Raw genomic sequence first — 65,249 nt, forward strand, 5'->3', positions numbered from 1 at the left:
TTCAAGGTAATTGTTACCTTTTGTTTGATGCAGTTGTCACCTTTCTGATCTAGGACTTGATATAAGGAACAACCGAAATTTCCTCCAACGACTTTCTCGTCATACTAACGGTCATTGGATGATATGTAGTTTCAGTAAGTAGATGGTTTCTATTTACATAACTAATATTCCTCAGGGTGTTGAATCATCTCTCAACTGCTGCTGGTCTAACAGATATTGCAGCCAAATTTTTCTTACTCTTCTAATATGGTCTGAGATTTCCATTTATTCAATACCTCTGTTACTGGCTAAGTTAGGAATGCCACAGTAATTAGGTTGAAGCTAGTCTTTCAGACCAGATGACACGTGACAAAGTGACAAAGAGGGGCAGTTAAGCACATGGGCTCTGGTGCTAAGTCACCTAGATTCGTATCTCACCTCTGTCACACACTTTAAACACCCATTCTACACCTCAGTTTCCTCATCTGTAATACAGGATGACGATGGTACTTACAGTATTTAAGTGAAGTACTATACAATCTTAGAATGGTGCCTGGCACAGAGCAAAGGCCACAGGTATACTCACTCTAATTTGTACGAATTTAAAATAACATTAATTCCTGTGAAGGACAAACATTTTGGAGGTTCAACAAACTCACTGCATTAAATAGGGATATAGGGATGAAATCCAACAATAAGAAAAGGGGAACTAACAACTTTGTGATTCAAATAGCCCCAAACTGCTCCATCTTTCCTCATGTTCTCCATCCTATCTCAGATGTACCTGCCATGCCAACAGAGCCCACACACCGGACAATTGCATTATCAGATGGCATTATTACTTGTCCACCTACTCACCTTGTGTCTCTCTTTGGGGAAATTCCTTTGTGGCTACAGTTCCCAGAAGCCACCAGGAGAGGACATTCCACGGAAGCCCTGCCTATACCAGCCTGGAGGCCAGATGGCACTGGGTTTTTGCCAACAGGGTCAACACCACGGCCACCATGGGCACCATGCCTCTATGAGAGTCTCAACTGGCTCTGGACAGACATGCTCAAGACAGATGGCAGCCCCAGCCAGGTGACAGGTGGGCTCATAGACCAGTGGGCATCAGGATGACCCTGAGAGGAGAATGGACAGGTAGAACATAGTTTGACTTCTTGCCCAGGGGCAGGATTTGGGTAGCTGACTGGTAATAAGAAAGGAAGCATGCTCCTGTGTAGAAATAGGACCCCCTCACCCTTGCCAGGGCCCCTACTAGCCAGTCCAGAGGAGATCCAAGAAAACTAGGTAATACAGCTGGGGAGGAAAGAGGTTCCCACTGATCAGTCCCTGCACAGGACTAATAAAGCAGGGTAGCCCCAGTGAAGGACAAGATCTGGGAGAACAGAGAAGCCCCCATAATGCGCTCAAGCAGGACGTGTCTCAGTTTAGGGCAAGATTGTCAGCCCCCACTAGAATAGGAGCTACTTGATGGCAAGGATTTTGTCATTCACTGCTGAATCTCGAGCTCCTAGGATGGCAATTGACCCAAAGTAAGTACTCAACACATAGGTATCAAATAAATGAATAACTGAGTGCATCTAACCACCTACTCATTGATGTACTTGACATTCACTGTGGTGGAAACATTATGGGATGTCCGCCCAGCTCACTTGCTCTGAGATCTTATCTTTCACAGAGGGTAGGCCTTTGAAGGCCTATTCACCTCCAGCCACAGTTGATTGTAGCAAGTGAACACCTTGGCCATGATATTAGAATCAGAGTCTTGGAATAGGATTCAACAGGTCCCCTCAGGCTTAATGGTGGCAAAATGGGGAAATGTGCCAACCCCAGAAGGGTGGACATTCCCTTCTCCCCTGCCCAGACCCAGCTGTGCAAGGACAGATACTGTGTCTGTTGATTCATGAAGAAAAGAGCTGCTCCCCTGGACCTCTGGAGGAGCCAACACACTGGGGCTGGTTCGTTCTGCATTGCTGAGGCCTGTACTGTTCTGTACGTGGACTTTGCAAATGAGTAACCGGGCTCCTGACCAGTTCAGGCTGTGAGCTTGGGGTGTGGGATGGGGGTGGTGATGAGAATGGGTGCTGGCGAAGTGGAGGAGGGGTCGAGGAGGAGAGTGAGCTCCAGCGAGCAGGGAATAAAAGGAGAGAGAGGGATGGGAAGAAGCTGATGGAAGAATCTTCCAGGTGCCAAGAGCTAACAAGTTGCAACAAGAGATTGGGAAGGGCCGTCCCTTCAACCCTTCAAGGCAGTGATGGTAGTTTGCACATTGAAGCTAACAGCTACTTTGTGGTGTGTAGGATGATTTCTGATTGAAGATTTAATCTGATCCTATTTTCTTGAGGAAAAATTGCAGACTCAGAAAGGGAGGTAAATTGCTTAAGGTCACACAGTCTGGAAGTGGCATTGGGCCCTGCTCTTTTGACTTTAAATCCATTGTTAATTCTACCTCAATATAGGGTTCCGTGTGTGTGTGTGTGTGTGTGTGTGAGAGAGAGAGAGAGAGAGAGATGGGGAGATGAAGAGGAAAATAGAGTGTTTGTCACTGTAGCACTCACAGTCCATTGGAAAGAGGCATCTGGGAACTGGAGAGCGGTCCCCTTAGTAACTAAGCAGATGCTCGGCAGTGGCTACTTCTGCCTCCATCCTGCCTGCTCATTCCTCTACATCTTCCACCTCCAGCACTCTGCCAAATCTGCCCTCACTAGGAGCACAGAATCCTGTTTCTTGTTGCAAGACACAGTGGCCTGTCTGATGCTTCGGCTCTCAACACAATAGGATGATGGCCGTTTTCTCTGGGAGTTCTTCCTGACCACCCTGGTGAACCCTCAGCGCCCCAGGCTCACACAGACCCGTGGACTCACAGCCTCACGTTGGTCATGGTGTTGCTCTCTGAACAAGAATGCTGATCTCTGTGAGGCAGAGACCATAGCTGCTGTGTTTGTTGTGATGTCCGAGTGTCTGGCGTAGGTCCGGAATAACGGGAGGTCCCCGGTCAATGGTGGTAGGATGAATGTCATAGGGACCTTATCCTCTCCATTTATTTACATTCCTTCCTATGACGTATCAGCTTCTGAATCAGCATCTTCAGCCCCATCCCCTCTAGGACCCAGTTACCTCCTGCACAACTCTACAGGAACCTCAGACCAAGATGGAATTCTGGGTCTCTTACTCATCTGAGTATGCTGCTAGGGGTACCCCCACTCATCACCCAGGCCAGAGGCGGGATGCACCCCAAATCCCCCTCCTTCACCCCACCCCATCTCCCCTGCTTCAGGTCTGCAGCTTGCATGGATGTCTGCAGCAACCCTCTGTCCTTCTCCTTCTTCTCACTCTTGCTTCATGCTCCAACTATCCTCCACACACGGTCACTCGAGAGACCTTTCCCAAACAGAGTCAAGCGGGACCCAGCCCGTCACACCTGTGAGGTGAGCCTCCCTCCTCCAGGAGTGGGCCTGGACTTGAAGCCAGACTTCCCTGGGCAAATCCTGCCCTGCCAATTTTATTTATTTTTTGTTTATTTATTTTTTCCAATTTTATACCAGCATGATGTTGGGCAAGTTAGTAACGTAGGTGCATCTCAGCGCCTGAATATGAAAATTAAGGGTAAATTGATGCCTATCTTATTGGGTTGCAGTGGACAGTAAATGAGTTAATATATGTTCAGGAAGCAGAGAGTAAATAAATACTTAGTGAGTGCTAGCAACAGACATCTTTCTTTTCCTCTTTTGCCTGCAATGTCTTAATTCGCCACGAGATGGCACTCTGCTACTTAACTACAAGCTTTCCTTCCTCCCCTACCACAGTGCTTCACATCTCAGAGCCTATTTGTTTATGTTCTGGGCTTATGTTTTCCATTCTGCCAGCCTCACCAACTTCAGGAACGCTTTCTGATACATCGTTCCCACTCCAAACTCACCAGGTGGATTATATTTTCTATCTGCGAGCTCCTGGAGAGCATGACATCTCCGGGTCCCTGGGCAGAGTCCCTACACAGAAGAAGAGCTGTGTCTGTCAGATGAATGAATATGTGTCAGCCAGTCCCAGCTCAGCCACTTAAATAATTTGCATGATCTTGGGCAAATCACTTTACCTCTCAAGTTTTTTTTTTTTTTCTTAAATGGACATCAAAGAGGCTCTACAACATATTTGTGGAGACAGTCCAGTGCAAAGCCTTAGTAAGATCTGACATGGTGTAGACCCAGGGCCACCTTGCCCAGACACCTGCCTGCCAACCATGGAGCATTCTCATTGCCCATCAGCTATTACCCACTTGTGCTTACTTCTGTCCGCTATCCCAGTTGAGGGTATTAGAAATGAGTTTACCTCTTCCTCAAGGTCCTTCTTTATTAAGTATGGTCTGGAATTAGTCTGCAAGCTGGCTGGGCTGGGTGGGCTGAGGCATAGTTGATGGTTCAGCTGAGTCCAGTGGGCTCCCATTTGCCTGGAAAGCACAGGCTCAGCCTCTCTGTCCCTGAAAGCCCCACTGTCCTCCTGAACGAGGCTCTCCTGGGCCTTGTTTCCTTCACTCTGGTTCCTGATGTCCCAGCTCTGGCTGGGGTGGGACACTGCCTCTGTTTAGATGACCTTAGTCATTGTGCCTCTCCCATAAAAACCCTGCAAACAATGGTTCTGCCTTAGGACAAACTCCCAGGAATGGGATGACGCCATGAAAGAATATAAGCATTTTTGAGGCTCTTGCAAAGTACATGCTCACCAGTGATTTCTTTAACAGTTGAAGCCTTTTACACTTAATCAGTTCACTGTAAACAGTGTGGGTGGGGGAAGATTCCAGTTTGCTTTTGTGCCAAACACTTAAAAATTGTTCACAAAGTACAATACTTTCTTTTTGCCAAATGTCTGTTCTGTCCTTTCTCCTTTCTCCTTATTGCTGGCAGTATCTTGAAAATGGCAGCGCTCACACACAATCCTTGGGATGCTTAAAGCTACCAGCAACCCCTTTTCCTGTTTGTAGAGAGGAATCTGCCCAGGCCGAGGGTCTGAGCATACTGACCACTGATAGGATCCCTGAGAGATGGGGTGGCCCAAATGGAGAGATCCCTGGTTGGAAGTCAGGTGTTTGGGATTCTAGAACTTGTCCTGTCCTGCCTGAAGTTTAGCTACCATTTATTTCCTGAGGACCATCACATCAGGAGCATCCAGCCCCAGGATTTGTGTCTATATTTACAATTCCTTTTCCTGTGCACTGGCTCTCTTAAAAATTGTATGTATCCCACTGCAGATACGCTGGAATTTCCATGTCTGCAATGGCACCCTCAGGCATGGGGACTAGGTTGTTCTCTGTAGACCCTATCTCTGCCTAAATACCCCATAACTGCCTCACTCCATGTTAAGCAAGAGTTCTACAGGGTATGGTATCCTATAATATTCCAAATGGAAACTCAGATACAGGGCTATCTATATTCAGAATTCCTTGTAAATATCTAGGGTTTTCATATACCCTTATCAATTTACCCATTCCCTAGAGAGTGTAATAAGAGACTATAAGATGATGCAGTTACTTGCCGTTAATCATAAGGGAAGGTAGCTGAGGATAAAGCTGTCAAGCAGAGATATGCAGAGATGAAAGTAATCTAGATGTTGAGTTGGAGCCTAGATCAAACTGTGCTTGAAAGCCACACTACGACTAGTTACATGAGCCAATAATTTCTTTTTGCAGTTGAAGTCAGCTTGAGTTTTTGATGTATTTTTTTGTGGGTTACACCAAAAGGAAACCTATGTGATCCACAGGATATCAGGATTATTTCTACTAGTTGTTAAAACCAATCAGAAGTATCCTAAATTATACAATTTATCCCCAAACCATATAGATGTATTTTGGCATTATATTTATCTTCATATTCTTCCTCTGGTAATAAAATTCCTTCATTAATCATTATATGAGGAGACTTAATATTAGCAAACTTTCTTTAGGAACACATGGATTCCATTCTTAGACTTTAGGATTACTTGGCATGTGAGTATGGGAGGCTTGTAGCAGTCTGGAGTCAGCTCGAAGTGGAGCAGAGTCAGGGCCAGGGCCATTTTGCATTCAGCCATGACAAATGCTGCACAATGCAGTTCTTGGCGACACCAGGGAGGAAAAGTAATACTTGATGAATCTGTATATTATTAGAAACATGAGACAATCTTTTTATATATGACACCTTTTCCAGGGAAACAAAATCCATATTCTAAACCAAACCAAGTTTGTGGTAAAATCCAGAAAAGGTTTTAAGTATACTGGGACCATAAAGTTCCTTTGTGTCAAGACTAAGTGATAGTGAATTGTATCAACAAGTGATTCTGCAGGATCCGTAGAACTAGAAAAAATTTTCCAAATTATGGAGAAGAAACACTAGTTTTACTATTATTCATTTAGAAATCTGTGCAGTTGAGCATGAGAATGTTTTATTTTGACACAGACAAAAGAGGGTTTTTAATAAGTAAAATATGGAGCATGTAATGTTTTACATTCACAATTCCGCTCTCTGTTGCCACGACAATTTACCCGAGCTTTGAATTTGCAGTAAAGAGCATGAGAATATTAAACCCGGTATGCTCAGTGGATTACGCTGATTGGTAAAGCAGGTTTTTCTCATACCATATTGGAGCTTCCCTGGGGGCTCAGATGGGAAAGAATCTGGCTGCAATGCAGGAGACCCAGGTTCAATCCCGAGTCAGGAAGATCCCCTGGACAAGGGCATGGCAAGCCACTCCAGTATTCTTGCCTGGAGAATTCCACCGACTGAGGAGCCTGATGAGCTATCGTCTGTGGGGTCGCAAAGTTTCGGACACGACTGAGCAACTGCTATGGGAAAGGGACATTAGGAACTTAGAAGAGGAATTTAGATTGTGCCTGGGTGCTGCCAATGCTGCCTTGTCTGGGGTGGAGATGACTGGCATCAATACATGCCCACTTGCCAAGGAACAGAGCTGTCCTTTATGAAATGAACTGATCTCTTTGGGGGCTCGTCTGAACTCCCTGGCCATAAAAGCAGACAAGCCAGGTAACGTGGTAGGGAGCCGCCATAGTGCCAGTGAGCTGTGGGGTTAGAGTGAGTGAATTTTGTCAAGCAAGCACCATTGTACACTTCCATCCTGTTTACCAGCTTGAGTCTTTACCTTGATCCAGCTGAGAATGGTAGGAAGGCATAGGAGTGGCTTTTTTTTTTCACAATTTTCTTTGGAGAATCTCAAGGGGTAAAGATCTGTAATGAGAGTGAAGGTCCTCCGCTTCCCCCCCACCCCCAGACTCTACACATATCAGGAACACAATTCCTAAAGCTAACTCTAGGAACTGACAAAGCCTGGGTACTACAAGCCTAGCCTGATGCTCCTAAAGGCCTGCCATTGAAAACACATCTGGAGCAAGCAGAGACTACAATCTAGGGGCAGATCTAATATGTCCCTAGGGTAAAAAGCAACCAAGAGTCATTAGGACAATTAAAATACAATCTGACTTAGCCAAATCTATTGACTTCGTTATTTTCCCTTCAGGGCTTCCCTTGTGGTTCAGACAGAAAAGTGTCTGCCTGCAATGTGGGAGACCCAGGTTAGATCCCTGCTGGACAGGAGACAACAGACTGGTTCCAAATAGGGAAAGGAGTAAGTCAAGGCTGTATATTGTCACCCTGCTTATTTAACTAATATGCAGAGTACATCATGTGAAATGCTGGGCTGGATGAAGCACAAGCTGGAATTAAGATTGCCAAGAGAAATATCAATAACCTCAGATGTGCAGATGACACCACCCTTATGGCAGAAAGTGAAGAGGAACTAAAGAGCCTCTTGATGAAAGTGAAAGAGGAGAGTGATAAAGTTGGCTTAAAACTCAACATTCAGAAAACAATGATCATGGCATCTGGTCCCATCACTTCATGGCGAATAGGTGGGGAAACAGTGGCTGACTTTATTTTTGGGGGCTCCAAAATCACTGCAGATGGTAACTGCAGCCATGAAATTAAAAGATGCTTGCTCCTTGGAAGAGAAGCTGTGACCAACCTAGACAGCATAGTAAAAAGCGGAGACATTACTTTGCCAACAAAGGTCTGTCTAGTCAAGGCTAGGGTTTTCCCCTGGTTGCTCAGCTGGTAAAGAATCTGCCTGCAATTCGGGAGACCTGGCTTCTATCCCTGGGTTGAGAAGATCCCGTGGAGAAGGAATTGGCAATCCACTCCAGTTTTCTTGCCTGGAGAATCCCCATGAACAGAGGAGCCTGGCAGGCTACAGTTCATGGGGTCACACGACTGAGTGACTAAGCACAGCACATGGTTTTTCCAGTGGTCATGCATGGATGTGAGAGTTGGACTATAAAGAAAGCTGAGCGCTGAAGAATTGATGCTTTTGAACTGTGTTGTTGGAGAAGACTCTTGAGAGTCCCCTGGACTGCAAGGAGATCCAACCAGTCCATCCTAAAGGAGATCAGTCCTGAATATTCATTGGAAGGATGCATGCTGAAGCTGAAACTCCAATACTTTGGCCACCTGATGCGAAGAATTGACTCATTGGAAAAGACCCTGATACTGGGAAAGATTGAAGGCAGGAGGAGTAGGCGACGACAGAGGATGAGAGGGTTGGATGGCGTCACTGACTTGATGGACATGAATTTGAGCAAACTCTGGAAGTTGGTGATGGACAGGCAAGCCTGGCATGCTGCAGTCCATGGGGTTGCAAAAAGCCGGACGTGATTGAGTGACTGAACTGACTCATTATCCCTTCACAGTAAATACCTGCCTTTGTCATATACAAATTGACAAGGAATCAAATTATTTATTACTCTTTTCCTTTGTCTTGGGTTCCCCATAGACTGAGCTAGTGACTTGTACAATGTTCGTGTGTGCGCACTCAGTTGTGTCAGACTCTTTGTGATCCCACAGACTGTAGCCCATCAGACTCCTCTGTCCATGGGATTTTCCCAGCAAAAATACTGGAGTGAGTTGCCATGCCCTCCCCCAGGGAATTTTCCAGACCCAGGGATCGAACCCATGTCTCCTGCATTGGCAGGCCGGTTCTTAACCACTGAGCCACCTGGGAATCCCTGTGCAAAGTTCAAGGGGTGGCAATTCAAATGCTCAAGTCATTCAGATCCTGGCCTCTCCACCTCCCCATCTCTGTGGGAGGTTGTGGGTGAGCACAGCCTGGATTTGGACTGTATGGTGGCTCTGAACACTGGTTCACAGCCAAGAATCATGCTCTTTCTCTCCCAGACCCTGCAGGTCTCTCCTTCCTTCTCACCCTCATTCAGGTTCACTTTAGGTGTAAATGAGAGTGGGATTTTTGAAGGTCTAAACTCAAATATGCGCTATTTGTTACAAGGCAAAGACTTTATAATGTTGCTACTTTAATGATTTCCAGTAACAAATTGTTTGTGATATATATCATAACTCAATGACTAGCTTGACTTTATGAATAAATGAAAGTGGGGTGCAAGGTGGTTAAATGACGTTGTGTCAGTCAAATAATCACATGCCTTTTACTTCCCAAAAGGATATGATGTGTCTCTGTTGAGGAGGAGTCATCGTGGAACAGTGGCAACTTTATAAATGGGAAATATTTTTCTTTTCTTTGTTTTATTTTAAAATATTTATTTATCTACTTGGCTGCCCTGAGTCTTAGCTATGGCACATGGTATCTTCTGCCTTTGTTTGCAGCATGCAGGATCTTTAGTTGAGGCATATGAACTCTTAATTGTGGCTTGTGGGATCTAGTTCCCTGACCAGGGATTGAACCTGGGGCCCCTGCCTTGAGAGTGCAGAGTCTTAGCCACTGGACCACCAGGGAAGTCTCAAAGTAATTTTCTTTTAAAAGCACAGAAATTTTGTTCTGTTTTCTCTTTCCTAACCTATGGATGGTTGTTCTAACCATGGCCTCGACTGTGAATATCTTCTGTTCCCTCCTATCCTTGCTGACTATCTGAGATGCCACTGGGTGGAGTTTGGGACTGTCATACCTGAGGGTCTTCCCATATAGCAGGGTTGTCATGAAGAGTCCAAATATTGAGAAACAAAGGCATTCCTGAGTAAACAGGAGGAAAAGTAGGCGAGCTAAGATTCTGACTTGAAGAGCCGACTCATTGGAAAATACCCTGATGCTGGGAAAGATTGAAGGCAGGAGGAGAAGGGGATGACAGAAGACGAGATGATTGGATGGTATCACCAACTCAATGGACATGAATCTGAGCAAACTTTGGGAGATAGTAAAGGACAGAGGAGCCTGCTGTGCTGCAGTCCGTGGGGTCCCAAATAGTTGGACATGACTGAGCGACTGAACAACAATGATTTGTGACACTGAGCATCTTTTCATGTGTCTGTAGGCCCTCTGTATGTCTTCTTTGGAAGAATGCCTATTCAGGTCCTCTGCCCATTTTTAAATTGGATTTTTAAAAATATTGAGTTTATGAGTTCTTTATAGATTGTGGATATTAACCCCTTAGTAGACATATCATTTGCAAAAATCTTCCATTCAGTATGCTTTTCATTTTGTTGATGGTTTCCTTCTGTGTGCAAAAGCCTTTTAGTTTGATGCAGTCTCATTTATTTATTTTGGCTTCTTTTTCCTTTACATGAGGAGACAGATCCAAAAAAATATTGCTAAGACACATAACAAAGAGCTCACTTCTGTGCTCACTTCGGCAGCACATATACTAAAATTGGAACAATACAGAGAAGATTAGCATGGCCCCTGGGCAAGGATGACACGCAAATTTGTGAAGCGTTCCATATTTTTGTAAATCCATGGCGGATTCATGTCAATGTATGACAAAACCCACCACAATATTGTAAAATAATTAGCTTCCAACTAATAACAATAAATGAAAAAAAAATAAAGATATCCTGAAACAAAAAAACAAACAACAACAACAACAAAAACAAGAGCTCACTGCCTATAGTGTTCTTCTAGGAGTTTTATGGCTTCTAGTCTTCCTTTTAAGTCTTTAATTCATTTTGAGTTTATTTTTTTGAGTATATAGTATGAGAAAAGTTATCTAGTTTCATCCTTTTACATCCATCAAATCTATATATTGTTAAAGAAATTTTGAGCTGCACCAATGTGTGAGTTTTATAAAGGAGGAAGTTTTTTTGTTCAATGTTCTCAAACATGATTGTCAGTGATAGCTGCCTAAGGATGAAATGACTTGCCTCCTGAATGAATGGGCTACCTCCACTGCTAGACATATCCATCTGCTAAGATTCTCCAAGATATTAGGGCAAAGGAATGGCTCTCAATAGGGTCCAGAAATGGGCTCAGGGAGTCGACTGGTGTTACAAGATCATAGACAAACTCTTCTACTGGTGCTTGGAAAATGTATATATTTCTGGGGGAAGATTTGCTGTATTCTTCAAGTTTGTAAGATGATCAGTGATGCACAAAAGGTAAAGAATAGAAACATGACACTTGATGTGATTTACAACTAACTCTGTTGGGTGTACAGTCCTTTACAGAAAAACTTTAAGATTAGGGTTTAAGAAGTTGAGCGTTGTTTTTTGCTTGTGTGCCATCTCCCAGTTGAGGGGGACAAGAAGAGAGAGTGATAGCATTTTGTTCAGGTTTATGTGACTCCTTCAAGTTACTTGCCCACATCACCTATTCCTGACTTGAGACTGAATACTTATAGATTCACCTGTATGGCCTGCTGAATGGTGACCTTTAATTCAGTTCAGTCACTCAGTAATGTCCGACTCTTTGCAATCCCATGAACCGCAGTATGCTAGGCCTCCCCATCCATCACCAACTCCCAGAGTCTACCCAAACCCATGTCTATTGAGTGGGTGATGCTATCCAATCATCTTGTCCTCTGTCGTCCCCTTCTCCTCCTGCCCTCAATCTTTCCCAGCATCAGGGTCTTTTCCAATGAGTCAGCTTTTCACATCAGGTGGCCAAAGTATTGGAGTTTCAGCTTCGACATCGGTCCTACCAATGAATACACAAGACTGATCTCCTTTAGGATGGACTGGTTGGATCTCCTTGCAGTCCAAGGGACTCTCAAGAGTCTTCAACACCACAGTTCAAAAGCATCAATTCTTTGGCACTCAGTTTTCTTTTTGGCCAACTCTCACATCCATACATGACCACTGGAAAAACCATAGCCTTGACTAGGCGGACCTTTGTTGACAAAGTAATGTCTCTACTTTTTAATATGTTGCCTAGGTTGGTCATAACTTCCCTTCCAAGGAGTAAGCGTCTTTTAATTTCATGGCTGCAATCACCATCTGCAGTGATTTTGAAGCCCAGAAAAATAAATTCAGCCACTGTTTCCCCATCTATTTGCCATGAAGTGATGGGACTGGATGCCATGATCTTAGTTTTCTGAATGTTGAGCTTTAAGTCAACTTTTTCACTCTCCTCTTTCACTTTCATCAAGAGGCTCTTTAGTTCTTCTTCACTTTCTGCCATAAGGGTGGTGTCATCTGCATATCTGAGGTTATTGATATTTCTCCCGGCAATCTTGATTCCAGATTATGCTTCCTCCAGCCCAGCATTTCTCATGATGTACTCTGCATATAAGTTAAATAAGCAGGATGACGATATTGAGCCTTGACGTACTCCTTTTCCTATTTGGAACCAGTCTGTTGTTCCATGTCCAGTTCTAACTGCTGATTCCGGACCAGCATACAGGTTTCTCGAGAGGCAGGTCAGGTGGTCTGGTATTCCCATCTCTTTCAGAATTTTCCACAGTTTATTGTGATCCACACAGTCAAAGGCTTTAGCATAGTCAACAAAGCAGAAATAGATGTTTTTCTGGAACTCTCTTGCTTTTTCAATGATCCAACGGATGTTGGCAATTTAATCTCTGGTTCCTCTGCCTTTTCTAAAACCAACTTGAACATCTGGAAGTTCATGGTTCACGTATTGCTGAAGCCTGGCTTGGAGAAATGTGAGCATTACTTTACTAGCGTGTGAGATGAGTGCAGTTGTTCAGTAGTTTGAGCATTCTTTGGCATTGCCTTTCCTTGGGATTGGAATGAAAACTGACCTTTTCCAGTCCTGTGGCCACTGCTGAGTTTTCCAAATTTGCTGGCGTGTTGAGTGCAGCACTTTCACAGCATCATCTTTCAGGATTTGAAATAGCTCAACTGGAATTCCATCACCTCCACTAGCTTTGTTTGTAGTGATGCTTCCTAAGGCCCACTTGACTTCACATTCCAGGATGTCTGGCTCTAGGTGAGTGATCACACCATCATGATTATCTGGATCGTGAAAATCTGTTTTGTACAGTTCTTCTGTGTATTCTTGCCACCTCTTCTTAGTATCTTCTGCTTCTGTTAGGTCCCTACCATTGCTGTCCTTTATTGAGCCCATCTTTGCATGAAATGTTCCCTTGGTATCTCTAATTTTCTTGAAGAGATCTCTAATCTTTCCCATTCTATTGTTTTCCTCTATTTCTTTGCACTGATCACTGAGGAAGGCTTTCTTTTCTCTCCTTGCTATTCTTTGGAACTCTGCATTCACATGGGTATATCTTTCCTTTTCTCCTTTACTTTTTGCTTCCCTTCTTTTCACAGCTATTTGTAAGGCCTCCTCAGACAGCCCTTTTGCTTTTTTGCATTTCTTTTTCTTGGGGATGGTCTTGACTCCTGTTTCCTGTACAATGTCATGAAACTCCGTCCATAGTTCATAGACCTTTAATTACTAAATTCTATATGCTATGACACCCTTCATGGTTTCAGCAGTATCTCTGATATAGTTTCTATTTTAAAAACATCTGTCCTAGCCCATAGACAGTAGGCTATTTGTGGCAGAGATGACTCAGTGTCCGTTCAACCTCTTTTCTCCACTCTTACAGAAATATCAATAGATTTAGCTGAGCACATGGTCCCAGTGAAAGACTACATTTCCTGGTCTCCTTTTCAGCTAAAGGAGGAAGTCAGTTATAGGCAGAACTGTGAGCAGAAGGGGTGTATACAATATCCAGCTAAGGTCTTCAAAAAGAAAGGTGCATGCCTTCCCATTCCCTCTTATGTCCTCTCACTTGCTCAAAGGCAGATGCGGTGGCAGGAGCTGGCCACTATCTCAGATCATTAAGTGAAAGCCAAGTGTTGAAGATGGAGAAGAAGAAGACTGAAGCAGCCTGGATGCCTTGACAGTCTTGTAGAGCAAACCATGCTACCAACTCTGGATCACTTGCCTCCCTGAGACTTTAATGTGAGAGAGAAAGAAATTTCTATCTGGTTTAGGTCCCCCTGTCTGGGGGTCTTCTTGTTAGAGTGGGTTATTATTGATGTGATCAGTGCTTTTTCCCACTTACTGTCTACCCATATTGTTAAGATTAGTTTGCTTTTACTTGGCAGGGATCATGTTTCAGGGCTATTTAAACTGTCCAGCTACATGCCATAATTTTGCTGCTACGAGGCACATGAGGAAAAGGACGGCTAACTTCCATTAGCATCTTTCAGGTTTCAACTGAAATGTCACCTTCTCAAAGAAGATTTTCTAGACAACCCCATCTAAAGTAAATTCCCCTTAAAAATAAATACCATATGATATCACTTATATGTGAAATCTAAAATATGGCACAAATGAACCTGTCTGCTAAACAGAAACAGACTCACAGACATAGAAATCAGACTTGTGGTTTCAAGGGGAAGGGAGGGGAGGAGAGAGATGGACTGAGCGTTTGGACTTGGCAGATGCAAGCTATTACATTTAGAATGGATAAACAACAAGGTCCTACTGTATAGCACAGGGCATTATATCCAATCTCCTGCGATAACCTAACTGCCATCCCTTAATGACACCCCTACACAGCTTGAAGGGGCATCCCTGGTAGCTCAGCTGGTAAAGAATCCATCTGAGATGCAGGAGACCCTGGTTTGATTCCTGAATTGGGAAGATCCGCCAGAGAAGGGATAGGCTACCCACTCCAGTATTCTTGGTCTTCCCTAGTGGCTCAGCTGGTAAAGAATCTGCTTGCAATGCAGGCGACCTGGGTTCAACCTCTGGGTTGGGAAGATCCCCTGGAGAAGGGAAAGGCTACCCACTCCACTATTCTTGCCTGAAGAATTCCATGGACTGTATAGTCCATGGGGTCACAAAGAGTTGGACATGCCTGAGCAACTTTCATTTCATTTTCCTGGGATAAACCTGGGAAAATAATTTTAAAAATAATGTATATATGTGTAAAGCTGATACAGCAGAGATTGGCACAACATTGTAAATCAACTATACTTAAGTGAAAAAAAGTAAGTTCCACTGGACTACTGTCTAGCTCAGCCTACTCATGTCTTTCATGGCACTCAGTATTAATACAATTTGTATTTATCTACTTGGTAACCATTTTCCACTTTAGAATAGAAACTCCATGAAGGCAGGGACCATGTCTATTAATCCACTGAGTATCTCATATGTATCAAATATTTGGCACTTATACATCAAATAAGTGGTGAATCTCGAAATCATTAAGAAATTCCTGTTCAGGCTTCACAAGAGTTGTTAGCATCAGGAAACTATGTAGAATATCTTGATAATATTCCAAACAAAACCCTTCTTATCCCAGACTCAAATCCCACAGACCATAAAGAAAAGTTTACATATCTTACTTCATGAAAATGTAGAAGTCCCATATGATAAGAGACACCATAAATGCAATTTTCAAAAAGCAAAAGAATGGGGGGAAAATTACAAAGAAAAGTTATAATCAAGGATTATTATCCACAATATGTAAAGAACTTACATGAATCAGTAAGAAAAAGATAACTTCATAGAGAAATAAACAGATGACATATACATCACAGAGAACAAAACAAAGATAAATATAAATGGCCAATAAGCATGTTTTGAAAACTAAAAATGACATCTCCAATAATAGGAGCTAAAAAAATTATAGTATATTCACATGACAGAATTTCATGAAGTCATGATTAGAAATGAGATGTATTTTATTGAGTGAAAAAAGCAAGAACAATATGGATATGATCCCATAGATAAGAACACGTACATACATATGCATATATGAAATGTACAGGAAAAAGTCTGAAAGAATGCATCCCAAACTATTCTGTTTTTCGGAGAAGCAGTAGGATTGGGCAGGGAGGTGGGGCTATGTGAAATGAGAATTTTACTTCTTACTCCATAGCTTTTCTAGTGTTGTAAATCTTTTATCATGAGCATACAGTCATCTATTATGAGTGCAATTCTGAAAGAGATTTTCAAACAGCAGAAAATAGACGGGAGCCACTTACAAAACTCCTGATTTTTGGCATTAGTAATAACCAAAACCAAACAGAAAAGATGAGAAGATCTCTGAATCATACAGAAACAGATCTAGGTGACACTCTATGTTACCATACTTTGATTACTCTCTATTTTCCTGGACCTTAAGCTGTAATTTAACTTTAACACAAAATGTGTATAATCATCATATCCTAGGCTCTAACATTAGGGAAGTTTCTTCAGGTGCAAGTAGACCCCATTCTGGGGTTTGATGAAAATATAGGGCATGAAGACAGGAGGCTTGGTGGGCTCTGCTGTCATCTTGAAGCGGAGCAGAATCAAGGCAACGATCACTTTCATCTCAGCCATGGCAAAATTCTGCCCGATGCAGTTCCTGCAGACACCAGGAGAAAGAGAGACTTGAAGAACTGACACTCCTTCTGACTCTTTAATAAGATACTAGAAAAACAAGTCTGATGTTAACAATACATTTTCACATGAAATTCCATACCAGCTTTTGGACTTTGGACTTACCTTGTTCCCTGAAAGAATGTGAGCTGGAAGATTCAAGTTGACTCCCTTCCAAAACAAGGCGGCACTTGGAGCTGCTCACAGAATTGTTCCTCCCCTCCTCACCCCCACCCACCGTGAAGTTCTAATGTATAATAAAACATGATGACCATAGTTGGTAACACACTGTATTGTAGAACTGAAATTTGCTAAGAAAGAAGAACTTAAATGTGCTCTCACACACAAAAAAGGACAGGTATGTGAGCTGAAGAATATGTTAATGAACTACATGGGAAGGAATCTTCTCACAGCATATATCGAACCATCATGATGCATATTTCAAGTGTCTTACAATTTAAGATTCTAATATAAAGATGAAATAAAAGATGAAATAACTGTTTTTCTGAAAAAGAATCATCTCATCTTTATTGGGAGTGAACCTGCATCGAACCCGTGAGCAACAGCTTGCCTTGCTGTTTAGCCTTCTGAGCCATGGCTGTATAGGATGCCATAGCAAAGGGTGTTGCTCTTCGTGAAACTAATTGACCCTTTCAGTGGCTCAAACAGGCACTAAGATCTGCCTCATGGTCAGGTGAGAAGATAAGTTTCTATAGAAGAACTTATAGAGCTGGGGGGCTGAAGAGAGAAGGCTGTTCCCAAGTAAACATTTGTGTGTGTTTTTAAAAACTTCAAATAGTCCTCACCTTGGTCCAGTTGAGAATGGTAAGTAGGCATGGGAGTGTCTTTTATTGTTTTCCTGGGAGAACCTCAAGGGGTCAAAGACCTGAAATGAGAGGGTAACCCCACGACCATCCCCAAAACACCACCATTAACACATTTCTGAAGCTACTGCTTAGCACTGATCAACAGAAATATCCATGCACCACATATGTAGTTTCAAATGTTCTGGTGTCCACATTTTTACAAGAGGTAATGAATTTTATAAAATAATGTATTTAACAGAAAATCTGATCATTCCAACATGAATTCATATACATAATTACTTCAAGAAAATATTTCCTATTTTTTGTACTACAGCTGCAAAATTTTACTTTCCCAGCACATCTCAGTTCTAACCAGCCACATTTCAAGTGCTCCACACCACATGTGGTTAGTAGCTACCAAGAGTGAGATACGACTGAGTGACTGAACGGAACTGCACTAAACCCTGGACAGCACAACTCTAGACCTGCCGACCTTGTCTGGTCTCCCAGGTGATTAGTCTGCTACCCAGACTAGGCAAGAGGAAAGCAGAAATACCATGACTGGTGGTAGTATTTTCACTTTGAAGGTACGAGTGCATCTACTTAGAAGTCAAGCCAAGATGACCTACGTGATCAGTTGTCCAACTTCCCATTACACATAACACGTTTGAAACTAGCAGCATATAAAAAAGGAAGTGTCTGCACACATTGTGTTTGGAGTTTCAAGAGACTCAGGTGTGCTACAAAACTTCTTTTTGCCTCTTCAGATCCTTTCTCCTCCCTTTCCTACCTTGCTCTGGGTTCCAAACTGACCTACGGGCTTTCCTGTTGGGTTTGACCAATAAAAGGCATTGAAAGGAAATCTGGAGAGTGGGACAGTCATACCTCTGGGTCTTCCCAGACGGCAGGGTTGTGGTGGAGACCCCAGATACTGAGAACCACGGTCATTCCTGAGAAAGGAAGGAAATAAAAGAGATTGCAGAAAAAAGAGCAAGTTGTAAGCTCCTTTTATACAGCTCTTCAGTAACACTTTTCTTTTTGCAAGGAAAGACTTAGTTCCTGGCAGAGTTCTGCGGGCTGTGATAGCTGATGCCAGCAGTGAAGGACCCATAAAAAGATGGGGTTCGGTGGCATCTTAGTTTTCAAATCAATGATCTATTTAACACCTGATTCTCTCTTAAGGAGCTCTTGGTATCATGTCAAAATGATAGCCTGTGTTTATGTTTTCCGCTATCCCTAGACATTGTTTATATATCTATTTATGGACTATAAAGTATCCAGACACAACAGCTTAGGTACATTTAGGAACAAGATTGTACCTCCACTGTGCAGATCCAACGACAAGTTTCTGTTGGTGCAGGTCATAAAATGGAAGTAGGGAATTTTGGCAAATGTTCATGTAGTATGAGGATTTTTAAAAAGACAGAAGAAACAAAAATAAAATTTAAAAAACAAAAAAGGAAAAAAGACAGAGGTGAGATAATTTGAGGATTATTTGGTTGTCAGAAATGATTTTGGTAAAGTAATTCTAGATCTGTCAACAAAGGGACAGTAAGTGACAGGCTGTTGGTACTGATACAAGCAATCCTGTTGGCTTGATCCTCAGGGCAAGAGTTAATTGAACACAGAAGCAGATTAAGTGGAGGGTTTCTCATGTGATCTCTCTGCCTCCCACTTGCCCTGCTCAGGTACTTGTGTTGTTCTGAAGAGCACTGGGCTCCAGACGTGGAACCTCTGAGCAAGTTCTAGCTCTGCTCAATGCACTTTGGGATCCCCCAGTGGGTTTTGGCTATACCAAAAGCATCTGAAAGTGCTCTGTAAACTGCAAAACACATATAAGCGTCTGCTAAGAGCATGTTCCAAGGTGAAAAAGATGAGATAATCTATTGGAAGGCTCTATGTAAACTTTTAAGTGCTGCATACTTACTAGAGTAATATTACTATGATGATGAAGACAAAGACACTCTCTGGGTCTTCTAGATAAAGATAAAAGTGTTCACCTCCCATGAAGTCTTGCCTGGTCTCAAATGCAGCCAAGCCAGGATTAGCTTAGAAACAATGTCCCATAACAGAAGAAACCCTGAGTTGGGATTCTGGTGATAAAGGTTCTGTTCATAGCTTTGCTTCAAATGACTATGGGCCTTTAGGAAAGTCTCAGAAACCCACATCTGGTCAAGGCATTACCCACTGAGAACTTAACAGGTGCCCAACCCTAAGCCAGCTATCCTGAGGTTTGTCTTTTGACTCTTCCAAGAGTTGAGAATCCCTCTGGTCTTTTTCACTGTGGTCCCCAGGAGTCAGTGGTCTTTAGAAACTGCTTAGGAAAAGAATGCAAAGACCTGCAGGCAAAGAGCGTCCATCTGGAAAGGTCATGGGCTTGGTGAGCTCTCTGGAAGTGGCCACAGCTGGAGGTGCCAAGCGGAGTGACTCCTTAATGCACATTGTGGTGTATGACATCTCACTCAGTTGGTCCCTGTGAGTACAAGAGAGGGAACACAGGGAACTCAGACTCCATATTCAGTTTGTAAATACTGACATATTTTTCTATTCAACCTTTGCTCCTGGTCAAAGTTCTTTTACCCATTGGTTTCTGTAACAGAATGTTAAAAAGGAACACTTTCTGCCTCAGGATCAGCTGAGGTCCCAGAGGACAAGGAACAACACAGGTGCCACACATCCTCACCACGAATGTGGAGAAAAGGGAGGGAACCTCCTACACTGATGGTGGGAATGCAAACTGGCATAGCCACTGTGGCAAACAGTATGGAGGTTCCTCAAAGAACTGAAAACAGAGCCACCATATGATCTTGCAATCTCGCTCCTGGGTATATATCTGGAGAAAACTCTTATTTGAAAAGATATATGCACCCCAGTGTTCATAGCAGCATTATTGACAAGAGCCAAGATATGGAAGCAACCTAAATATCCATCAACAGATGAATGGATAAAGAAGATGTGCTATATATACACAATGGAAAACTGCTCAGTCATAAAAAGAATGAAACAATGTCATTTGCAGCAACATGGATGGATCTAGAGATTATCACGCTCAGTGAAGTAAGTCAGAAAGAGAAAGACATATATATGATATCATTTACATGTGAAATTTAAAATGTGACATAAATGAACTTATTTGCAAAACAGAAACAGACTCACAGTCAAAGAAAACAAATTTATGATTGTGTGTGCTAAGTCGTGTCCCATTCTTTGCGACCCTATGGACTGTGACCCAACAGGCTCCTCTGTCCAAGGGATTCTCCAGGCAAGAACACTGCAGTGGGTAGCTGTGCCCACCTCCATGGCATCTTCCTGACACAGGGATCAAACCCGCGTCTGTTTACCTTTCCTGCACTGACAGGTGGGTTCTTTACCACTAGCATCATCAAAGAAAACAAAGTTACGGTTACCACAGGGGTTAAGTGAGGGGAAGAATATTAAAAAGTAAAGTCCCTTTGTTGTACACCAGAAACTAACACAACATTATAAATCAACTCTACTTGGAAAAAACCCCAAATAGCCTCATAATAAAGTGAAGCACTGAACTACTGGTAAAGGATTTGCTGAGAAGATTTCTGAAAATGTTTTGCAACACTTAGCTCATCATATAAATCAAGGAATGGCTAAGGAATGAAGAGAGGAGGCCTCCAAGTTTTGAGAGGGAAAAAAGATCCTTCCAAAGAACTGCTGGAATGCTGGAGTGCTGTGGAGAATGCTGGAGGGGGGTTCCCTTCATATTTAGCAAAGAGGGGATTAAAGAAGATAACAGTAGATGCTCTGACATGTGCTCCGTAGAGGCTGGGAAGAACAGAACTAATAGGAAAGGCCATGACTCACAACAGACAGAGAGGCAGGGAAAGGAGCAGGGACAAGGCAATAACCCTATAGTGAGTCCTATGGGCCAGTGAACCAGCAAGAGGGAGAGCTTCTGAACCAGCTTGAAGGACACTCGAAGGACAAGAATTTCTTTGCCTCGTGAATCATCATCATAAAGTCCCAGTGAGAGAATCTCTAAAAACCTCACTGAGAGTTAAAGGAAGCACCACGTTTAAAGGGCAAGATGGCAACAGTACCAGCTGCCTTCTCCTCATCCTTTCTCCCTCCCAGGACCATTTCTAGAAGGGTCAGTGAGCAGAAGCCAACCACAACCGCCTCTTTATTTCCTTGGGCTACAAAATCACTGCAGAGGGTGACTGCAGCCATGAAATTAAAAGACTCTTGCTCCTTGGAAGAAAAGTTATGATCAACGGAGACAGCATATTAAAAAGCAGAGACATTACTTTGCCAACAAAAGTCTGTCTAGTCAAAGCTATGGTTTTTCCAATAGTCATGTATGGATGTGAGAGTAGGACTGTAAAGAAAGCTGAGTGCTGAAGAATTGACACTTTTAAACTATGATGTTGGAGAAGACTCTTAAGAGTCCCTTGAACTGCAAGGAGATCCAACCAGCCCATCCTAAAGGAAATCAGTCTTGAATATTCATTGGAAGGACTGATGCTGAAGCTGAAACTCCAATACTCTGGCCACCTGATGCGAAGAACTCACTCATTGGAAAAGACCCTGATGCTGGGAAAGAAGGAAGTCAGGAGGAGAAGGGAATGACAGAGGATGAGATGGTTGGATGGCATCACTGACTCGATGGACATGAGTTTGAGCAAGCTCTGGGAATTGGTGATGGACAGTGAGGCCTGGTGTGCTGCAGTCCATGGAGTCACAAAGAGTCAGACATGACTAAGCAACTGAACTGAATTGAACTGACAACTGCTTCACTCACTCTGGCTTCCAGACCCAGCGAAGTACTGAGCTGAAATAGATGGAGAAGCTCCAAGTGGATAACAATTTGAAGTTTTTATTATTACACTGGACCAGACAGCTTAATCATTGAAATGAGACTGCTCTTGTGATTTAAATGGATGGAAACACTATGAGATTCACTCACAGTTTCACCCCAGTCATGAAAAGTACTTGCTCACACAAGTTTGAAGTATCAGTGGGAGAAGAGTAAATTTTTTATTTGATCATAGATAGTCAGGTTGGTTCCGTAAAATGACAGTGTACATTTGGTCTTTTTGCTTCAGGTGTTTTTATTTATTTCTCTGATTATTTATTTTGAATGCAGGCTTTGGCCATTCATTAATGTGAAATTTTAATTTTGAACACTTGCCTCCTCGAGCTCGGAATAAGAAGAGGAATTCTGCTTAACCGAGCACTTTTCATACTTAAGAAAGATAATGTTGTCCGTCTCAGTCCTGGTGCAAAAAGATGAGAGGCCTTTTAACCCAATGCAGAAATAGGTTGACAAGCAGGCAAATGGAGATGCTGAACAACTTTCTAACTTTTTTAGAAATTTGCTCTTTGCCGTGTGGCTTTATTAGAATTATAAATTTTTGGACTGTTCTGTACAAATTTCATTAAATGTAATGAAAGGCCATTTTTTATTCTCTATAATATGGTTGCCATTTCTCTCATTAAAATAAATGGTAGCAAACAGATCCTCTGGAGTTTGTTGTATCACCTGGCAAAGATTTCCTTATAGTTTTCATATTTCACATAGGCCAAACAAGAATAAGAAGGCCAATATTTGAGTTGTGTATATACATCTACCCTAATTGAGGTTAAAATATCTGATTAATATTTGGAAGTGATATACACTGTTTCTAAATTCAGTGAGTGAATGAAAACTTATTAGTCAACACTGCATCTGGTGCTATGTAGATTAGACCTTTGACTTATGGTAGGAAATGACTAGTATTTCATTATAAAAAGTGAGATCTCTGCTATACCTATATCAATTCATATTTTCCTTTACAAATGTTCTAATTGAGCTAACTTTTGCATTTGAAACATGGTGTTTTCCCTCTAGTCACTGGCCTGGGTTGTTAGCATCTCTTTCTTTGACCAACAAAACAAATACAATGGCTGCATTTTCCTGGCAAACAGTATGTCTGAGGAGCAAATCTGTAACCTGGGCTTCACTAACAGAAAGATGTGCTCAAAGTCTAGCCAAATGGAGTCGAAGTTTTCCACCTGACTAACTCCTACCCATCGTGTAAGAGGCAGCTTAAATGTCCGATCTCCCAATAAGTCTTCCTGAGCCTCCCATGCCAGATTAGGTTCTGGTCTTCTAAATCTCTGTGGTCACTAATGTGAATCTCTCTCCTTATCCTCACCATGTTATACTGCGATCAACTATATGGGGATCAGACTTCCCTGGTGGTGCTGTGGATAAGCATCTGCCTGCCAACGCAGGGGACACAGGTTTGATCCCTGGTTTAGGAAGATTCCATATGCCATGGATATGGAAGATTTCATAAGCCCATGTGCGTCACAACGACTGAGCCAGTGCTCTAGATCCTGCGAGCAGCAACTACCGAAGTCAGCGCAGCCCAATGGAGAGCATCCCCTGCTCGCTTCTACAGAAAGTCCGTGAATAGCAAAGAAGACCTAGCATAGCCAAAAAGAAAGAAATAAATATTTTTTACAATTAAAAAAAAAATATATATATATATATGGGGACCAGTCTTCTGTACTAGAACATGAGCTCATTGAGGGCAGAACCCACATCAAATCTGGCACCTTTTTATAGTGCCTCAGTACCTAAAGCTTCCCCGGTGGCTCAGCTGGTAAAGAATCTGCCTGCAATGTGGGAGACCTGAGTTTGATCGCTGGGCTGGGAAGATCCCCTGGAGAAGAGAATAGCTACCCACGGTATTCTGGCCTGTATAGTCCATGGGGTCACAAAGAGCTGGACACGACTGAGTGACTTTCAGTTGCACTTCCAGCACTTAAATGGTACACACTGTACTTGAGTTTGGCAAATATGGACTGAGAATGTTTGTTGCTTTGTTCTAAGTCCAAAGTCCATCCTGAGAAGTGAACAGGGGATGGGAGAGACCGTCTCAATGAGGCTTAGAAATACAGATGTTCTCTCAGGTCTTTCAGAAACACAGCCTCACTTGAGTCCTACCATTCAAGCTGTGGATGCAAATCTAGGGAGATCATATCCCTATTTCCAAAGCACCAGGGCCTGAGAGAAAGAAAGAAATAGGACCTTTTACACACACACTGACTAAAAAACAATGAAATAGAAAACTTACAGATAAGTGACTATAAAAGAAAAAGGGATAATTTTTGCCCTTTAGAAAAACAGAATAGTAGCCTGCCTCTTCTACATACATATGTATGGATGTACATGAAACACTATGATCACCAAGAGGAAAGAATAAAGCAAAATCCCAGGAGGAAAACAAGGAGGAAATGTTTATGGATGCAGATCTTACCAGGTAATGGAAGACCCATCCCCCAGGATGGCTCTGATCTCCTCCCGGCATCTCTCCTGATGCTCAGGGTGCCGAGCTAGCTGGTAGAGGAGGCAGGAAATGCCTGCTGATACAGAGTCATGCCCTGCCAACATGAATGTGTTTACCTCGGACCAAACGTCTGAATCTGTGAAGCTATCATTTTCAGCCTAGAAAGAATAGTAGAGATATTTTTATGCAGTGTCAGTTTACAGATGTTTGAAGCCCCAATCAAAATAATGGTTTTAGGGGGAAAAACTGGCTATCAAATAAGAGTTTTCATTTTTATTCAGTTTAACAAATATATAGAGTCATGCTTTGTCCAGAGCATAAAGGAGAACCAAAGACAGATAAGAAAAGCAGGCCCCGCAGTGAGTTCCTGCAATCATTTTGTCAGATTTATCCAGACTTTTCAGCATCTCTTCCTCATTGTTTTATCAGCTTAACCTGTGATTCACTTTCCCGTGTTTCCCTGAACTACCATGTATCTTTATGATAATCAGCAAATCCTGCTGAATTTGTAAAAAATTTAGTCTTATCTGACTCCCTCTAGTGACAGAATTGTAGAATTCAGTTTTTAATCCAAACTGTACAGCACCAACCATCAGTTCAAAAGTACTGTTAAATTTAGTTGATCAGTTTTGCTTTTGTCTTCCATCCTCCCACTCATCTAACTACTCACACAATTAACTAGATACACAAGTAGGCTCAGAATTTGAAAGATTTTGGTTTTTGTTTTCTGTCCTCCCTCTCATCTAACTATCCACACAATTAACTAGATACATGAGTAGGCTCAGAATTTGAAAGACTTACCTGAGCAGAAAGGAGAATATCCAGTAAGTCCTGGTACTTCCTCTTCTGGGTGTTAGCCTGCTTATTCTCATCCTTGGGAGAATTCCTTCTATCCTTGATTAGCCTGTCTAGGGTAGAATAAATATTCCCCATTGCCAAAGTGACAGAAAAGTCAATCAAAGTAAAATAAATCACACAACAAGCCATGACCCCCCCGGATAGTTTCAAATCTTGCCTAATTACCTGAAGTTAGAGTGAGTACATTAATTTAAATAGATTTAATATATGCAGGGGGGCTTCCTTGGTGGCTCAGATGTTAAAGAATCCACCTGCAATGCAGGAGACCCAGGTCAGATCCCTGGGTCAGGAAGATCTCCCCTAGAGAAGGGACGGCTACCCACTCCAGTATTCTTGCCTGGAGAATCCCATAGAGGAGCCTGGTGGGCTACAGTCCATGGGGTCACAAAGAGTCAGACATGACTGAGTAATACTTAATTTATGCAGATGTGTATTTTACCATCAAATGACAACTTTTGTTCAAAGTTCCAAAGACAAACACAACAGACAAAAATATACTTTATATAACTCAGTAGGCAATATAATTAAAATAATAAAAAAATGTAGGTGCAAGTAACCAATCATTCTTTTCTTTCTCAGTCTAATCTTTCATTTTCATGGAAAAATTATCACATGAAATGGAATGAAAAGAAAAAGACCAGCAAAGAAATGCCTACCTATATATAACTGAAAGGGCTGAAAGGAAAAAAAAATATGGAACAGAATGTTTAAAGTTATAATCCAAGAAAACTTTCTGGGAATAAGAGAAAAATTAAATCTACATATTAAAGGGTTCATACTATGCCTGGAAAAATTGGAACAGAATAACCAATTCCTATATATATACATATACATATATATATATATATATATACACCTTAATAAAACTACTTGACATGAAAGGCAGAGAAAAGGAAATTCTCAGAGATTCTAGACAAAAATATCAAATGACTTTTAATGATGACAAATTAAGCTAGCATCATACTTCTCAAGAACAATAAGAAAAACCAAGACAAGGTTAGAGTATATAGGAAACACTCAAGGAAACAAAGTGTGAGGCAAAAATTTTATCCAGGAAAACGATCCTTCATGGATCAAGTCTACCAAAAAACTGTTAGAAACTTATATGAACTCAGAAAATGCTTTGCTCATGAAGCCCATCTTGAGGAATCGATAGGGGATGAGTTTCATCCAACCAAGAAATTACTGGAAAAACTTTATTAAAATAGCTGAGGTGGGCCTTTCAAAGATTTAATTCTAGATATCAGAATAAAATAAGCATAAAGATGTGGACAAAAGGGTAACACATAAGCATTAAAAGTGAAAATAATGCTACTAAAAATAGGAGGAGTAGGGAGGGAAAAACCTGGCTTAAAACTCAACATCCAAAGAACTAAGATCATGGCATCTGGTCCCATCACTTCATGGCAAACAGATGGGGAAATAATGGAAACAGTGACAGACTTTATTTTCTTGAGCTCCAAAATCAATGCAGATGGTGACCGCAGCCATGAAATTGAAAGACAGTTGTTCCTTGGAAGAAAAGCTATGACAAACCTAGACAGCATGTTAAAAAGCAGGGACATTACTTTGCCAACAAAGGCCCGTATAGTCAAAGCAATGGTTTTTCCAGTAGTCATGTGAGAATTGGACCATAAAGAAGGCTGTGTGCCAAGGAATTGGTACGTTTTAACTCTGGTGTTGGAGAAGACTCTTGAGAGTCCCTTGGACTGCAAGGAAATTAAACTATTCAATCCTAAAGGAAATTAATCCTGAATATTCACTGGAACGACTGATGCTGAAGCTGAAGCTCCAATACTTTGGCCACCTGATGCAAAGAGCCAACTCATTAGAAAAGACCCTGATGCTAGGAAAGACTGAAGGCAAGAGGAGAAGGGATGACAGAGGACAAGATGGTTGGATGGCATCACCGACTCAAAGCACATGAGTCTGAGCAAGTTCAGGGACATAGTGAAGGACAGGGAAGCCTGGTGTGCTGGAGTCCTTGGAGTCCATGTGTAAAGAATCGGACATGACTGAGTGACCGAGCAACAAATATCAACAATCACTTTAAACATCAAAGGTTTACTACACCAATTAAAAGACAAAGAAGGTCAGAATGCACCTAAAAAACAAGATCCAACTGCATGTTGTCTACAAGCCCACCTTAAATACAAAAAGATATACATAGATTAAAAGTAAAAGGATAGAGAAAGATATACCATGCTAACTAATCAAAAGAAAGCTGGAGAAGCAATATTAGCTTCAAATGGAAGAGATTTCAGAGAAAAGAAAATATTAGGGATAAAGAAGAACATTACATAATGATAAAGGGGTCAATTATCCAAGAAGACAATGATCTTTAATGTGCATGTGCCTAACAAAGAGTCTCGAAATGCATGAGGCAAAAAGTAATAGGACTCAAGAAGAAATAAATAAATCTACTATCATAGGTGGAGACTTCAATATCCCTCTATCATAATGGACAGATCCAGCAGGTAGAAAACAAGCAAGGATATAGTTGAACTGAACAATATCATCAGTCAACTGGATCTATTTGACAACTATAGAATATCTCATTCAACATGAGAACACTGACCAACATAGACCATATTTGGGGCCATAAACCATAATCTAGACTTTAAAAAATAGAACTCATAGGATGTATGCTTTCAAACCACAGTGAAATAGAAATCAGTAATGGAAAGATAATGGGAAAACTCCAAATTATTTGGCAAGTAAACCACACACTTCTAAATAACACACGAGTCATAGAAGTAGTCTCAAGAGAAACTTAAAAAATATTTTGAATTAATGAAAATTCAAATACAACTAATCAAAATTGTGAGATGCAGTGAAAGCAGTGCTTAAAGGGAAATGTATAGCATTAAAAGAATTATCAGAAAAGAAGAAAGATCTAAAATCAATAATCTAAGCTTCTCCCTTGGGAAACAAAAAAAGAAGAAAAAAATTAAGTCCAAATTAACTAAAGGAAAAGAAATAATAAAAATCTGAGTAGAGAGCAATAAAACTGAAATAAGAAATAAAGAGACAAAATCAATGAAACCAAAAGTTGGTTCTTAGAAAAGATGAATAAAGTTGATAAATCTCTAGCCAGGTTAACTAAGGAAAAGAGAAAAGATAAAATTGCTACTATGAGATATAAGAGGAGCCATCACTTCTGATCCTATGGATATTAAAAAGAGAATAAAGAAATATTATGAAAAACTCCATGCTTACAAATTGATAACCTGGTTGAAATGGGTCAATTTCCTGAAAGACACAATCCGCCAAAAGTCAAAAGAGAAATAGCTAATCTGAATAGACCTTTGTCTATAAAACAGTTTGAGTCAGTAATTAATAACCTTCCAAGCCAGAACAGACCAGACCTAGTTGATTTCCTTGGTGATTTCTACCAAACATTTAGGAAAGAAATCCTGCCAATTCTCTACAATCTCTTCCAGAAAAATAGAAGCAGAGGGAGTACTTCTTGACTTATTTTATGACACCAGCCATTATTCTCACTCCTAAACTGAGACAGGCCTGGGAACTAGGACCCTTTGCTGCAGGGCTGAAAAGCTTGTACCTGGACACATCTTTTCTCAAGCTACCATATATGAAGAAACTATATGGGACTAAAAATTATTGTGTGCATGTGCAGTTAGGGCAAACTCTGAACCAAAAGATATAAAAAAGAAAAAACAAAACCAAAACTCACCTGCCGTTTTTGAAGGACCTGGAGCAAAAACTGGGTGTCAGGAGAAAAAGCAGGGTGCTCTGCAGAGCCCCCTGCACTCAACAACACAAAAGATGGGCAAACCACCTAAACCACCCTTCCAGCCAGACCTCTGGACACACTCCTATCGTCACCCCATGTAAGAAACACGCTCAGCCACCCGCCTTGGGGACCAAGCAAGGGAGCTTGTCACTTGTTTCTGCTCCCTCCGGGAGCCCCAATGAAGACTTGACTGAATTTCTTGTCTGGCTTCTAGTCAATTTCTATTGCTTGGGGAAGACCAAGAACCCCAGTGGGTATGAAAACCAAATAAAGACATTACAATAAAGGGAACATTTTGGAGGATAATTTGGTGGATTCTTACAAAACTAAACTTATCCTTGCCATTCCATCTCTAATCATCCTCCTTGGTATTTACCCAAAGGAGCTGAAAACTTAAGTTCACACAAAAACCTGTGCACAAATGTTTATAGAAGCTTTATTCAAAATTGTCGAAACTTTGCTTTTTGTAAGCAACTAAGATGTCCTTTAATAGGTAAACAAACTGTGATACACTCATAAATGAAAGTGAAAGTCGCTCAGTCGTGTCCACCTCTTTGCGACCCCGTGGACTTTACAGTCCATGGAATTCTCCAGGCCAGAATACTGGAGTGGGTAGCCCTTCCCTTCTCCAGGGATCTTCCCAACCCAAGGATCGAACCCAGATCTCTCGCATTGCAGGCGGATTCTGTACCAGCTGAGCCACAAGGGAAGCCCTCACACAATAAAATATAATTGAACAATAAAAATAAATGCACTATCAAGCCATGAAAATACATGGAAGAACTTTAAATGCATATTGCTAAGTGAAAGAAACCAATCTAAAAAGGTTACATACAGTGTGATTCCAGTTAATGACACGAAAGAGGCTAAACTATAGAGACAGTAAAAAAATTAGTGGTTGCCACGGGTGTGGCACAAAGAAAGGAGGGCTAAGTAGGTGGAGCACAGGGGAATTTTAAGGGCAGTGAAACTCTGCTGTATGATACTGTAATGGTGGAAACATATCATTACATATTTGTCAAAATCCAGAGAGTGTACACATAAAGAGTGAACCCTAAACTATGGACTTTAGTTAATAATAAGGGGCTCAAGAGGGCTTCCCTGGTGGCCCAGTGGTTCAGAATCTGCCTTGCAACACAGGGGACACCACTGGTCCAGAAAAATCCCACATGCCAGAGGCCAGCTAAGCCCACGTGCCACAACCGCTGGCCCTGTGCTCTGGACACCACCAGCCACAACTACAGAGCCTAAGTGCCGCAACTACTGAAGCCCATGTGCCTAGACCTTGTGCTTCTCAACCAGAGAAGGCACTGCAATGAGAAGCCCACGGAGCACAAGTAGAGAGTAGCCCCTGCTGGCCACAACTAGAGAAAGCCCATGTGCAGCCGTGAAGACTCAGTGCAGCCAAACATAAATAAATATGTATGTAAAATAATAATGGCTCACCGGTTATAAGAAATACACCATAGTTATGCAAGATGTTAATGAGGGAAAGTATGTATATAGGGGTGGTGAAGAAGTAGCAATATTGGGAACTCTGTGCTTTCTGCTCAATTTTTCTATAAGCCTAAAACCCCCTGAAAACTACCTTATTAATTAAAAAAACATACTACAAAGTCTCTTTAATTGATTCAGTGTGATTTAGCACACAGATAGACCAACGGATAGAAAAGAAAGTGAAGAAATAGGTCCAAGTACATTAGAATATGATAAAAGTGGTTACCTCAAACTGACTGGAAAAGATGGAACTTTTTAATAAATGGTAATGGGACAATTGGATAATCATTTGGAAATATTAGAGCAACTCTATCAAGAGTCCTACTATCATCAAGTGGGTATATGTCAGGGATGCAGCTAAACATCCTACAATGCGCTGGACAGCGTCTCACTGTCTGGATAACAAAGACTTAGCTAGCCCCAAATGTCATTAGTGCCATAGTTGAGGTATTCTGGAATAGGGGAAGGCTTTTGACTATCACTCAAAATCTAGACGCAGTAAAAGAAAATATGAATAAATTTGACTAATTGAAAAATTTGAAATTTGAAAAGTTTTTATTTTTGACCAATTTAACATTTAATTTCCCCCTAAGGTTCTGCATTTTGTTTTTTCATCATAATTATGCAATAGCAAGAGAACGTGAATAATCTTTTTCACTAAGTTCTGTGTAGATGCCTCCAAATCCACTCCTGTTTCCTCCAATATTAAATATTAATATTTTTGGTGTGGGCCATGATACAAACAAGTTTGATAACTACTGCTATAAAGAAAGCCCATTTGTATATTAGATGATTTCTAATCTGCTTATCTGTATGTCCTTATAATATCTATATTTGTGTGTGTCCATATGTATGCATGTGTAGGTGTGTGCTGCAAGTTTCTTGGAACAAATATATTTTATATTTAACATTTATTCAGTTCCAGGCACTGTCTTAAGTGCTTTACATATATTAACATATTTAATCATCATCACAAAACAATGAGATAGATTTTTTTTTTTTCAGTCTTCATTTTACAGATAACCCTGAGACAGAGCAGTAACTTGCCCAAAGTCATACTGCTACTCAGTGGTGGAGCTGAGGAAGGATTAATTAATGGCCTGATAAATATTCTCTCTTTTGGTGTTCATGAAAAGTAGTGTTGAATGGCTTAAAAACTTCATCGATTTCAACTTTTACGTTTATGTTTTGCTAAAACTATTTATTTTCGAATGAAGCTTCTTTTATTTTTTTATTGGGGTAAGAATGCTTAACAAGATCTCCCTACTTTAAGTGCACAATATTGTTCACTAGAGGTACCGTTGTACAGCAGATCTTTAGAACTTATTCATCGTGCATAACTGCTTTATACCCATTGGACAGGCCCCCAGGGGGTCCTTTCTTCGGACATATGTCCATGTTTACTCTCTTCCTCCATTTATTCCTATGTTGCCTGAATATTTTTAGCCTGCCATTACTATGACAATCACTATGCAAAAAGCCATGCCATGTATGCCATAAAGTGTTAAGTGCCCACTTGCTACGTTACCTTTGTATTAATAAAAACTGCATATAATAAAGATGGTGTCATATATAGAAAGGGCTTCTCTTGTGGCTGGTGAAGAATCCGCCCACAATGTGGGAGACCTGGGTTCAATCCCTGAGTTGGGAAGATCCCCTGGAGAAAGGAAAGGCTACCCACTCCAGTATTCTGGCCTGGAGAATTCCATGGACTGTATAGTCCGTGAGGTCGCAAAGGGTCGGACACGACCGAGTGACTTTCACTTTCATCTATGTAGAAAAATTCAGGTAAGACTATTACTGTGGATGTAGCACACTCTTGTACACGAATTGTTTCATTTCAGCAGTGTTCCTATAAAACCTCCATTAAGACAGAATTCTTTCTCTTTTCACACTGAGAACTGTTCCTCTAGAGAGATACAATACAACTATGACAGTGTATGGACTTGGACAATCCAAACTCAAGAAATACCTGTATGCTGATGCAACATCTTGTTTACCTCCCGCAAGCGGTGGCCCAGAGGGCTTAATTTGAAAATTAGGTCATAGTGATAAAAGAAATTGTACACGCGTTGCATAAGGATATTGCTGCCATCACTTGTGGCTTTTACATAATCTTCATGGGAGCTAGAAGAGAGAGTGGAGAAAATATGTCAGTAAATGACTTAGATAATGCGAACGAGGCTTTTTTTTTCCCCTTCCTGTAACTGACCCGTCTGTTTGGCAGTTGGTTTCCCAGCTGAAAATACATTTCATGAGTACGTCCAGGGTCATCAAGTCGATGTGCTCATAGATATCCATAAGTGTATCCTGAGAGCCACAAATCTTCTCCCACTTATCCTGGCACAGGAAGTCAAGATCAACATCATCATCATCAAAATGCTTTTATCTGAAGGCTTCTCCCTGACGCTTCTCTTACCATGTGACAGAGACAATTCTGACTTAGCAGGGGTCGAAGGTCATATAGGTAAATGTTAACCTGAAATAGCTGCCCCTTATTTCTCCAGTAAAATGGGTTTATTTACGCACAGCAAAAAACTGAAACTCACGACATGCAATCATGGTGCGTGCGTGCTCAGTTGTGGCCAACTCTTTGTGACCCCATGGGCTGTAGCCCACCAGGCTCCTCTGTCCATGAGATTTCCCATGCAAGAATACTGGAGTGGGTTGCCATTTCCTCCTCCAGGGGATCTTCCTGACTTCAGGGATCAAACCCGTGTCTCCTGCATCTCTTGCATTGCAGGTGGATTCTTCACCACTGAGTCCCCTGGGCAAGTCAGGAGAACTAAGGACAGGAACAGTTATAGAGGAGAAGGGGGAGTTGGGGGGAGCTGTTATAAACAAAGAGTCCATTGAAGGAAACTGGGAAATTAGAGTGCAGTGGTTTTTCATTGTCCAAGTTGTGATAGTCTCATTAACCAGGCTGTTGTGGGTAAGGAGGAATTCTTCTTTTCTTTTGCTGGAGGGTAAAGTAGTAGCCTTCTTCCTGTTGGACATGCAGAGGTAGGTTTCTTCCGATTGGGTCTGCAATTGACCTCTAGTGGTAGGATGCGAGAGCTCCCCTTTCTGGCCTCCTGACTCCTTTTTAAATGAGATTTCTGTTTACTAATTTTCACATAAATAAGCCAAGTGCTTACTTGGCATGAGGAAGGGAAAAACGCACCCAGCCAAATGAGAAAAAGCATGGAACAAACCAGGTATCTGGTAAATGGCTGAGGTAAGTATCTTTGGCCTTCCAATTATTATCACCACTCTTGTTTTAGAACAGATCAGGGTTCCAGTAAAAGAGATCATCTCACACAAGACCCATAATAACAAGGGTTCTCCCCAGGGCTTCCTCCTTCTTCAGTCCCCAGATTGCTAGATACCTCACCTATCACTACTCTTAACCATTATAGCTACACTTAACAATAAACTAGGAATTAAAAATAAATTTTTTGGATTTAGAAGTGGGGAACAGAGGTAAGCAGTGAATAGGAGCAGCTGCTGGGAGGTGGCTCTCAGCCAAGCACTGCCTGTGTTCACTCTACTTCTGCCCCCAAATGACCCACTTCCACTACCCAAGATGTTTATGCCTTAAACTGTCTCAGAGTTCCCTGCTGAAAATGTATTCATGATAATAAGCATTCTTTGTGTAAAAAACACAAATAAATCTACATGTTTTAAGTTTAGATCAAGCTCGATTTGTTGAGCACCCATGCCTACAGCTGGGTGCTAAGGATTTGGAGGCCACAGAAAAAAAGGCAAAGAAATTTAAAAAAATCTTTTACCCAAGTGTCAATTGTTTAGTCAGTTGCTTTCATCCTGAGGGCTTCCCAGGTGGCACTAGTGGTAAAGAATCCACCTGCCAATGCAGGAGATGCAAGAGACATGGGTTGGATCCCTGGGGTGGGAAGACTCACTGCAGTAGGAAATGGCGACCCATTCCAGGATTCTTACCTGGAAAAGTCCACGGACAGAGAAGCCTGGAGGGCTAGAGTCCAGGGGGCTGCAAAGAGTCAGACATGACTGAGGATCATGTAAGTTTTACTGAGTACAAAAACTGAGCTTGCTAATACAATATTGTTAATCAATTATATTTCAATGAGAATTCTATAAAAATAAATAAAAGAAGATGAAAGCTACAGGAATACCGAAAAAAGGGAGTCTAGAAGAAATGAGAACAAAAGAGGCTCTCCGGAGATACTTTGCAACAATTCAGCAGGGGAGGGGCTGTAAGAGGAGTCTTGGGGAAATATGCAACTGAGAAGCAAGAAAGATAGAAATGGTTCATCAAACTGTTGATAAACTCAAATATCACCACAGGCTGATTTGCAATTGTGCATAAAACTGCACAGCACCAGACTTAGAAAGCATGCCCCCTTCCTCTCTAGCCTGTACTTCTAGGCTTCTGCCTTGAGAAAGCACAGTGGACATTTTCATCACAATCCCAGTCAATTTCAGGTTAAATCTGCTTTTATGAGTTTGGCTGAGGACCCAGCCAACCAGGTAGCAACAGTGGTTCTCTTTTGGGAAAGGGATAGGTTTGCAGATGTAGGTGGAGGGCAACTTTGGCTCTGTTTGTGGTGTTTGAAGCATTATGATGAAACTGTATTAATGAATTACTTGTCTTATCTTCAAGTGTGCACAATTTAAAAATCAAAAATATGCCATGTACAAGGGGAATTTTGGAATGGAACTCATTTATAAATCAGGGACCACCCACAGGAATATTCTGCAACATCCTTCTGCCCCTTTGGAAGAGCACAGGTCAGCTCCTAATGATACTCCACTACCTGCAAGAGGAAACTCACATCTGCGACTTCAATGTAGACACATTCTTTCTAGGTCCTTTATGACCTTCAGGCAAGTCTATTCCAACCTTCCAACTTTTACTCCTGCTAACTCATTGTGCCTAAAATGCCCTCATCCATGTTATCCACATGTTCAAGTCCAGCTCATATTTCATAGTAAATTTGAGTCTCCTCTCAATCTGAAGCTAATATAGCTGCTTCCAGTTTCCTTACTTGTCACCACAGCACTTATCATCTGAATCTTACCACTTGGTACTTGGTTTACTGCCATAAGATCTCAAAATATACCTAAGATGGATGACCAGATCTTCATCTTCTTTTATCATCCAAAGAGCAACAGCAAAGGCTTACACGGACACTCATTGCTCGGTGGGTACTTGTACACTGGCTAATTTCTAGAAATCATCCCCATTTGACTCTCACTACCCACTAAACAGATCTCTGATACATTCACTGTAGCATTTTGCAACATGCCAGAGCACTTTTATCCCTTCACTTACCAGCATGATGTTCACAGATTGAGCCATCACCTCAACAAACGATTTCAAGGTATTAAAATGGAATCCAGGAGTTAGTAGGCGACGGTGCTGAAACCATTTGGGTCCATCCAAATTCACTAGTCCTTTTCCTTGAGAGATAAAAGGCAAAAACCACATGCCATTTTATTAGGTGAGATGGGGAAGGACAGCTGGGGAACACAGACATCATGGAGTGCCCGTTGGTACACTGACAGTGGGGACACAGTGGAATGGCAAAGGAGTGCTCGCACATTAAGGATGAAGTGAGTTTTGATGCTTACACCTGGGATGGATGTATTTAGCACTGTAAGAAAGACCCTGAGTTTTGAAGCCGGATAAGCATGCTAACCCTGAAATCACCAGTTACCACCTGGTAGGAATTAAGTCATGTAACCTCCCTGGAGTTTGGTTTTCTCAATGAGAAACTGTGATAATAAATACCTACTTCACTGGGTCACTGTGCAGATTAAATAAAGGCATATACATAAGGCGCCTAGCTTGGTCCCAGTAAAGGCACAACAAATATTTATCTCCTCTCTATTCCAAACCAATCCATAAACTGCTGTCTGAACACAAAATTCACAAGCAACTAGATAAGAGGTTTAAGTCTGTCTTCGGCTATCCTGTCCTTCAGTGTTGGTCTGTGCTTCACATCTGTAAGTGATACAAAGTGAAAATACTCATCAAACCTAAGGCCTCATAATCTTCTGTTACCAGAGAGGTGAAGATTTGGCTTTAAAAGGACCTTAAAGTTTATTAATATACAATTGCCGTCATTCATTGCGTGCTTATAACATGCCAGGCTTGCAATAGATACATGCTCCAACACTGATACAATGCCAGCCATTACACTAAAATGGCTAAAATGAAAATATGTGTTTCATTCAATCCTCACAATAGCCCAGAGATGTTACTCTCATCTTCATTTTCAAAGATGAGGAAACAGAGGTTTAGAGAAATTAGATGACTTCCCCAAGATCACTCAACTAGTAAGTAGGGATAGGGGAAGGGCAAATTCAAGTAGCTCTGAATCCAAAACCTATATTCTTTCATTTAATTCCTTGCTTGTCTAACATAAATGCCAATTATAGAACTAAAACGCTTAATTTGTCTGCTCATGGAATATTTTCAAACTGCAGTTGGAAGCAAAACTTTACTGATTTGCATATGGAAATACAGAAACTCCAAAAAGAAAGGGAAAGATCTGAGAAAACAAGAGAGAAGAAAGAATAAAATAAAGAATGTGGATGGTAAGGCTGCAGTTTTAAAGACAAGAGATGGGACAAATTTACAGACAGGCTGTCTTGCAAATGAGACTTTGGCAGAGAAATTGACAAGGAGGATTCCTAGGAAGTTGCACTGTGCTAACCTTAGGGCTTCCTCTTGACCTTCCCCCTAGAAAACTTGTAGTATAGATCTACCATATTCTCAATACTTTTGAACCCTAATTTGAGTTTTCTTGGCAAGCTCTACTATACAAATGGGCTTCAAGAAAGAGTGGGTCACCTCCTTCATTTGCACATACATACCAAGGCTTGGAATCATGAACTTATACAGGAAGCTGGACTTGGGATCTGCAGAGTCAAGCAGAGGAAACAAAAGAACATTAGAGGAAAATCACCAAAGTTGGGGAAGGTTCTCTTCGTTTGCCTAAACTAACCACAAACAGTGAGCAGAAGGGAGCCCGGGGCTCACTCCCTACAGCCCTTGACTGTCTTGGCTCAGGAAGCTGACAACAGCAGCTCCAGGAGGCAGACAGGTACACAAATCCAGATTCTTTCCTTGTTTCTGCTTCCTCCAGCAGAAACAGAGATTGCCCAAAGGTTGCAAAGTGTCCAGGATGGGAGTTGGGACAATATATCACATCTTTTTTGGAAGGCAAATTAACTATTAGAGCCGGGACCTGCAGAACCCGGAGAAGGAGAACCCTAAAAGGGTTCTCCTGAACTCTAACATGAGGGTGTTTTACAGCTCTTGTCCTTTTCAAGATGAGACAAATCAGAGCTGTGGGACTGGGAGACACGGAGGTTTTCAGTGAAAGGCTGTTTTTATCAGGTTTTACTAAGAGTAAGGGAGGTAACGGGGCTTCCCAGGTGGTGCTAGTGGTAAAGAACACACCTGGAAATGCAGGAGACTTAAGAGATGTGGGTTCAATCCCTGGGTCGGGAAGATCCCCTGGAAAAGAACATGGCAACCCACTCTAGTATTCTTTCCTGGAGAATCCCATGGACAGAGGAGCCTGGCAGGATACAGCCCATGGGGTCGCAAAGAGTCGGACACGGCTGAAGCGACTTAGCACATGCTTGCACGCAAGGGAGGTAATAGCACAAAGAAGCTGAGCCTATCATTAGCTTTACAAAGTTGGGAGAGCAAAAACTGGACATTTGAATTTTTTTTTTTTTTTTTGGACATTTGAATTTTGTGGTATTAGATAATCTACCCTGGGAACATTTCTCCTGGAGACTTTATACCCAAGAAAGGGGCTGAGATGGGGAGTATTACTGATGCTGAAGTCAGAAAACCAAGAAAGGAAAGGAAGGCCCTGGAGATTTGATGGTATCTTCTAGGCTTTAAGATACACTGCCCTAAAACGGTCCATGGAAGTCTGAACAAGACAAGGGACAAGGGGGATGTGGGAATCCCCTTCAGGATTGGTGGGAAACCTCTCCACACTTCCGCCAGTGTCTCTTAAAGGCCCAGTACCAATCTTTGCTTCAGAATTCCTTTAGAATCCTGCCTGTGGGTTGTGTCATATCACTCTTAGAAGGATTAGGACCCTGAGATTCATCTCTTTTCTTACCTGTTCTGCTCAGAAATGTCTTTGCATAGTCTGGATCATAGATATAGAAAAATGCCTGAAAGGGCCCAGCCCAGCGAGGAAACGCACAAGGGTATTTTTCTACAATCTTCTGAAGGGTCTCGATTTTACCATCTTTAAATAACTGCAATGAACAAGTGAAAGAAATGTAAGAAGTCAGCCAGCCTGGACTCATCCCCCTCTATAGACACAAGTTGAGCTCAGGTCCTGAATGAGGTTCCACAGGTAGAGGGGCTTGACACTTTTTCTGGAGGTAAGTGAACACACTTTCCTTGGGATTTCTAAGCCTAGAGTATAATTTTCTAACCAAACAGTATATTCATCTTTTCAATATAATATATTGTATCACCAGACAATGTTCCTGTTGAATGATACATATTGTGAACTGTTTCCCCAAGTGAGAAGGTGCAGTCAATAGAGTCACACACTCTGCCTCACCTGCCAGCATCACACACTTAGATTAGGAGTGGAGTCCAGAAGCTGAAAAAAAATGTTTTTAGGTGGGAAGGAAAAAACGTTAGTAGATTGAACACGACCCACCATCCAGCTCACCATTCCATTTCTATAAATACTGATGACTTATTTTTTCTCATGAGTTAATAGTAAATGCTCTCTAAAAATCTGCCAATTCCATCTGCAAAGAAAACCCAATTCTTTTCCCTTGTAATAGTAGAAGGCGCATTTATATAGGTGTGGAAATCTTGCTGCTGATGCTGCTGCTAAGTCGCTTCAGTCGTGTCCGACACTGTGCGACCCCATAGATGGCAGCCCACCAGGCTCCCCTGTCCCTGGGATTCTCCAGGCAAAAACACTGGAGTGGGTTACCATTTCTTTCTCCAATGCAGGAAAGTGAAAAGTGAAAGTGAAGTCGCTCAGTCGTGTCCGACTCTTAGCGACCCCATGGACTGCAGCCTACCAGGCTCCTCCGTCCATGGGATTTGCCAGGCAAGAGTCCTGGAGTGGCTTGCCATTGCCTGCTCCAGTGTAAATCTTGAAGCAAGCTCAAAAGCAAAACTCTCAGCTTCCAACATTTATACATTAGTGGACAAATACTGCCATCAGAGATGAAATTCTTGCCTTGATAAACAGATTACTACGGCTTATTTAAATAGTTCTTCTGAGGTAGGGAAGTAGGTGGTCCTCGGGCTGAACCACTGGAGCTTGTCTCCTGCTGACGTTTCAGAGAAAAGACAGGGGCAGAGAGAAGCTGAGCTCTGCTGGGACAAAAAGATAAGATGGCAACATATTTTTGGAATCAAGAAGATCTTCTAGATCACACATGTGCAGAAAAGATCCTTAGGGGTCAGGGAAGGGAGGAGGCACCAATCCATAGTATGTCCTGCCAACCTCGCAGAGACTCTTGCGTGAATCCATCTTGGCTAAAAGATATGCATGCACATCTGAAGGACCTTGAATCTGACCAGATAAGAGCAACAAGCAAGATGATTGGCCAGAGGAAATCTACAAGGTGACTGGCCAGAGGAAACCTGGAAAATCCATGCCCTCATATAAGCAATTTAAGTCACCCCCAAAGCATGCCTCTATCAGCCCACCCATGTGTTCTTTTCACATGTACTCTGCTTCTAATAAACGCTTTACCCACCTTACTATCTTTTGGTCTATGATGAATTCTTTCTTCAAAGAAGACAAGGACTGAGGTCCCATTTTAAGCCCACTGGCCCTCAGGGTCTAGTGATTAAAGATTCAACACTCTAACCACCATGACCCAGATTCGATTCTTGACCAAGGATTGAAGATCCTGCTTCAAGCTACTGCACCCTAAAGCCCCCCAAATTACTTCTAAATCCATGACAATAAGATCCATTCACATCTGTTTGTTGTATAAAGTGTGAGGGTAGAGAGGCACCTCTGTGTGTGTCTGGATGTGCCTAGCTATGCATTTGAGCACAACTGTGGGGGGCCTGACTTGCCAAGAAATCTTAAAAAAAAATTTTTTTTAATTTTTATTTATTTATTTAAATTTTTGGCTGTGCTGGGTCTTCATGGCTATGTCCAAGATTTCTCTAGTTGTGGAGAGCAGGGGCTACTCTTCGTTGCAGTGTGCAGGCTTCTCATTGTGATGCATTTGCTTCTCTTGTTGTAGAGCATGGGCTCTCGGGTGTGCAGATTTCAGTAGTTGTAGTACACGGGCTTAGTTAGCCCTCAGTATGTGGAATCATCCTAGAGGAGGGACTCCTCCTCTGCATTGTGTCCCCTGCATTGACAGGTAGACTCTTAGTCATCATACCCCAGGGAAGTCCTGTAAAGAAATCTTAAAGCTGGCAAGTTCCTTCTTGTGTGACCAATCAGAATTCGTTGTGTGATTGTGAAAATGTGGAAAACTTCAGCTCCCAATTTCCTGTTACCAGTTAGTAGCTCTAACCCATGAAATGGTCCCTGGATACTTTAGGGCCCCGAAAACATTTGAGACTCCTGAAATCTAGTTCCTGAAATACTGCAGACCCTGTTTTGCTAACATTCCCACAATCAAGCCACTGATAAGAGCCCACTGAAAGTGCAGATGGAGTTTCCTAACAATGTAAATATTTATTCATTTGCAAACAATAAACAGATAAGTATTTATTAAGTGCCTATTACATGTGCCAGGGCACAGAGATGCAGAGAAATATAAAACAGGCAAGTTATTTGCCCTGGTGAAAATAGCAACTCAATATGAGGATTATTTTTTTATACTTGAAATTGTCATGGACATCTTCAGCCATGCTTTCTGGTTATACTTTTAGTAACTCTTGTCTGGACAAAAAGGAAATAAGGCTATTGTGAATTCTGTAATATATGAATTTATATTTCTTCATCCACAAATGTAAACACATTTGAAATTAGTATCACATGTATTTAGGAAAGATACTCAGAAATAGTAAAAAAAAAAAAGCTTAGTCCCCTGAGATAGAGTAATAGCTAACATTTACCAAGCACTATGATGAGCTAGGTGCTGCTGCCGACAGAAAAAAAAATGCAGAGCCTGAGAGTTGAGAATTATGTTTTATATGGTGGACAGAACTGAGGACTTAAGCCCAGGAGAGGACACAAACAGATGGAGAAACATACCGTGTTCATGGATTGGAAGAATCAATATTGTCAAAATGGCTATTCTACCCAAAGCAATCTATAGATTCAATGCAATCCCTATCAAGCTACCAACGGTATTTTTCACAGAACTAGACCAAAGAATTTCACAATTTGTATGGAAATACAAAAAACCTCGAATAGCCAAAGTAATCTTTAGAAAGAAGAATGGAACTGGAGGAATCAACCTGCCTGACTCCAGACTCTACTACAAAGCCACAGTCATCAAGACAGTATGGTACTGGCACAAAGACAGAAATATAGATCAATGGAACAGAATAGAAAGCCCAGAGATAAATCCACGAACCTATGGACACCTTATCTTTGACAAAGGAGGCAAGGATATACAATGGAAAAAAGACAACCTCTTTAACAAGTGGTGCTGGGAAAACTGGTCAACCACTTGTAAAAGAATGAAACTAGAACACTTTCTAACGCCATACACACAAATAAACTCAAAATGGATTAAAGATCTAAATGTAAGACCAGAAACTATAAAACTCCTAGAGAAGAACATAGGCAAAACACTCTCCGACATAAATCACAGCAAGATCCTCTATGACCCACCTCCCAGAAAATTGGAAATAAAAGCAAAACTAAACAAATGGGACCTAATGAAACTTAAAAGCTTTTGCACTACAAAGGAAACTATAAGTAAGGTGAAAAGACAGCCCTCAGATTGGGAGAAAATAATAGCAAATGAAGCAACAGACAAAGGATTAATCTCAAAAATATACAAGCAACTCCTGCAGCTCAATTCCAGAAAAATAAATGACCCAATCAAAAAATGGGCCAAAGAACTAAACAGACATTTCTCCAAAGAAGACATACAGATGGCAAGCAAACACATGAAAAGATGCTCAACATCACTCATTATTAGAGAAATGCAAATCAAAACCACAATGAGGTACCATTACACGCCAGTCAGGATGGCTGCTATCCAAAAGTCTACAAGCAATAAATGCTGGAGAGGGTGTGGAGAAAATGGAACCCTCTTACACTGTTGGTGGGAATGCAAACTAGTACAGCCGCTATGGAGAACAGTGTGGAGATTGCTTAAAAAACTGGAAATAGAACTGCCATATGACCCAGCAATCCCACTTCTGGGCATACACACTGAGGAAACCAGATCTGAAAGAGACACGTGCACCCCAATGTTCATCGCAGCACTGTTTATAATAGCCAGGACATGGAAGCAACCTAGATGCCCATCAGCAGATGAATGGATAAGGAAGCTGTGGTACACATATACCACGGAATATTACTCAGCCGTTAAAAAGAATTCATTTGAATCAGTCCTAATGAGATGGATGAAACTGGAGCCCATTATACAGAGTGAAGTAAGCCAGAAAGATAAAGAACATTACAGCATACTAACACATATATATGGAATTTAGAAAGATGGTAACGATAACCCTATATGCAAAACAGAAAAAGAGACACAGACATACAGAACAGACTTTTGAACTCTGTGGGAGAATGTGAGGGTGGGATATTTCAAAAGAACAGCATGTATATTATCTATGGTGAAACAGATCACCAGCCCAGGTCGGATGCATGAGACAAGTGCTCGGGCCTGGTGCACTGGGAAGACCCAGAGGAATCGGGTGGAGAGGGAGGTGGGAGGGGGGCTCGGGATGGGGAATACGTGTAAATCTATGGCTGATTCATATCAATGTATGACAAAACCCACTGAAATGTTGTGAAGTAATTAGTCTCCAACTAATTAAAAAAAATAAATAAATAGAAATAAAACCAAAAAAAAAAAAAAAAAAAGAGGTGAAGGAGAAGTCAGGATATATAGGAGTTTTTACAACAAAGACCAGGTAGTCAAAACTTCAAAAGATTACTGTTAATTAAATAAAACCAGATATCTTCAGTTAAGGAATTTAGTGCTTTTCTATGCTTTATATTCTTTACTCTTTACATCAGGAACCCTATAAAGCAGATACAATTGCAATCCCATTTTACAGATGAGGAAATTGAGCCTTAGAGAAGTTAAGTAATCTCTTTCAGATTGTGTAAGAAACGAAACTGGAAGTGGTCCATTTTCAGAATCAAGTAGCTGGCCTTGGGTGGAAAATTATTAACAAACGGTTTTCCATTCAGAGCTACTAGTTTTGTCTTGGAAATTACTGGCAAGCTAGTCTTGCCTAACAGCTTACACCTGAAGAGTCCCTAAGCTAACAGGATGTTTGAGAAGGGATAAACAAAAATCCTTGTTGAAAAATGTAAACTTAGGATGGGAAGGGAGAAGCAAGAATACCCTGTGAGACTTGGGCAATTCTGGGAAGATTGTAACTGTATAGGACTCACCTAATGAGGAACCAGGGAGGGATCTGCAAGCCAGGGAATAAGTGTTAGCTGTAACTGTCCCGGGTGTGCCTGCCCACCAGACACCCGATCTTGCAAGACTGTCATTATAAGTCTTGCTTTCACTGTGCTTCGTGTCTCTTGAGTCCATCCCTTGGTTTTGGGCTGGTTGAGTGTGTTTCTCACAGACTATATAGCCAGCCACTAGTAGTAAGGATTCAAACTTGCACTGAATTATGGAGCCCAAGAACTACTTAGTTACACAGACCTTCCCTGAATTATGTATAAGGATACACACACACACACACACACACACACCCCGCATAAACTAGGGGTGTTTGTTTACCTGCATAAACACTAGGTCCTCCACACTGCCTGGCATACACTGGTCTACTGAATAAATGTCAGTCTACCTAGTCAGTTCTTTATAGTCAACAGATCTTTGAATGAGTCAGTTTATTTAGCATCTAATATATGTGTGCATTCAACAAAGTAGCTTTTTAAAATTAAAGTATAGTTGATTTACAATGGTGTGTTAATTTCTGCTCTTTAGCCAAGTGACTCAGTATATATATATATATATATATATATATACACTTTCTTTTTTCTGTTCTTTTCCACTACAGTTTACCTTAGGATACTGAATATAGTTCCCTGAGCTATACAGCAGTACCCTGTTGCTTATCCACTCTGTATGTAATGGTTTGCATGCACTAAACCCAAACTGCCAGTCCATCCCTCCCCCATGGCAACCACAAGTCTATTCTCTATGTCTGAGTCTGTTTCTGTTTCACAGATAGGTTCATTTGTGTCATATTTTAGCTTCTACATACAAGTGATATCATATTTTATTGTCTTTCTCTTTTTGACTTACTTCACTTAGTACTGTAACAAGGAAGAGCAAAATCTGGTTTCTTACTGGATCTGTTTCTTTTACTTTAACCTTTGCTTTCCATTGCTTTTGTTACTATAATCACTAAAAGGATGATATCCATAGCTACGAGCATACATAACACCTGTCTCAGGGAACCCTGCCCTTCTGCCTGAATGTTAAACTAAAGTGCCTTTGTTGAGCTCACAGGCAAACAACCTGACCCCGCCCACCTGTGAACAGCTGCAGGAAAGCAGAAATTTACACATCCCCTCCTGGGGCTGGCCAAACTAGGAGATATTTTGCAAGACTTGTGGTCTTTTTACTTTATTTCTTCACCTCCTCCCCATCTCTGTTCTATAAAAAAGATAAGTATCCAGACTTCTATAAGATGGGACTCTAGAACTCTAGTCTGCCACCTTCTTGGACAGGCAGTTTTTCTACTACTCCTTGCCTCAGCGCCTCGCCTCCTGATTTATTGGCCTGTGTGTGGCCAGCAGACTGAGCTGGGACTCAGTATCAGTATGATAATCTCTCGTTCCATCCGTGTTGCTGCAAATGCCTTTATTTCATTCTTCTTTTGTGGCTGAGTAACATCCTATTATATAATGTACCACCTATTTTTTATCCATTCATCTGTTGATGAACAGTTAGATTGTTTTCATGTCTTGGCTATTGTGAATACTGCAGCTATGAACACAGGCATGCAATATCATTTGGGATTATACTTCTGCTCGGATATATACCCAGGAGTGGGATTGCTCAATCCTATGGTAATTCTATTTTTAGTTTTTTGGAGAACCCCCATACTGCTTTTTGAAAATTATTTATTTAATTTTGGCAGTGTTGGGTCTTTGCTGCTGTGTGGGCTTCTCTTGAGTTGCAGTGTGTGGGCTTCTCGTTGCCGTGGCTTCTCTTGCTGTGGAGCATGGGTTCTAGGCATATGGGCTTCAGTGGTTGTGGCACAGGGGCTCAGTAGTTGCAGTTCCTGGGCTCTAGAGCACAGGCTCAGTTGCTCTGGGGCATGTGGAATCTTCCCCTGCCAGCCCTCCGGACCCCAATATTGTTTTCCATAGTGGCTGCAGCAACTAATGTTCTCACCAACAGTATAGGTGGGTTCCCTTTTCTCTATATCCTCTCCAGCAACAAAGTAGCCATTGAACACCTACTGTGAGTCAAGAACTGGGTTTATAGTGGTGAACAAAGACTCTCCTCTCACAGATCCTATATTCTAGTGGGGAGAAGGGGAGTATGGATGAAAAATGTTGTCTGCTATATCAGCAAACAAAGAATGTTTCGGCCATCAAGCCATCAGTCACTGCTGCTGCCTCCCCACCATAAGCCTAGGGGAACTCAGGATGGGGAAGAACATGATACTAGCTGTAGATAGCTAAGGTACACATCAAAGGAATAATTTCAGTGAATCCAAACTCTTGCATTTTCCCATACAGGGAAAAGCACTAAACTCCTTAAGTTGAGATACTTAGTTTTTTTCCTTTTATTATTATTATTATTTTGGCCACACCACACAGCTTGTGAGATCTTAGTTCTCTAACCAGGGATGGAACCCATGCCCCTTGCAGTGGAAATGCAAAGTTCTAATCACTGAACTGCCAGGGAATTTCCCTGGCTTTCTTTAATTAATAGTAATCTTTTGATGTTCCAACTACGTGATCTTTATTGCAGAACTCCTCCATATCCTGGCTCCTTGCTTACCTTTTTGGAGCAGTCTCTCAGAGCTATGTGGTGTGAAGTCCTCAGAAAGTCCACCGAATTAAACATATGGAACTTACATTTCATTTAACATTACATAGCACTTACAAAGTGCCAGACATGGTCTCAGTTCTTTTCAAATATCTCATAAGTTTATCTTCTGAAAAAGTCAATAAAATATCAGTAATTATATTACATGTAAATAACCTAATTATTTCAAGTAAAAGACAAAAGGTGTCAGATTATATTTTTTAAAAGCCTAACTATACTACTGACAAAAGACACAAGGTAAAAAGTTCAAAAAGTTAAAAACAAAGGATTAAAAAAGTACCATTTCAATACTAGGAAGAAAGTTTGCATAGTTACACTAGTATTAGATACAGTAAAATTTAAGGCAAGAAGTCTCACTAGATATAAAAAGGAACAATTCTTATATGAAAAGGATTAGTCTACCAGAAGATACAATAATTCAAAACCTGTATGCACACTACATTATAGCTTGAAAATTGATAAAACAGAAAAGGACATTAGAACTAAAATGAGAAATAAAGAAGTTCACAGTGAGACTGGAAGACTTTACCACAATGCTACTCCAAGTATGATCCATAAACCAGTCCATGATGAGTTAATTACAGAAACTGAGCATAGCACATACAAATTTTTATAGTAATTTAACATTGCTGAAATGTCTTACTTTTCTTAAAAAATGAAAACAATTGTCTACAACAGATTAGAAAAAAAATGGCTCTTCACCACAAATGCTTTGAGAAGTACTATGTTAATATATCATGCTTAATAACTGATAGAACACATCTCTTGGGCCATTTTTAGTTTTCCCAATTTCTGATTGACAGCTCCTTCTCAATTCTGGTTTGTGGAAGGTGTAGACGTGAAAATTAAACTCTAATGAGAAACAAAGGAAATGGAAGTTGAGGATGCAAAGTTTAGAAAAAGTTAATCAGGTTAAATGGGAAAAAAAAAAACAAAACTAGATATAAAGCAATAACTTAAAGGCTGGTTCAATCCCAAATCTCTGCCTTCTCCCCATACAACATCCTCTCGGGTTCCACAACAGATCAGAGCTTTTATTTTCTAGAAAAACTAAAACAGAGAGACTCTAAGACTTGAAGAAACCAGACACTGTGGAGGGCAGGGATGAATCAGTGGACTAAAAATAGAGAGATTCAGTGAAAGACTGCATAACAAATGATTAGATTCCCAACTCCCTTCCTTTTTCTGCTCCCAGAATGCCAGGAGTGCTGGCAATCTAAGTAACAGAAAGGCAGGTTCATCTCCAAGAAACTGAAAAATGAACAAATAGATACTGACAGGTTGAGTCCTCCAACAGTTTTGCTCTCAGGGAAAGTTCTCGCCATGTACACAAGACTTCAAACATCTTTAGAGCCTCACTCTAGAAAATGAAATGACAGCTAAAGACCATCTCTCATTTTTGGAGATAGCCTCCAAGAAAGGCATAAAGCAAAACTAACAACCTGTGGTAGCCAGCCTCCAACATGGCCTCCAATCATCTCCCATCTCTTTATATTGTCCCTTCCCACATTGTACACACATTTGTCAATGTGACTGATTGCTTACAGTAGACATGATGGAATAAAAGTTTCAAGATTCGGTGATAAAAGACTGCAGTTTCCATCTTAGATTCTCTATTTCTCACTCTTGCTGTCTCATATCTTACTCTGAGGGAAACAAGCGGCCATGTTGAGAGCAGGGTGACTAATCTTTCCAGCTTGCCTGACTGAATGGGTTGCCAGATGCAAAACCTTCAGAACTAAAATCAGGAGTCAACCAGGAAACCTGGAATGAGTTGGTCACCCTGGTTGTGAGCAGCCTTATGGAAAGGTCCGTGTGGGAAAGAACTGATGCCTCTGGCTAATAGCCAATGAGAAACTGTGGCCTGTCAACAACTCTGTAAATGAACTTAAGAGTGGATTCCCTAGCCCCAGTGGAGCCTTGAGATGACTACAGCCCCAGCCAATCCCATGCAACCTTGGAAGAGATCCTGAGTCTCTCACAGAGAGATTCTCACAAACTTCACAGATTGTGTGGGATAAAACCGTGTGTTGTTTTAAGTTGCTAAGCTTGAAGGTAAATTGCTAAACTGTAGTAGATAACTAATACACAACAGAAAAAAAACAAACCTGAAAAAGTTAATACTTCAAAAAAAGATATGATATAGTATTTCAACAGCAGGATTCTGTAACAAAGTGGCATGTGTTAAATTGACTGTAGTAGTGGCCTCAATTTGTTAAAGCCTCCCTGAATTCAGTACTTTGATTGTCAGTTCTCGCATACTGATTTGGCCATGTGTCTTGTTTCGGGAGAGTAGCAAACATGACTCAGAGACTGAAAAAGCACCTGCACTTTGAGACTTGCTCTCTTGCTATTCTCGAGACCCTGATACCACGTGGGCAAAGCTAGGCTAACCAGCTGAAGGATAATAAACCAGATGGAAGAGAATGAAGGCACCCAAGATGACAGTCAGCCTTTATCTGTCCCAGTAGCTGACTGCAATTGCATCAGTGGGCCAAACTGAAGTCACTTGAGACTGGCCATGAGAGCAGAACCTCATAGCCTAGTCTAGCTCAAATTGCTGACCCACAGAATCATGAACTAAATAGCTGGCTGTCATCTTAAGCCACCAAGCTTTAGCTTTAGAGTGTTTTTTAAATTAATTAATTTATTTTTGGCTGCACTGGGTCTTCATCCCTGTGTGTGGCTTTTCTCTAGTTGCAGCAAGCAGGGGCTACTTTTTGTTGTGGATCACAGGCGTCTCATTACTGTGGCTTCTGTGTTGCAGAGCACAGGCTCTAGGGTACACAGGCTTCAGCAGTTGTAGCTCATGGGCTCAAGAGTGCAGGCTCAGTAGTTGTGGCACACGTGCTAAGTTGCCCCAGAGCATGAGTATTCTTCCTGGACCAGGAATAGAACCCATGTCCCCTGCATTGGCAGGCAGATTCCCAACCTCTGGGCCACCAGGGAAGTCCCTTAGGGAGTTTTTTAAAAATGCATCATAAGGTAACTGATGCAAAAGTAGATGGAGAATAAGATAGAGCTCTTGGAAATCAAAATTATGACAGTAAAAAATTTTTCAATGTTTTAGTAGAAATTCTAGGAAGATAAAATCAAGAAGAAAAGATTAAAAAAAATAGATCTAGAAGGTTTATATACAACCAATAGGAGTTCCAGAACTCCTGTCTTTCTAGATCTATCCAGAAAGAGAGAAAAGAGAAATTGAGAGAGGTGGGGGATGTGTTGAAGAAATTGTAATATTCACTGTTAATGTCCTGTCCCTAATTCTTCATCCTTACCACCTTAATATATACCATAATTAGCACTTGCATTTATTAACCTAAGGGTTTTTCCCCTGGGCATTTGAGCCTGCTTTGATGCTTGACTATCAAAGAAAAATTAATAACTTAGGACGTGAAGCCTCCTTCTTTCCAAGTATTGGAATTATGTATTTCCAAACAAAAGTGAAAGACTTATTCAGTGAAGATTATAAATCATGTTGAAAGAAATTTTAAAAGGCATAAAGAGCCTCCTGATGAAAGTGAAAGGGAAGAGTGGAAAAGTTGGCTTAAAACTCAACATTCAGAAACTAAGATCATGGCATCCAGTCCCATCACTTAATGACAAATAGATGGGGAAACAGTGGAAACAGTGAGAGACCCAATTTTCTTGGGCTCCAAAATCGCTGCAGATGGTGACTGCAGGCATGAAATTAAAAGATGCTTGCTCCTTGGAAGAAAAGCTATGACCAACCTAGACAGCATATTAAGAAGTAGAGACATTACTTTGCCAACAAAGATCTGTCTAGTCAAAGCTATGGTTTTTCCAGTAGTCATGTATGGATGTGAGAGTTGGACTATAAAGAAAGCTGAGTGCTGAAGAATTGATGCTTTTGAACTGTGATGTTGGAAAGACTCTTGAGAGAACTTTAGACTGCAAGGAGGTCCAACCAGTCAATCAGTCAATCAGTGCTGAATATTCAATGGAAGGACTGATGCTAAAGCTGAAACTCCAATCCTTTGGCCACCTGATGCAAAGAGATGACTCATTTGAAAAGACCTTGATGCTGGGAAAGATTGAAGACAGGAGGGGAAGGGGACGACAGAGGATGAAATAGTTGGATGGCAACACTGACTTGATGGACATGAGCTTGAACAAGCCCCGGGAGTTGGTGATGGACAGAAAAGCCTGGTGTGCTGCAGTCCATTGGGTCGCAAAGAGTAGGACACGACTGAGCAACTGAACTGAACTGAGGTAAAACACATCTCGTGTTCATGGAGTGGAAGATTTAAGATGTGAATACTACCCAAAGCAATCTAAGATTCAATGCAATCCCTATCAAGATCCCAGTGATGTTTTTGCAGAAATAGAAAAATTCTAGAAAATTCATTCTAAAACTCATGTGGGATAACAAAGGATTGTGAATGGCCCAAACAATCTTCAATAGGAACAAAGCTGACTCATGTTTTTTGGTTTCAAAATTCACTACAAAAGTATACTAATCAAAATAGTATGGTTCTGGTTTAAAAACAGACATATCAACAAACAGAAAAGGATAGAAAGACCAGGAAAAAACCCTTCAAAATACGGTTAAATGATTTATGACAAAGGCGCCAGGACCATTATATGGGAAAATATGCTGGGAAAAGTAGATATTCACATGCAACAGAATGAAGTTGTACCCTCACCTAAAATGCAAAAGATAACCCCAAATAGATCAAAGACTTCAGTTCAGTTCAGTTCAGTTCAGTCACTCAGTCGTGTCCAACTCTTTGTGAACCCACGGACTGCAGCTTGCCAGGCCTCCCTCTCCGTCACCAGCTCCTGAAGTTTACTCAAACTCATGTCCATTGAGTCAGTGATGACATCCAACCATCTCATGCACTGTCGTCCCCTTCTCCTCCCGCCTTCAATCTTTCCCAGCATCAGGGTCTTTTCCAATGAGTCAGTTCTTCACATCAGGTGGCCAAAGGATTGGAGTTTCAGCTTCAGCATCAGTCCTTCCAATGAATATTCAGGACTGATTTCCTTTAAGATGGACTTGTTGGATCTCCTTGCTGTCCAAGGGACTCTCAAGAGTCTTCTCTTGAGAGAAGACTTCAAACTATAAAATTCTTAAAAGGAAACATAGGACTAAAGCTTCACAACTTTGGATCTGGCAATAATTTCTTGGATATGACATCAAAGGCATAAGCAACAAAAGAAAAAATAAACAAATGGAACTTAATGAAATTAAAAAATTTTTGTATGTGAAGAGACAGTACAACAGAGTAAAAAGGCAAGTCAAAGACTGAGAGGCAATATTAGCAAATCATACATCTGGGGTTAATATCCAGAATATATAGAGAACCCCTAAAACTCAACAACAAAAAACAACCTGATTCAAAATCAACAAAGGACTAAATAGACCCTTTTCCAAAGAGGAAATGCAGATGTGAACCAACAGGTACACGGATATTCAACATGACTAATCATCAGAGAAATGGAAATCAAAACCATAATGAGAGATCACTGCATGCCTGCCAGAATAGCTGTCATCAAAAAGAACAACAAATAACAAATGCTGGCAAGGATATGGGGAAACCTGAAGAATCCCTATGGCCACAGGACCATGTAGACTGGTGGGCTATAGTCCATGGGGTCACAAAGAGTCTGTCACGACTGAGCAACCAAGAACACCACAGCACAGCAAACAGGGTACCCTCACACACTGTTGGTGGGAACTGTAAATTAGTGTAGCAACTGTGAAAAACAGTATGGAAGCTTCTCAAAAAACTAAAAATACAACTACTGTATGACTTTTCCACTCCTGGGTATATAGCCAAAAAAATCCCAAAAATACTAGTTCAAAAAATATGTACACTCTGATGTTCATAGTAACATTATTTACAACAGCTAGGGTATGGAAGCAACTTGTGTCCATCAACAGAAGAATGGATAAAGAAGATGTGGTGTACATATATGTAACAAAATACTACTCAGCCATAAAAAAGATGAAATTTTGCCATTTGCAACAACACAAATGGACTTGGAGGGCATTACGCAAAGTGAAATAAGTCGGTCAGAGAAAGACACCTATTGTATGATATCACCTAAATGTGGACTCTAAAGAATGCAACAAACTAGTGAATAAAACAAAAAAGAAGCAGACTCGCAGATATAGAGAAGAAACTAGTGTTTACCAGTGGCGAGAAGAACGGGGGGTGGGAAATATAGGGGTAGGAGGAAGAAAGGGTCATTATGGATCATATGAAATTATATGTATGAAACTTTTGAAAATTGTAAAGCACTACAGAATTTAAAAATTGTAAAGCACCCCTTCATGGATCACTGCCTTGTTGTGGCGAGGGGGCTCATGGAACTCAATGAAGCTATGAGCCATGCCATGGAGGGCCACCCATGATGGAAGGGTCATAGCAGAGAGTTCTAACAAAACATGATTCACTGGAGGTGGAAATGACAAACCACCCCAATTTACTCTCTATTGAGAACTTCATAAACTGCATAAAAGGACAAAAAGATATAATACCAAAAGATGAGTGTTTCCAGTGTTTCCAATATAATACCAGGGAAGAGTGGAGGAGAACTACTAATAGCCCCAGAAAGAATGAAGCGGCTGGGCCAAAGTGGAAACAACACTCAGCTGTGGATATTTCTGGTGATGAAAGTAAAATCTGATGCTGCAAAGAACAGTATTGCATAGGAACCTGGAATGTTAGGCCCATGAATCAAGGTAAATTGGACATGGTCAAGCAGGAGATGGTAAGAATAAACATTGATATCTTAGGAATCAGTGAACTAAAATGGATGGGAATGGGTGAATTTAATTCAGATGACCTTTATATCTATTACTGCGGGCAAGAATCCCATAGAAGAAATGGAATAACTCTCAAATCCACAAAAGAGTCCAAAATGCAGTACTTGGGTGCAACATCAAAGATGACAGAATGATCTGGGTTCATTTCCAAGGCAAATCAATCAATATCACAATCTATGATTGTGCCACATCTATGCCCCTACCAACGATGCTGAAGAAGCTGAAGTTGATCAGTTCTATGATGAACTAGAAGACCTCCTAAAACTAGCACCAAAAAAAGATGTTCTATTCATCATTGGCGATTGGAATGCAAAAGTAGGAAGTCAAGAGATACCTGGAGTAACAGGCAAGTTTGGCCTTGGAGAACAAAATGAAGCAGGGCAAAGGGTAACTGAATTCTGTCAAAAGAATGCATTGTTCATAGCAAATGTCCTTTTTCAATGACAGAAGGGACGACTTTACACATGAACATCACCAAATGGCTAATATTGAAATCAAATTGATTACACTCTTTGTAGCTGACAATGGAGAAGCTGTATACAGTCAGCAAAAACAAGATTTGGAGCTGACTGTAGCTCAGATCATCAGCTTCTCATAGCAAAATTCAGGCTTGAACTAAAGAAAGTGGGGAAAACCACTAGGACAGCCAGGTATGATTTAAATCAAATCCCCTATGAATATGCAGTGGAGGTAATGAATAGATTTAAAGGATTAGAACTTTTAAACAGTGTGCTTGAAGAATTATGGATGAGGGTCCATAATATTGTACAGGAAGCAGTGAACAAAACCATCTCAAAGATAAAGAAAAGCAAGAAGGCCAAGTGGTTATGTGAGGAGGCCTTACAAATAGCTAAAGAAAGAAGAGATGTGAAAAGCAAGGGAGAAAGGGAAAGGTATACCGATTAAATACAGATTTCCAAAGAACAGCATGGAGAGACAAGAAGGCCTTCTTCAAAGAACAGTGTATAAAACTAGAAAAAACAACAGAAGGGGAAGACTAGCCGTCTCTTCAGGAAACTTGGAGATACCAAGGGAACATTTGCCCAAAGATGGGCACAATAGAGGACAGAGGTGGTAGAGAACTTAGAGATGCTGAAGAGATCAAGAAGAGGTGGAAAGAATACACAGAAGAACTGTATAAAAAAGATACAGATGAACTGGATGACTACTATGGTATGGTCAGCCACCCAGAGCCAGTCATCCTGGACAGTAAAGTCAAGTGGGCCTTAGGAAGCTCTGCTGTTAATAAAGCTAGCGGATGCAATGGAATTCCAGCAGAACTATTCAAAACCCTAAAGGATGATGCCATCAAGGTGTTGCATTCAATATGTCAGCAAATCTGGAAGACCCAGCAGTGGCCACAGGACTGGAAAAGGTCAATCCTCATTCCAATTCCCAAGAAGGGTAGTACTAAAGAATCTGCTACCCATCAGACAATTACACTCATCTCCCATGCTAGTAAGGTCATGCTTAAAATCTTGTATGCTAGGCTTCAGGATTATGCAAACCAAAAACTTCCAGATGTCCAAGGTGGATTTAGAAAAGGAAGAGGAACCAGAGATCAAATTGCCAACATTTCTGGATCATAGAGAACGCTAGGGAATTAAAAAAAAAAAAAAAAAAATCTACCTCTGTTTCATCGACTATGCCAAAGCCTTTGACTGTGTGGATCATAATAAACTGTGGAAAGCTCTTAAAGAGATGGGAATACCAGACCATCTTACCTGTCTCCTGAGAAACCTATATGCGGCTCAAGAAGCAACCTGTATGCAAAGGCAAACCCTGTATGAAACAATTGATTGGTTCTAGATTGAGAAAGGAATACAACAGGGCTGTCTGCTGTCACCCTGTTTGTTTAATCTACATGCTGAGCACATCATGAGAAATGTTGGGCTGGATGAGATACGAGCTGGAATCAAGATAGGTGGGAGAAACTTCAACAACTTCAGATATGTGAATGATACCGCTCTAATGGCAGAAAGCGAAGAGGAACTAAAGAACCTCTTGATGAGAGTGAGGGATGAGAGTGAAAAAGAGCCAGCTTAAAACTAAATATTAAAAAAAAAAACACCTAAGATCATGGCAGCTGGCCCCATTAACTCATGCTAAATAGAAGGGGAAATGGTAGAAGTAGTGACAGATTTCCTCTTCTTGGGCTCTAAAATTACTGAGGATGGTGACTGCAGCCATGAAATCAGATGTTTGCTTCTTGGAAAGAAAGCTATGACACACCTAGACGGTGTGTTGAAAAGCAGAGACATTACTCTGCCGAGAAAGGTTCTTTATAGTCAAGGCTATGGTCTTCCCAGTGGTCAAGTACAGTTGTGAGAGCTGGACTCTAAAGAAGACGGAGCGCTAAAGAATTGAAGCCTTTGAACTATGATGCTGGAGAAGACTCCTGAGAGTCCCTTGGACAGCAAGGAGATCAAACCAGTCAATCTTAAAAGAAGACGGAGCACTAAAGAATTGAAGCCTTTGAACTATGGTGCTGGAGAAGACTCCTGAGAGTCCCTTGGACAGCAAGGAGATCAAACCAGTCAATCTTAAGGGAAATCAAACCTGAATACTCGTTGGAAGGATGCTAAAGCTGAAAATCCAGTATTTTGTTCATTTGATGTGAACAGCTGACTCATTGGAAAAATTCCTGATGTGAAAGATTGAGGGCAGAAGGAGAAGATGGCGTCGGAGGGTAAGATAGCTGGATTGCACCACCAATGCAATGGACATGAACTTGAGCAAACTTTGGAGACAGTGAGGGACAGAGAGGCCTGGTGTGTTGCAGTCCATGGTGTTGCAAAGAATCAGACACGACTGGGTAACTGAACAACAACAATGGATTACATGAAATCATATGTATGTAACTTCTGAAAATTGTAAAGCACTATAGAACTTAAAGAATCTTCCATTCAGTAAAACTTTCTGAGTTAAAAAAGAACAAAAGACTTAAATAGACATTTCTCCAAGTAAGATATACAAATGGAAATAAGCACATGAAAAGATGTTCAGTGATACATCAGTTCAGGATCACTGATCATTCAGTTCATTTCAGTTGCTCAGCCGTGTCCAACTCTTTGCGACCCCATGAATCGCAGCATGCCAGGCCTCCCTGTCCATCACCAACTCCTGGAGTTTACTCAAACTCACGCACATCGAGTCGGTGATGCCATCCAGCCATCTCATCCTCTGTCGTCCCCTTCTCCTCCTGTCCCCAATCCCTCCCAGCATCAGGGTCTTTTCCAATGAGTCAACTCTTCGCATGAGGTGGCCAAAGTATTGGAGCTTCAGCTTCAGCATCGGTCCTGCCAATGAACACCCAGGACTGATGTCCTTTAGGATGGAGAGTCCAAGAGTCTTCTCCAACACCACAGTTCAAAAGCATCAAATTTTCGGCACTCAGCTTTATCATTAGGGAAATGCAAGCCAAAATTATGAGATACTACCTCACATCCATTAGGATGGCTGCCATTCAAAAAAAGAACAGAAAACAAACAAGTTTTGGCAAGCATGTTGAGAAACTGGAACTCCTGTGTACTTCTGGTGAAAATGTAAAATGGTATTGCCACTGTGGAAAACAGTACAGTGGTTCCTCAAAAACTACAAATAGAATTACCATACGATCCAGCAATTCCATTTTTGCACATTTACCCAAAAGAATTGAAAGCAAGGTCTCAAAGAGATATTTGTACACTCATGTTCACAACTGCTAAAATGTGGAAACAACCCAAGTGTCCATCAACGAATGAATGGATAAAGAAAATGTGATATATACATACACTGGGATATTATTCAGCCTTAAAAAGGAAGGAAATTCTGACACATGCTACGATACGGATGATGTGATATGATTGGGAATCTGTGTGCCAATGCAGGGGACAAGGGTTTGGTCCCTGGTCTGGGAAGATTTCACTAGCTGCGGGGCAACTAAGACCCCGTGCCACAACTGCTGGCCAACACGCAGCAACTACTGAATCCTCCCCGCCCCAGCCCTAGAGCTCATGGTTTGTGACAAGAAAAGTCACCGCAATCAGAAGTCCATGCAGGGTACAACTAGAGAGTAGCCCCTGCTCACTGCAAGTAGAAAAAGCCTATGCACATCAATGAAGACCCAGCACAGCCAAAAATAAAGAAACAAAACAAAACAAAACAAACCCATGTTGTTTAGGATAACAAGACTATTTTTTAGCAATGTATGTGGAAGTCTTTTTAAAACGCATACATAAATGCAAGAGATGAGCGAAGCAATTCAGACAGACCTGAATTACACCACAGCTTTCTTTTTCCATATGGTCTCTTTAAACATCTCCCCTCCTACTCCCACCCCCTAAATATCCCTTCTGGTGGCTCTAGGGTGTTTCAGGGAGTAATGTAAGCGCCTGGAGCCACAGGCTGGGCAGGAAAGGTCGGTGCTGGAGAGGTCGGTGCAGGACTGAGGGATGGGAGGAAAATAAGGAAGTAGCCTAGCCGCTTCTCTGCGCGATGGGGTTTCCAGCATCCTCCTTCACCCCTCCCTCGTGTGTGTCTACCTTTTGATGCCCGTAGAGCCAGTGAGTGGGGGGCGAGGGGAAGGGACGCAGGTCCCGAAGCAGCCTCTGCCTCTGCAGGTAGAGCCTGATGGCGTGCAGCAGCCCTAGGGCCAAGCAGAACACCAACGTCAGGTGAAAGGGCCTTGCCCAGTGCGTCTCAAGCCAGGAGGACTCCATCCAGGAGGACGCCATCGCTCTGTGTTGCGAGGATTGCCTTGCCGGCCGGGAGCTTTGTGTAGCCGGCTCTTGGGGGGAGGATCCACCCACTCACTCCAGGGCAAAGCCCGCCCACTGTTTCTCTGTGCCCTCAGGCAAGATCCCCGCTCCCTCTCCCCCGCTCCCTCTCCCCCGCTTCCCCCTCTCGTCGCCAAGGGCGCTGAGGAAGCGGTGGGAGGGGCAGTCCCCGCTTGGCTGGAGGAAGCAGGCGCGAGTTCCCGGATTTCTTGCCCTTTATCAATGGATGCAAACCTGTATTCAGGACGACTTCTCATGGAGTGTCATAGTTCATGTGTGACAGTTTTCAGTCACAGAAGATCTGAATTTTAGGTTTTGAAATAATGCCAAAGCTAAAGTCGTTGGTTTTCTTCTTTGCCACAAAGCGGTTGTAAACTGCACTGAAAAAAAGAACTTGTTCCCCCCTGAAATGCTGTCAAAACCCACAAGAGTCTGGGGGCTGGTAATGCGTGAGTAGGATTATTACCCTTATATAGGTACCCTGTCCAGTGGTGTGCCAGTAATGTCTTACAGCTGGTTCTCACTCTGGTTACTTGTGCTTGCCAGTGTCCAGCAAGTCTTATTTCAAGTCTGCCAGCAGAGGACCCTGAACACTGAGTTGGGAAGAGATGCAAAGTTGCTACCATCATATAGTAGTTCCACCACACAGATTCAGACGGGGCCAGTTACAGGATTTGTGGATCCAGGTGCAAGATGAAAATGTGGGGTTCCTTGTTAAAACTTATTAAAAATTTCAAGATGATGACAGCAGAGCATTAAACCAAGCACACACCCTTTTGAGTGCAGGGCTTAGATCTCAGGCCCATGAAGCCAGCCCTGGATACAAGAGACATCAGTTCAGTTCAGTCACTCAGTCGTGTCTGACTCTTTGCGATCCCATGAATCGCAGCATGCCAGGCCTCCCTGTCCATCACCAACTCCCAGAGCTTACTCAAACTCATGTCCACTGAGTCAGTGATGCCATCCAACCATCTCATCCTTTGTCATCCCCTTCTCCTCCCGCCTTCAGTCTTTCCCAGCATCAGGGTCTTTTCCAATGAGTCAGTTCTTTGCATCAGGTGGCCAAAAGATTGGAGTTTCAGCTTCAGCATCAGTCCTTCCAATGACTACTCAGGACTGACTTCCTTTAGGATGGACTGGTTAGATCTCCTTGCTGTCCAAGGGACTCTCAAGAGTCTTCTCCAACACCACAGTTGAAAAGCATCAATTCTTTGGTGCTCAGCTTTCTTTTGAGTCCAACTCTCACATCCGTACATGACTAGTGGAAAAACCAAAGCTTTGACTAGACAGAGCTTTGTTGGAAAAGTAACGTCTCTTCTTTTTAATATGCTGTCTAGGTTGGTCATAACTTTTCTTCCAAGGAGCAAGTGTCTTTTAAGTTCATGGCTGCAGTGATTTTGGAGCCCCCCAAAATAGTCTGTCGTTGTTTCCCCATCTATTTGTCATGAAGTGATAGGCCCAGATGCCATGATCTTAGTTTTCTGAATTTTGAGTTTTAAGCCAACTTTTTCACTCTCCTCTTTCACTTTCAAGAGACCTAATTATTAATAATCTCAAGAGCATAGATAATAGTATAGTAAAATTAGAAAATTATGCATTTTCTTGCCTGGAGAATCCCAGGGACAGGGGAGCCTTGTGGGCTTCCGTCTATGGGGTCACACAGAGTCAGACACGATTGATACAACTTAGCAGCAGCAGCAGCAGTACTTATTAATCATCAGATATGGGCCTCACTGGTGGTTCAGTGGTAAAGAATCCACCTGCCAATGTAGGAGAGGCAGGTTCGATCCCTGGTTTGGGAAGATGCCCTGGAGAAGGAAATGGCAACTCTCTCCAGTATTCTTGCTTGGGAAATCCCATGGATAGAAGTGCCTGGTGGGCTACAATCCATGGGATCACAAAGAGTCAGACACAACTGGGTGATTAACACAATGACATCAGCAAAACCGTCAGGCGGTAAACTAGGATTCAAGAGACCTAATTTCTCAAGCTGCTGTCCCTCACATCTAGCCTTCTTTTATACATCCATTTATTTATGCTAAAACAGGCAAATGTAAGGTGTTGGACTCACAGCCCAGAATAATAAACCCAATCTCTGCTGCAACTCCCTACTCCCCTCTCCTTGGTACCACCCACTCCTCAGGCTCCCACCCCAGTCTCTGGAGCCAGGTTTTACTTGGCAAGGTAATGGGCAGGACAGACTCCAGTGAAGACAATTTCACCTGGACCAAGTGCCGGCCCCTTAAATCCACTGTGCACCACACATGAAGTGTTTCAGTTGCCTCTTCTCAGACCTTACCACCTCCCCGCTATTTCTATCTCTCAAACAGAAACTGCTATTTAACAGTGTATCAGAATCTGCTGGTTTACAATATCTCCTGGGAGATTCATGGCATTTTAATTTTTCTGATTCTTCCTCTGTGCCCTGCTCTTTCCCTAGACCATGGTAAGTGTATGGTGCCTTCATAAAACTGCATCGTAGTGGTCTGGCTGAAGACCTCAGATTCATACCTAGGTCCTGGGTAGTCTCAGCTTTGTGAGATCTAGTCTGGTCTGGTCCTTGGGTTGGTGAACTTCTAGTTAGTTCTCTCAGCAGGGTCAGGGCCTGAGGACACCTTACTTGACCCAGTCCCACCCAGGCTCTTGCTGGAAGTGTTAGCTCTCTGAGACCTGGCCAGCCTATTTTCAGCATTCCATGTCCTCCCTTGCAGAACAAAGGAACTTTGGGCTTTTTACCAATATACCCTAAGAGGCATGAGGGTGCTAGCTCAGGCCTTCTTTCTCCTTCACTGCCAGTTTCATTCTGCTTCCTCCCAAAAAGGAACTCTTGTGCTATCAACTTTTCTGTCATCTATCCAAAACTTGCCTTCCCTTCATTTTAGCCTAGATGAGAGAAATTAGTTACCCTCCTGACCACTGGCTTCCTGACCTCTGCCCATTCTTTCCCAAGCCCAGTAGGTTGGAAGAGGTGGCTTTTCCACAACCTCCATTTCATGTAGGAAGAACTTTCCTTATGATGTTGCCTGTGTTCTGTCTACCTTCAACTGAGAGTGAAGATCTACCATTCACTCCAACAGTGGGGAAGTAGAGAAACTTAGAAATTTGTTCTGGCTAAAGACTAGCTTTCCATACTTACTGGCACTCAAAAATCCCATTTTTGGGGGAGCAGTCCCTTCCTTCTGTTGGCATTCTTATGCAAATAGCCACTGAATTAAATTTCCTCAGCTGCAGTACAGGGGACAGGGTTCATTGAAAAAGCCCCCAGCAACACAGCTAATGATACTTGGCAGGTCCAAGTAAGTAAGGACTTCATGCTTTGCCTGGGATATAATCCACAGACGGGATTTAAGATGGAAAGTTACATGGGTTAGATAGTAGAGCACTCTGATGACTATTTGGATGATAATAGCAGGTAAATATCTATTGTGTGCTTACTAAGTGCCAAGTACAATTCTAAAGTGATTTAGAAGTCGTAGCTTATTTAATTATCACATTAAAAATCTGAGATTGGTTTTAGCATTTTACATATCCTCATTTTATGTATACAGAAACTGGGACACAGAGAAATTATGCAGTTTGCCCAAGGACACTAGAGGGTAAGGAGGCAATCCCAAGAATCCAGGTCTCAGGATCTTAACATTTATGGGAGCAAATTATGTGTGCATATAGAAGGATATGGGTGTCCCAGGGGGCTCAGTGGTAAAGAATCCTCCTGCCAATGCAGGAGACATGAGACGCAGGTTCGATCCCTGGGTCAAGAAGATGCCCTGGAGAAGGAAATGGCAACCCACTCCAGTGCTCTTGCCTGGGAAGTCCTATAGATAGGAGCCTGGTGGGCTCTAGTCCATGAGGCTGTGAGAGGTGGACACAACTTAGGGACAAAACCACAAAAATAGAGGGATATAGGACCTGAACTAGGAGAACAGTTCAAATGCTATTGTTGTGTTCAGGTAAGATGTGAAAATGGCCTGGACTGCCAGTATCATGGGACAGAGAGGCAGAATGAGTGGGAGAAATACTGATGTATTTTTTATGGGGATTGGTAACTGACTGGATGTGGACACAGTAGGGAAGAAATCTAGGATGATCCTTATGTTTCTATTCTTGAGATAGACAAAGCAAGAAGAATTAATATTCCCTGCATCCCTCTTCCCTGACACCCCCCAATCCTTGTCCTGTGTGTCTTGTGCTCATCTCAAACTCATCTTCAAGATTCACTGCCTCTATAAATGCTTCTCTAACCAGCCCCAGCCCATGGGAATCTATCCTGTGAACAATCAACACATTCATTTTTATTTATTTTGAGGTTGTGCTGGATCTTCATTGCTGCATGCAGACTTTCTCTAGTTGCAGTGAGCGAGGTGTACTCTTCAGGCTTTTCATAGGCTTTTCACTGCAGTGGCTTCTCTTGTGGAGGACAGGCTCTAGGTACACGGGCTCAGTAATTGTAGCACATGGGCTCAGTAGTTGTGTCTATCAGGCTTTAGAGTGTGGGAGCTCAGTACTTGTGGTGTACAACCCCAGCAGCTCCACACCATGTGGAATCTTCCTGGACCAGGGATTGAACCCATGTCCCCTTCATTGGCAAGTGGATTCCCATCCACTGTACCACCAGGGACGTCCCAACACATTTTTATAGCTTTCATTTGACACTTTGCTCCTGCTTTCATTTATTATGCATCTCACAATCACCAATCCTATGCAGCCTCATTATGTATTCCTCATTATGTACCTCTTTATATATGCAATTTGCTTTCCTAATTAGGTTTTGAAACTCTATAGTGGTTCAAATATTGTGTTTTTCATCTCTTGGATTCTCTTGGAGCCCAACTTTGGGCTAGACACACAGTAGATGTTTTAAAAATAGTTCTTTAATTCACTTGAACTAAGGAGACATGTGGGGGAAGGGGGAGATTTAGGAATGAGCAGAATGAGGAATATAGAATAATGATCTCCAAAACAAATGGAAGACAAAGAACTGGAGACTTCCCAGGTCCAACAGTTTGTATACTAAGAGAATAAGCATAATGTAGGGAGTGGGGAAGGGAGTTGAGAAGAAGAAGAATAAATTAAAATGGCAGTTATTTTCATGACAGGGAGCCTGGTGCTTGTTCATAACGGACATGGTGTTGCAAAGTGCTGAGAGAGGGGCAATAAGAGAGAAAAAATAGGGCCAGAGGATGAATGGGGCATTGAATAGAATGAATGAGCCGGTGGGATGTGGCTCAGAAACTTCATAGATGGATATTTTCATGAAAATATTGAGGCTGGGTAGAAATCACTGCGTTCTGCTCTTAATTTAACACAGAAGTTATAGTTTTTGAAGGGGTGCAACTGGGAAGAAATGTGAGAAGTGTGAGAGGTGAGAAACAGGGAGGGAGTGGGTAGATTAGATTTCTGATGCCAAATAACCTCAATTTTCTTAAAAGGTTCTGAGGCATTGTTTGCTCTGGCAGGGACAGGGAGGATTGAGTGCCTGAGCAGAGTGGTGATTTGGGACAGCCACCATGGTTAATGTGAGGACATAGGCACATAAGATGTGAAAAGACAGGAACCAGTGGGATTTACATAGCAAGTTCCATGCAGAGGGCCAAGGACACAGAGTTCCATTACTTCCTTCCACAAGAGCCTGGAGGTAAGAGAATGGAAATGTTCAGGTAGGAAGCATAGACCCATTCGCCACGGGCACTGTTGCCTCCTGTATACCAGCCATTGCCGAGCGACACCAGGATACAAAGATGGATCAAGGAGAGGCCGTGGCCTGGCAGAGCTCACAATCTGGTGGTGGGGGGGACAGATTGATAAGCAAAGAGACACAATATAATGGGTAAATGCCACAATTGGAAGGACCCATGTGGATTATTTAGACCTTGTCCTGTCCTTGGAATAAGGAAATTAAATCCAAAAAAGGGGAAGGGACTTGCCCTAAGCCCCTTATCACCAGACTGAGAATTTTAAGGTCCCTTCTCGTTTTCTCTTTGTCTCCTGTGTGATGCAGCAGTTGCACTAGTCTCCCCAGTCCCTTTGAATGATACAACCAGTGAATCGGGGAGACCTTTCAGTTCAGTTCAGTTCGGTGGCTCAGTCGTGTCCAACTCTGCGACCCCATAAACCGCAGCATGCCAGGCCTCGCTGTCCATCACCAACTCCCGGAGTCCACACAAACCCATGTCCATTGTGTCAGTGATGCCATCCAACCATCTCATCCTCCATTGTCCCCTTCTCCTCCTGCCCTCAGTCTTACCCAGCATCAGGGTATTTTTCCAATGAGTCAACTCTTCACATCAGGTGGCCAAAGTATTGGAGTTTCAGCTTCAACACCAGTCCTTCCAATGTACACCCAGGACTGATCTCCTTTAGGATGGACTGGTTGGATCTCCTTTCAGTCCAAGGGACTCTCAAGAGTCTTCTCCAACACCACAGTTCAAAAGCATCAATTCTTCTGCGCTCAGCTTTCTTTATAGCCCAACTCTCACATCCATACATGACTACTCGAAAAACCACAGCCTTGACTTGAAGGATCTTCGTTGGCAAAGAAACGCTTCTGCTTTTTAATATGCTGTCTAGGTTGGTCACAACTTTCCTTCCAAGGAGTAAGTGTCTTAATTTCATGGCTGCACTCACCATCTGCAGTGATTTTGGAGCCCAGATAAATAAAGTCAGCCACTGTTTCTACTGTTTCCCCATCTATTTGCCCTGAAGTGATGGGACTGGATGCCATGATCTTAGTTTTCTGAATGTTGAGCTTTAAGCCAACTTTTTCAC

At 41.8% G+C, this 65,249-nt stretch overlaps 1 protein-coding gene and 2 non-coding genes across 3 annotated transcripts; 1 reads left to right on the forward strand and 2 right to left on the reverse strand.

Annotated features, from left to right (window-relative positions):
* Positions 1 to 9,692: 9,692 nt before the first annotated feature.
* On the reverse strand, positions 9,693 to 9,765 carry TRNAE-CUC (transfer RNA glutamic acid (anticodon CUC)). Its single transcript has one exon. It is a non-coding gene; the product is annotated as a tRNA-Glu (tRNA).
* Positions 9,766 to 10,603: 838 nt separating this feature from the next.
* Positions 10,604 to 10,710, forward strand: LOC133041745 (U6 spliceosomal RNA). Its single transcript, XR_009689321.1, has one exon. It is a non-coding gene; the product is annotated as a U6 spliceosomal RNA (small nuclear RNA).
* A 5,199-nt stretch (positions 10,711 to 15,909) lies between these two features.
* On the reverse strand, positions 15,910 to 58,508 carry LOC133040324 (cytochrome P450 4X1). The gene is made up of 12 exons (XM_061120048.1): positions 58,251 to 58,508; positions 38,879 to 39,020; positions 37,608 to 37,652; positions 36,061 to 36,188; positions 32,980 to 33,107; positions 32,740 to 32,894; positions 25,457 to 25,563; positions 24,626 to 24,813; positions 19,688 to 19,821; positions 18,234 to 18,298; positions 17,349 to 17,428; positions 15,910 to 16,528 (listed from the first exon to the last, which is right to left on the reverse strand). The coding sequence occupies exons 1-12, from the start codon at positions 58,440 to 58,442 to the stop codon at positions 16,360 to 16,362; spliced, it is 1,533 nt and encodes a 510-aa protein (XP_060976031.1). The 5' UTR covers positions 58,443 to 58,508; the 3' UTR covers positions 15,910 to 16,359.
* Positions 58,509 to 65,249: the final 6,741 nt, after the last annotated feature.

This window comes from Dama dama, chromosome 20 (assembly GCF_033118175.1).
Source record: "Dama dama isolate Ldn47 chromosome 20, ASM3311817v1, whole genome shotgun sequence".
Classification (NCBI taxonomy): domain Eukaryota; kingdom Metazoa; phylum Chordata; class Mammalia; order Artiodactyla; family Cervidae; genus Dama; species Dama dama.

Excerpts from the sequence above, each read along its gene's own strand:
- LOC133040324 (XM_061120048.1), bottom strand. The coding sequence starts at position 58,442 with ATGGCGTCCTCCTGGATGGAGTCCTCCTGGCTTGAGACGCACTGGGCA. Across the intron at positions 39,021-58,250 it reads GGCTCTACGGGCATCAAAAG|TTATTTAAAGATGGTAAAAT; the intron begins GTAGACACACAC and ends TGTTCATTGCAG. Across the intron at positions 17,429-18,233 it reads CCGTCTGGGAAGACCCAGAG|GTCTTTGACCCCTTGAGGTT; the intron begins GTATGACTGTCC and ends CTCTCATTTCAG.